At 50.3% G+C, this 59,040-nt stretch overlaps 1 protein-coding gene across 2 annotated transcripts; it reads left to right on the top strand.

The window, feature by feature from the left end:
• The first annotated feature begins 469 nt into the window (after positions 1-469).
• On the top strand, positions 470-36,749 carry TRIM62 (tripartite motif containing 62). 2 transcript variants are annotated; one of them, XM_033227213.1, is made up of 6 exons: positions 483-551; positions 1,051-1,520; positions 17,171-17,266; positions 22,823-23,079; positions 24,397-24,512; positions 34,020-36,749. In XM_033227213.1, the coding sequence occupies exons 2-6, from the start codon at positions 1,113-1,115 to the stop codon at positions 34,568-34,570; spliced, it is 1,428 nt and encodes a 475-aa protein (XP_033083104.1). In that variant the 5' UTR covers positions 483-551; positions 1,051-1,112; the 3' UTR covers positions 34,571-36,749. The 2 variants fall into 2 exon arrangements, with proteins under 2 accessions (XP_033083102.1, XP_033083104.1); XM_033227211.1 differs by having other exon boundaries at positions 470-1,520; positions 34,020-36,371.
• Positions 36,750-59,040: the final 22,291 nt, after the last annotated feature.

Consider the following 59,040-nt stretch of genomic DNA (forward strand, 5'->3'; position numbering starts at 1 on the left):
TTAGCCAGGGCTTTCCAAACTTCTCCCCAAGCACTCCTTAAGAAAGTGAAGAGGAAATGGGACCCCAGGACTTAGGAGTGTGAGGGCCTTGAACTTGCTCTAAGCAAGCAGGGCATTTCAAGAGTTTTAGCTTTATATTTTATGCAGAAGTTGTATTCCAAACATATTCTTGTTCATTTTAATACAAAATATGATTTTTTCTACATCTTCAATCAATGATCCAGAAAGATGCTCCTTGTTTATTTGTCGTGCTCTCAAATTAGCTGCTGTCCCTGCTCCGCCTCGCCGCGGGGACCCTAAGCGAGACCTGGATGCAGTTCCAAGTACACACCCCAAGGAACAGCTGGGGAGCTGGAGGATGGTGGGGGCGGGGCGGGGGGGGTCAACCGGCTGGCGGCCCCGCCCCTCCCCCGCCCGCTGCGGGGGCGGAGTTGCTTGGGTCCCGCCTACGGGGGCGGGGAGGTAGCCGCGGCCACCGGCAGCTCGGATTCGGCTGGTTCCGGGTTGAGAGGCTGCGCTGGACCGAAGCGGTGGCTGCTAAGCCCGTGGGGGTAAGGGGCCGCGCTGGGCCAGGGTTTGGGGCCGGGATCCGGCAGCTGAGCGGGCCGGCACCCCTCCTCTTCTCTGCCGGTCACAGCCAATGTACGGCTTGGCCTGGCTGCCCCCTCCCCCAGGATTCCCCATCCCCAGCTTCTCGCCCTCCCCCCAAAGCCCTCACCCCGGGATTTCGACCCCTTCAAGGGCTCCACCCCCCTCCGGGATCCCCTTCTCCCAGCTCCTATCCCTTAGGACTGCCCCGCCCCCTAGAACATCCCCGCCAGGATCTCCGTCCCTCAGCCGCTCACGGCCTCCTCCCAGCGCCCATCGCCTTGAGCTGCCCACTACCTCTAGACCGCCCTCCCGGGCTGGCGTCCCAGGGAGTCTCAGCCGCGCACCCCTTCCTCGCGTTACCCTCCTTCCGGACAGCACCCCCTCCCTTCTCCGGTAGCTCCTACCCCTGCCTGTGCGGGCCTCGTCCCCGCGCCCAGCCCTCGGTGCTGCCTCCAACAGCGCAGCGCTCTCTCAGCCGCCCCCCTGCCCCTCGGGCCCCCCTCTCTGCCGCCCCCGGCGCCATGGCGTGCAGCCTCAAGGACGAGCTGCTGTGCTCCATCTGCCTGAGCATCTACCAGGACCCTGTGAGCCTGGGCTGCGAGCACTACTTCTGCCGCCGCTGCATCACCGAGCACTGGGTGCGGCAGGAGGCGCAGGGCGCCCGCGACTGCCCCGAGTGCCGGCGCACGTTCGCCGAGCCCGCGCTGGCGCCCAGCCTCAAGCTGGCCAACATCGTGGAGCGCTACAGCGCCTTCCCGCTGGACGCCATCCTCAACGCGCGGCGCGCGGCGCGACCCTGCCAGGCGCACGACAAGGTCAAGCTCTTCTGCCTCACGGACCGCGCGCTGCTCTGCTTCTTCTGCGACGAGCCCGCGCTGCACGAGCAGCACCAGGTCACCGGCATCGACGACGCCTTCGAGGAGCTGCAGGTGCGCTGCTCGGGCCGCCTGGGGCAGGGGCGGGGCCGGGCTGGAGGTGGGGTCGGGCCGGGGGTGGGGTCAGGGCTGGATTGCGGGCCAGACCCAGTCAGAATGGTCCCGGGGCGGGGCCGCCGGCAGGGTCAGGGCCCTATCAGGAGTAACATGGGACAGGGAGGGGCGGGGCCGCCGCGGGGCGGGGCCGTAGGGGCGGGGCCTTGGGCAGTCCGTACCCGGCGGAATCTGAGACAGACCTGGAGTAGGGGCTGGTCCGTGGTTAGGAAGTCGAGGACGCGGATGGGACGGCGGAAACGAGTGAGATCAGAACTGGACCAGATACTGGGCTGTGGCAGGGTTGTGAACGAAGTGGAATCAGAGTTGGGGAAAGGCAGGGCCGCTGTCAGACTGAGGGCGAGGCCGCGAGGATGGGTCTGTACTAAACCGGGTAGCTGAGCTCTGACAGGCTGGGGGTTCTGTGGGGCCGGAGACTGGATCAGATGTGCATCAGGACTAAGGGGAGTACGGGGGCTAGAATGTGCTGGACAGGTGAGGGTGAAACCTAATAGAGGGGTATAAGATAGGGTGCCAAACTGCTTGAGAGGGCAGGTTTGAGTGCCGAGGGTTAGACCAAGATGTATGAGGGGTTAAAACTGAGATCAGGTCCAGATACTCTACAAGTTTAGATTTAAGCCAGAGTAGAGGCCAGATTGAGTGGGGCCAGGACTTGAAGAGTAAAGACTTGGAGAATAAGGCCCAGATGTACGGTGATTCAAGAAGGGAGGGTCTAGACCCTAGACTCTAGGAGTCTCTAAGGGTTTTTGATTACTTCTTTGGCTCTGTCCCCCACATCAGGACCTTTGAAGACTAAGCGAAACGGTATATGCAGAGGGACCTGAGCATAGTTGGCAAAGAACTCTAATCGGTCCCCCTTAAGACTTCCTGTCTTCACTGACAAACTCCTACTCAACTTTTAAGGCCTTGCCCAAATGTCCTCTCTGTGAAGCCTTCTCCAAGCTCCACTGGTTAAAAAAAAAAAAAAAAAGCATTAGAACTGCATTTCCCCAAATGCTCTCTATTAGTAAGTATGGGAAATGTAGTATATTTTTTATACCCACCCCCTTGGAGAATTTTCGGTATGCATTTGCATATTAAAAGCTTAGAGAAGTCTTGTTGCAAATAAATCTATTTTACTGTGTTTAATAAAATGGTTCCCAAGCTTATTTGGGCCTGGAATCCTTTTTTCAAGCTAAATCACTGAAATCCAGCAGTCCCATGTTCCTGGCTTTGGGATACTAGTGGAGCACATAGTTCTCCAAGGCCAGAGACAGTATCTTGTTTCTCCTATCCATGGCCACAAAGCCTGGTGCAAGGCCTGGTCCACAGCACACACCAAGAAAGACCAAATGAATGAATGAAAGAATGACCAACCCTGGCCTAAGCTGGACGAGACTGTGGAGCATTTGGAAGCAGAAGGTTTTGGGCTCAAACATTTTATGAAAATGGAGTGGGCTAACTTGGGAGGTAATGAGCTCTCTGGCCTTGAGATAGTCAAACAGAAACTAAATAACTACTTTCCCCTGTATTTTAGGGGCTCCCAATCCCTCCACACACCAGTCTTTGAGTAGGCCTGCACCCAGCAGATGCCCATGGGCCTCAGGAGAAGTGGCCCATGTTCACCATCGTCCCCTCCCTGTCCCTTTTATCTCAAAACTACAACTGACTCCCTTCCAGTCTAGCTGTCTGGATGAGGATGAAGACCCCATCAGAGGGTGAGCAAGAGCCTGGGCCTCTGGGAGCCTGCACAAGGCTTGGCCCTCCACCCTCAGAGCCATCATGCTAGGCGCTGCTGCTGTCCATCTCCCCGTCTGTGGAGTCACATAAACAGGAAGAGTTTGAAGGGACTCTGTCTGAAACCATCTGTCCAACCTCTTCATCATGTAGGAGTGGAAAGTGAGGCCTGGAAAAGTGATGTGACTTGCCCAAGGCTACACTTCCAGACAGTGAGACAGCCAGGGCTAGAGGGCACAGCCTGACCCAGATCCCTCTTCTCTGATCTCTCCCCTCCCTGTCTGACTTTCTAGCCTTTGCTTCAGAGGCTTGGTTCTCCTGTCTGCAAACCAGGGAATCCAGATTACTGTATGTTGGGCTTCTGTACTCTATCCCATGACCTGGGGGACACAGGATAAATTGAACATGTATTACCTACAAATACTATTGAAATGCTTCATTATTGGATGAAAAGTAAAACAGGACTGCCACTTGCTTACTCTCTAGCACACTGTCCTGGGGTTGGATACACTTGGGTTCCAAACCTGCTGTGGGCACTGTGTGCCCCTTGGTGAGTCACTCCATGTAAACGTTGATGCTCTGTCTGTACAATGGGGTCCGGATGCCTCCTTCCTACCAGGACTTTTGTGAGGCTGACCTGGGATTACCCTGCTATTTGAGGTTCAAAGGCACACAGTACGGGCTGGAATAACATACAGCCCACCTTTTCTCTTTCTACCTGTGAGAGCTCATGTGCCCAGCTGAGTGAATGCCCAGACTCTCCTCTCTGGCCCGAGAAGGAGGCCTTGCTTTGGTGTGTCCTTGGGGCTTGGCAATTGGGTGGCAGAGAAATCTGCCTCCCCTCTGGAGAGGATGTGCTGCTGGGTGAGATTCAGGGCACCCTCCACCCCCACCTGCCTCTCCCTCCATATGGGGAAGGCAAGGCTTATTAGCTATTTATGCAGCAGAAATAAGGCTGAACCCACCCTCACATCCCCTTCTCTCCCAGCAGCTGATGGAGCTGAGGCCCTTCTCCTGCAGAATTACGGACTCAGAGCTGGCAGGGTCATGCAGATCATCTGGTGCCACGCCCACTTGACAGATGGGGAAACGAGAGGGAGAGGGAGGAAGGGGACTTGCCCAAGGCCTCAAAGCCAGAGGAGGCTGGGCCTATACTCAGCCAGAGTCTCCCAACACCCTACCTAGCAGTTGGCCTGGAGCTTTTACATTTATTGTAAATCCTTGAGGCATCAGAGCAGAGAAATTAAAAGCCCTGCTTTGTACTCAGGTAATCTCAGTCCTGGCTCTACCATTTACTGTGTGACTTTGGGAAGATTATTTACCATCTCTGAGCCTTGGGTCCTTCATGGACAGCATGGAAGTAATTATATTAGGATTAAACAAGATGATGTTTATAAAAGCTTAGTACCTAACAGCACTCAATAAATGACACCTATAGTAGGTTACATCGTACTCGGCACTGTTGACATTTGGGGCTAGATGACTGTTGTGCAGGGCCATCTTGTGTGTTATGGGAAGTCTGGCAGCATCCGTGGTCTCTACCCACTAGATGCCAGTAGCAAATTCCACCCACCTCCCAAGTTGTGACAATCAAAACCATCTCCAAGCATTGACAAATGTCTCCTAGAGTCAAAATCACCTCTAGTTGAGAAACCTGACCTAGAGAAGTCCTACTCAACTTTAAAACTTCAGGTCAAATATCACCTCCTCTGTGAAGCCTTCCCTGACCTACTAAGCACAATTGCTTTGTACTCCAGATTCCATCACAGGAATGAGACCTGACATGCTGTGTGTCCTTGGTCACATTACTTTGCTTCTCTAAGGCTCCTTCTCTAAGGCTCATCTGTAACATGAGGATATGACATTCCTGGGAAGGATGTTGTAAGGGTTAGGGATCCTTTATCAGAAGTGCCTAGTACCGTGCCTGGCACAGTAGGTACCCCAAAACTATTTTTAAATATCTTTGTTCATTATAAAATTAACATAAGCAGCAGAGCTATATAATGTAAAAGTCCCCCCATAATCATACCCCATGAAACATGGCAGGAATTACTATATAGTTCTAAGGATTTTTGTGTAACCTGTGTGTGTGTATGTGTGCGTGCATGTGTATACGCATGTGTGTACATGTGTGCATGCATGTGTGTGTACATGTGTGCATGCATGTGTATGTGCATGTGCATGTGTGTGCATGCGTGCATGTGTGTGCGTGTGTGGGTGTGTTGGTGTCTTCCTCCCCACCTCCACTGCTGAGTACCTGGACCACTGAGCAAAGTGGAGGGAGGGAGCCCATTTCCAAAGAGTTCAGGGCTTCTCAGCCAATATTCATTGAGCCCAGTCTGAATGCCTGGGACTGCACTAAGAGCTTTTCTTGCATTACCTCGTTTAATCTTCATAGCACCCTGTGGGATGGGTACTGTTATCTATTTCTTTTACTGATGAAGTAACAAACTCAGAGGAATTAAGTGACTCATTTGGTTACCCAGCTGGTAAATGGCAGGGCCAGGATTTGAAGCCAGTCTGACTAGGCCACATATCGCCCCTGAGCTGCCTCTGAGGGTTGGGTAATTGTCTCCCAGCCACCCTGCCTGTCCTGTATTGACAGGGCTAGGCCATCTGTCCCAGCTGACGCCCCGAGGGCAGGTGGTTGGGACGTCATCTTGGTCAGACCAGGCGTGGCATCCGGCTCTCTGGCCATCTCAGGTTCCTAACCCCCAGAGAGGGGATCCGATTCAGTCTCAGCCGCCCCCTCCAAGCCTCATGTGACCGTTGGAGCGCTTCCCAAGGCTTCCTTCATGCCAGAGAAGATAGCAGTGGGTCAGCCTTGGACACAAGCCCTGGCAGGCAGGGTATGGTGATCCAGTGACAGCAAGGCAGCCACCCAAGGAGGGAGCGGGACTGGGGGCTAGGTTCAAATCCTGGCTCTGGTTTCTTCCAGGAGAGGGGGTGACACTCTTTTGCCCAGTCTGAGAAATGAAAGTAAGAACAAGCCCTCCTGCTTTACGTGTAAAGAGAGAGAAAGAGTTGCTAAATATCCAAAGAAATGATAGATTCAGAGGTACTTTATTTTGTAGCACAGAAAGGAAGGCAGCTGGGTTGTCTGTGTTCTGGGGAAGTGGCTCTGCTGTTACTTTTCCAAGGAGAGGGCAGGATTTCTCTGCCAACAGCAGCCTCTGTGAGGGCAAAGCTGGCTGGGCATGGTGGCATATGCCTGTATTCCCAGCTACTCAGCACAAAGTAAGTTATGGGGCACTTACTGTGTGCCAGGTGCTTTGTTATGGGCATTTGATCCTCACAAGGACTTTTTCTTTCCCTCCTCCCTGAGTGGGACTGGGATCAGTACATCTCACAGATGAAGAAACTGAGGCTGAGAGATTCAGTAACTTTCCCAAGATCACACTGCAAGTAGGAGGAAGAGCTGAGATTCAAACTGGTCTTTCTGACTCAGAATTCACCCTCCTTCCCAGCATGCCAACTGTCCCAGGGAGCACCCAAATGGGGAGGAACCTGAGAAACCATCAAAGAGTTGACACTCTCCCCATTTTGCAGATGGGGAAACTGGCTTGCCCAGGGTTAGACCAGAGCTCAGCTCTCCTGACTCTCAGTCCAGTGTTGTTTTCTCAGTACCATTTACCTTCCTGACCTCCATCTTTGCTTGAACACTCAGAGTGGATGAGGAAGATTTGGAGGTGAGTTCTGTCTTGGATTCAGGGATTCACTTAATAATTTCTGGGCTGTGCGCAGTGGCCCACGCCTGTAATCCCAGCACTTTGGGAGGCCAAGGCAGGTGGATCACCTGAGTTTAAGATCAGCCTGGCCAACATGATGAAACCCCCATCTCTACTAAAAATACAAAAAAAAAAAAAAATTAGCTGAGCATGGTGGCACATGCCTGTATTCCCAGCTACTCAGGAGGCTGAGGCACGAGAATCGCTTGAACCCGGGAGGCAGAGGTTGCCGTGAGCCGAGATCGTGCCACTGCACTCCAGCCTGGGTGACACAGCAAGACTCCATCTCAAAAAAAATTACATATACATATACATATGTGTGTGTGCATAAATGTATATACACGTGTATATATGCATCTATACATAGTCTATATATAGACATATATTTATACATATATATACATGTATGTATATATACACACATATATACGTATATATACACATATATACACACATATATACGTGTGTGTGTGTGTATATATATACACACATACACATAATTTCTTTAGCCAGTATATGTGCCGTGGCTACAGAGGGCCAGCCCTGTGTTGGGCCCAGAAGAGAGCTACACAAGAACTGGCCCTGTGTGGTCCCAAGAGATAGGCCCATGAACTGGTAGGTTGCTGTAACTGAGGCTTGCTCTGTTGAGCTGAATCCTAAAAGATGTGCTGAGTGCTTCAGGCCAAGGAGCAGAATGAAAGATGTTATGGACAGAGGGAATAAAAACATGCACAGCCTGGTGCAGAGCATTCCAGGGACCGGATTCAAGGCTTTGACAAGCAGGCACACTCTCCTTTCTCTCTCCCCCAGCCTACCTCTCATTTAATTTTAACAGTAACCCTATGAGATGGATCTCATTGCCCCATTTTACAAATGGAGAAACTGAGGCTCAGAAATGGTGCCTGGCTAAGCACAGTAGCTCACACCTGTAATTCCAGTACTTTGAGAGGTCAAGGCAGGAGGATTGCTTGAGTCCAGAAGTTCGAGACCAGCCTGGGCAACAAGGCAAAACCCTATCTCTACAAAAAATGCAAAAAAAATTAGCCGGGCATGGTTTCATGCACCTGTAGTCCCAGCTGTTTGGGAGGCTGAGGTGGGAGGATCGCCTGAGCCCAGGAGGTTGAAGCTGCAGTGAGCTGCGATCATGCCACTGCACTCCAGCCAGCCTGGGTGACAGAGTGAGACCCTGTCTCAAAAAAAAAAAAAAGGAAAAACAGAAACTATGCCTAAGGGACTGGAAAGAGAGAAAGGAGAAGAAGTGGAAGAAAGAAAGGGGGGTAAAGAATATAAATGTATTTACTGCCTCTGAATTGTATACCTAAAAATGGTTAAATGATAAGTTATATACGTATATTTTACCTCAATAAATTTTTTTTTAAAAAAGAGGCTAAGCACAGTGGCTTATGCTTCTTTTTTTTTTTTTTTTTTTTTTTTTTTTGAGACGGAGTCTCACTGTGTCGCCCAGGCTGGAGTGCAGTGGCGCGATCTCGGCTCACTGCAAGCTCCGCCTCCCGGGTTCCCGCCATTCTCCCGCCTCAGCCTCCGAGTAGCTGGGACTACAGGCGCCCGCCACTGCGCCCGGCTAGTTTTTTGTATTTTTTAGTAGAGACGGGGTTTCACCGTGTTAGCCAGGAGGGTCTCGATCTCCTGACCTCGTGATCCGCCCGCCTCGGCCTCCCAAAGTGCTGGGATTACAGGCTTGAGCCACCGCGCCCGGCCGGCTTATGCTTCTAATCCCAGCTTTTGGGAGGCCAAGGTGCGAGGATCATTTGAGGCCAGGAGCTGGGAGTTCAAGATCCTCCTGGGCAACACAGAGAGACCCCATCTCTACAATAAATTTTTAAACATTATCCAGGCATGGTGCATGCCTGTAGTGCTAGGTACTTGGGGGGCTGAGGCAGGGGGATTACTTGAGCCCCAGGAGTTTGAGGCTATAGTGAGCTATGATTGCACCACTGCACTTCAGCCTAGGTGACAGAGTGAGCCCTTATCTCTAAAAAAAAAAAAATTTTTTTAATTAGGGAAAAAAAAAAAAGAAAGAAACTGTGCCTAAGGTCAGAAAACCACTAAGTGTCCCTGAAGCTGGAACTTGAACTCAGGTTATCTGAGTGTGACCAGGGACAGGATGGAGGTGAGCACACATTCAGGTGGTTCGTTGTGGCTGGAGGGGAGGGTGTGGCAGGAGGAGGTAAGAATGGAAAAGTGAGGCTTGACCAGCACAGGAGGGGCTTTGAATGCTTGAATGTACACACACATGCACACACACAAGTATACATATACATATGCATGCACACACAAGCTCACACACGCATATGCATGCACCCACTAAGCTTGATGCTTAACATGCTAGGAAGCCAGAAACAGATGTGAGCAGGCAAGTGCAGCCCAGCCAGGTCTATATTATGGAGCAAGCACTCTGGGGCAGTGTGCCAGGGGAGCGGGTGGGAGACCCTAGAAGCAGGGAGTGGCCAGATGTTGCCAGAGATTGTATGGCTCGGAATTGCACAGGGAGGGTCGGGGCTTGAAGATATAGAAGAATTCCAGTCTGTTGGGAGGACCAGGAGCATCCAGTTCTAGGTATAGATGAAAGACTGGGGGAGGAAAGAGAGAGGCAAGTTCAAGTTTGTCACGGTCAGGTTTCTGGCATCCTTGGGTCAGAGAGGGAAAGAGAGAGCAGTACCCAGGCAGGGAGAAGAGGAGAGGCTTGAGCACCTACTGTGTGCAGCACCATGCTGGACCATGTCATAGGAGCCATCTCACTTAGCCTTCATCACAACACTGTGAAAGCTTGTGGAGGTGAGCCCTGAGCAAAAGTCATGCAGTCAGGATTTGAACACAGGCTTTTCTGATGAAGAGTCCCTGAAGCCAGAGCCGAGATGGCTTTCCACAGCTGCTTTGTGCCCCGGGCCAGAGGGAGGGATGGCCTCACAGCAGGAGAGATCTGGCCTTGGGAACATTTGAGCCCTGCCTCTCTGTGCCCCCCAACTCCTCTGTTGCCCCAGTCCTGGCTTCTTCATACCAATTAAGAGCCCCAGAGCCTCAAACTGGCATATTTGCATAACTGTGTGCTCAGGGCTGCGCAGACTCCACAGCCCCACCCTCTGAAGCGTGTCCTCCACAGTCACCTCATCCTGCCCTGCCTGCCCCTGCTCTGATGGGGCCCTGTGGAATCCAACTCTCCCAGGCTGACATTCAAGGCCTCCTCCAGTATCCACCCCTACCCTAGCCAGCCCCAACTGGCCTTTCCAGCTTGTGACTCCACCTACCTGTCACATGCCTGGCTGCAGCCATCCCCAACCACCCCCACTTTCTACACATGTGAGGGTGGGCCCCTACCCAACCTGTTCTCCCCACCTGCAATGCCCTGGCCCATCCTGGAGACTTGAAGGAACCCTGGCCATCTATCTTCCTTTTTCCTTCCATCAGAAGTAAAATCCTTCCTTGAAGCTCCCCCAGTTCTGAGTCTCAACTTTACATATAGTTACTATGATGATAATGACAACTAATATTGATTGAGCTCACCCTGTACATCATGTCAGGCCATGAATTAAGTCATTTCATTCACAGAGTAAGTCTATGGAACAGGTACTGTTAGGCCTTACTTAGAGGCCCGGCGCCATGGCTGATGCCTGTAATCCCAGCACTTTGGGAGGCCAAGGTAGGTGGATCACTTGAGGTCAGGAGTTCAAGACCAGCCTGGCCAACATGGTGAAACCCTATCTCTACTAGAAATACAAAACTACAAAAATTAGCCAGGCATTGTGGCGGGCGCCTATAATCCCAGCTACTCAGGAGGCTGAGGCAAGAGAATCACTTGAACCTGGGAGGCAGAGGTTGCAGTGAGCCAAGATCACACCACTACACTCCTGCCTGGGTGACAGAGCAAGATTCTGTCTCAAAAAAAAAAAAAAAAAAAAAACCTTTACAGATTTGGAAACCAATGTGGAGGAAGGGTGCTGTGAGCACAGCCAGGTGTTGTCAGCTGTACTGGATCCTAGCAGGCCCTCCATGTTTATCCTGTTCTTCTTTGTATTTTACCTATTCAAGTTTCTTCCTCCTTCCTCCTCAACTAACTGCAAATTCTTCAAGGACCATGTATAGACCCACCCCTGGAGTGGCCAGCACAAAGCCTGACACTCACTGGGTACTTAGAAATTTTTGCTGCATTGATTGGCATGGGAGGTAGGGAGGCCAAGAGATTTTGAACATGGATTTTTGGAGCCACTGAGAGCCTCCCCTCTGCCCTTACTAGCTGTGTGAACTTAGGCAACCGCCGAACCTCACTGACCCTCAATTTCCCCCTCTGTGAGATGGGCGCAATAAAGACATTACTAACCTTGTGAATTGTTGTGAGAATTAGGTGACAAGATGCCTGTGAAATTCAAACCCAAACCACACCCGCCTCCAGCCCCTCTGGTCCTGTGTCTTTGCTGTTGCCGGGTGTCCTTCCTCAGGGTTAAGCTCTATCACTTGGGAGTTTATCAGGCTCCAGTTTCCTGTGTGACCTCTCTGCTGGAGTAAAATTTCCAGTTTGTTCTCCTCTGTCAAGCTGTGTGTGGCCGTGGGCCAGTCAGTCCCTTCCCTTGGGCCTGTGTTTCCTGTCCTGGCAATCCAAGGGGTTGGACCAGATGGTCCCTGCAGCCTCTTCCTGCTCTGGCCATCTGAGAAGGGAAGGAGGGGCCACCTGGACACAGTGAGGGATGAAGACACAAAGAAGCGACTAGGAAGCCGCATACGGGACACAGTGACCGCTCTGTCTCCTGAGCACCCAGGGTGTGCCAGGCTCTGTGCCCTGTGAGGCTGAACACTTCTTACCATTGTCTCATTTTACCCTCCCAACCCTAGGAGATATGATTATCCCCATTTTTCAGACAAGGCACTGGGGCACAGAGAGGTTAGGTGACATCCTAGGTTCACACAGCCTAGTGGGTGGTAGAGCCATTTTTCTAACCGAGGAAGGAGACATGTTGGAGGGGGAGGGGTGACACAGCTCAGGCAGCCTTTTAAGTCCTGCCTTCAGGACTCTAGGGTTTGGTTTTCCTAAGTTAGCTGTTCCCTCGGGCTCTGCACCTAGCCCACCCAGGGAACTCTGCCTGCTGGGGGCCTTCTCTCCCTGCCGCACCCTTTCAGTGGTGAGCTCTGACCCAGCCTAGCCCTATCCCTGGGCAGGAACATCCTGAAGACTCAGCGAGGCCAGCGGTGTGTGGCCCTGTCCTAGGTACTGAGATTGTGAAAATCTCCCCTTTCTACAGTCCCTGCCCTCAAGAGCCCACAATCTAGTAGGGGAGATTTTTTTGTTTCTTTTTTTAAAAGACGGAGTCTCGCTCTGTCACCCAGGCTGGAGTGTACAATCTAGTAGGAGTTTTTTTTTTTTTTTTTTTTTTTAGAGACTGGGTTCTGTCGCCCAGGCTGGAGTGCAGTGGCATGATCTTGGCTCACTGCAACCTCCACCTCAGTTAAAGCGATTTTCTCACCTCAGCCTCCCAAGTAGCCAGGCTTACAGGCAGCCGCCACCACGCCCGGCTAATTTTTGCATTTTTAGTAGAGACGGGGTTTTGCCATGTTGGTCAGGCTGGTTTTGAACTTCTGACCTCAGGTGATCCACCTGCCTCAGCCTCCCAAAGTGTTGGGATTACAGGTGTGAGCCACTGTGCCCAGCCTAGTAGGGGAGATTGACAGGTAACCTTGCAATTAAAATGCAGTGTGTGCCATCAGGGTACAAGTGTGGGACACTGTGCACACAGAGTTTGAGATATGGACTCCCAGGGGAGGTGACATTTGCTCTGGGTCTTGAGAGATGTGTAAAGGCCTGGAGAGCCGTGTGAGCTGCTTAGTGTGTCTAGAGCAGTACCATCCGCTAGAACTCTCTGGGAGAATGGGCAGTTCTGTGTCTGCACTGTCTGATACAGCAGCCCATGTGGCTGGCAAGCACTTGAAATGCAACCAGTGCAACCAAGGAACTGAATTTTCCATTTTATTTCATTTTAATTAATTGCAATTTAAATAGCCACGAGTGTCGTATTGGACAGCACACATCTGGACCAAGAGCTAGGACTGGAGAAGAAAAGGTTGGGGCCAGCAGTGAAGAGCCTTGAATGTCACCCTAAGGCTTTGTGCCTTTCGTCCCAGACAATGTGGAAATCTGTGGACTGGCACAATGGGGAGAGTGAGAGGGGAAAGCATTTATAGATCTGCCCTTTAGAACAATCACTGCAGCTGCTATGCAGGGCACTTGGAGCAGCAGGAGAGCTAGAGGCAGGGAGGAGCCTGGGGCCACAGCCCAGAAAAAAAGTGGTGAAAACTGAACCAGAGACAGCACACATAGAGAGGAGAGAACAAATTCCAGAGCAAACCTGGTCACTGGATTGATTGGCTTGGAGGCGGTAGGACTCAAGGATGACTCTCACTCCAAGGTTTCTGGCTGGGATGGAGTTGGGGGAGGGGTGCCCTTCACTGAGATGGGGAATATAGGGAGAGGAGCAAGTTTGGGATCTCCTAACACGATCGCAGCATTCCCCGTGATGTAAGTGTCTGTGTCCCCGACTGTCACCCCAACATATGCACACCTCGTGGCATCAGGTTTGGGACTCGTCCCTCATCCCTGTCCCCATCCCTGACACAGCACCATGCGGGGCCCAAGGTCTCGCCACATGTTTGTGGAATGGGCAAATGAGTGTTCCGATTCCCCCAGGATCCAGAAGGAAGGAGCAAGCCCGCTGTCCTTATTCCCTGACTCCAAAATCTGGGAGGAATTCGTCCAGGTTTCTCGAGTGCCCTGAGCAATGTGAGGAACTCAGACTCCAAGGCAGTTTCTTAGAAATCCTGAAGAGCTGCCTGGGTGGCTGGGTCTTCTGTGGACCCACAGGGACCTCCAGAGGGAGAACTGTAGCACTTGGCCCATCTCCTCAACATCTGCCTCTCAGCCACACTGTGTCCCAGGCTGGACAGTCCAAGGCTGTCAGGGGCACCTGAGGAGCAGTCTTTCTACTCTCTTAGGCAAGCAAGATTCCTCTGCTCCAAGGACTGCACCTGCTCAAGCTGCATATGAATGTTAGGAATGACTTTCAGCTGTTAGTAACAGAGCCCTGGCTGAAGTAGCTGCAGTCAGATGGGGTGCATTTCTCTCTCATGTAAGACAAGTCTCTATGAAAGGACTCCAGGTAGGGGGTGCTGCAGCGGGTTGCACTGGCTCCTGAGAGCTGATTGTGTGCATCTCATCCTAATGTGGAGTCCAACTACTACTTCACACGATAACTTGAAATCCACTTGAGTGGGAGCATTCACACCATGGAAATTGGCACTGTTGGGGCTTAAAAAAAAAGTTTTTCCCAGACAGCCAGCTTCCTAGCATGTCACTGAGTAAACCAATGGTGTGGCAGCCCCACAGTCATCAGGGACTCAGGCTCCTTCTTCCTTCTACTCCTCTGGTTTCAGCTTGTGACTTCAGTCTTTACAGTTGCCTCATGGCCTGAGATGGCTGCCAGAGTTCCAACCATTGCATCTGCATGGGCTCTCAAAACGAGCAGCTTATTTTTTTCTATCTTACCTCCATTTTCATGGCTGGCTCCTCCTCATCCTTCTGCTGTCACCTCCTCAGAGAAGCCTTCCCTGGCTACCCTACCTAAAGTCTCCTTCATCTCACACTGCTTTATTTTCTCTGGAGGACACACCATATTGGTAACCTCGCTCCTTTATTATTTTCCTTGTTTGTTGTCTGTCTTCCCCTACTAGACTAGTCTCTATGGTCAAGGACTGTGTCTGTCTTGTCCTTTGCCATATCCCAGTGCCTCAACAGTGCCTGGTACATAATAGTTGCCCAAGAAATATTTGTTAAGTGAGTAATTGATAGCATTCAAAGATAATTTTGTTTTCTGCATTCTTCCATCAGCATGTCATCATGAACATTTTCCCACGTTGCTGCCTAGTCTGTAAAATTAATTGAACTAGACATTTACCGAGGCCCTCCCTGGTCTGACAAGCTGAATGAGTGGGAGGGAGGTGGATGTGAACAGGTAAGTCAGCCTTCCTGGCACTGCTCACAGCCCAGGCTGTCTGGGGAACTCAGAGGCCATTTCCAGGAATTCTGTTCATGCAGCAAGCATCCTTGAGTCCCATCTCAGTGCCAGGCTGCTGCTGGGTGCGAGATATATGGAGAGGGAGCAATAGGAGCCGACCTGGAGGACTCATGGGCCAATACGGGGACAGAGGAGAGACAGACAGGAAAACAACTGGTGATAATACAATGGGCTAGATTCCCAATGCCTGCAGACAGCTGGACCCTGTGCTGGGGAGCACTCACCTCCACACCCCTTTTATCACTTGACGAATAATCACTGAGTCCCTGGGCATAAGGCAGGGAACAAGCCAGACAAGATTCCTACTACTCTCATGAAACTCACATTCTAGTGAGGAGACAGGCAGTAAAGATACAGTCAAATACATTCAGACAGCAGAAGGTATAAGGAAGACCATGAATCCAGATGCGTGACAGGGTATGAGGAGGTGCCAGTGTGCGTGGGGTCGTCAGGCAAGACTCTTCAAGGAGGTGGCAGCTGAGTTAAGTTAATGGTACAAAGGAGTCACCATGAGAAACTCTTGAGAGCGGAGGCCACCAGCCAGAGGGAATAGTCCTAGGGCATAGGTTGAAGGTTGGAATGAGCTCAAGATGGTGGAGGCACAGGAAGAAGGCCACTGGCTGGATGGGAGTAACGGGGGAGGGTTTTGGAGACAGAGGTGGGATCAGAAGGTGCCCCAAACTCAGCAATCGAGATGAATAGTATTTAATGCAATGTTTCTTAAATCAAAATAAATGCAAAAAACCCATGATGAACAAAATTCAACATTTCAAACAAGGCCAAGATCACTAACGGTGCTCTGCTGAGCCACACTGCAACCTGAGACAAAGGAAAAATCAGTGCTGCTGATCATGCTTTTATTTAAAATTCTGATATCTTGTGTGTCGTGGATTTGTTGTTATTCATCGCAGGAGTCATCATGGTAGAAAACGTGTCACCAGGCATCAAGATCATGGTCTCCACAACCAGGCTGCCCAGGTTCCCATTCCTTCTTTACCGTTATATGCTTATCTGTATGCTGTGGGGCCAGTTTCTTGACCTCTCTGTATCTTTTTCTCCATCAGAAGATGGAGATAATAATCGTGCCTCCCTTAGGGTTACTAAAAGGCCCAAGTGAATTAATACAAGCAAAGAGCTAAGAACAGTGCCCAGCCCACTGTAGCCCTCAGAGAACGTTGGCAGCTAGTCTGTAGCATTGGACTGGTGCAGCTTTTGTTCCTTAGAGCAGCGGTCCTCAACCTTTTTAGCACCAGGGACCAGCTTCATGGAAGACAATTTTCCCACAAACCGTGGGTGGTGGGGGTGGGGTGATGGTTTCAGGATGATTCAAGCACATTACATTTATTGTGCACTTTATTTCTACTATTATTTCATTGTAATATATAAGGAAATAATTACACAACTCACCATGATGTAGAATCAGTGGGAGCCCTGAGCTTGTTTTTCCACAGCTAGACAGTCCCATCCGGGAGTGACAGGAGACAGTGAGTGATCATTAGGCATTAGATTCTCATAAGGAGCAGGCAACCTAGATCCCTCCCATGTGCAGTTCACGCTCCTATGAGAATCTAATGCTACCACTGATCTGACAGCAGGTGGAGTCAGGTGGTAATGCCAGCGATGGGGAGCGGCTGTAAATACAGAAGAAGGTTTGCCCCTCCCCGCCACTGCCCAGCTCCTGCTGTGCGGCCAGGTTCCTAACAAGCTGCGGACCGATACCCATCTGTGGTCTGGGGGTTGGAGACCCCTGCCTTAATTCTAAGTGGGGATCCAAGGCCAAGTGTGGGGAGCCAGAGAGTGTGTATGTGGAAGTTGATTGTCACAGAAGCCTCTAGGTTAGCCAAAGAGGAGGAGGCTGTTGCAAAGATGCGGGTGAAAGATAGGGACGGATTCTGGAGATATTTAGGAGACAGACTCTACAGGACTTGCTGGTGATTGAACTGTGACGGGAGGCAAGTGTTGGAGGTGGGGACAGAGGCCAGGCTAACCCTCAGCGCCTGGCAGTGGTCAGGGATGAATGCCTGGGCCAGGCGCGGCCCCCGCCCCCATCCCGGCCGTGTGTGTGTTTCAGAGGGAGCTGAAGGAACAACTTCAGGCCCTTCAAGACAGCGAGCGGGAGCACACTGAGGCACTACAGCTGCTCAAGCGACAACTGGCGGAGACCAAGGTGAGCCTGGCCCGGGCGCGCAGGGGCGGGACCAACAGAGATGAGGGCAGGTCTTTGAGGGGCGGGGCTAGCTGGGGAAGAGGGGCGGGGCCTCGGGTGTGCCCGGAAACCGGGCTTCAAGGGGCCAAACCTGGAGTGAGACGGGGCAGGGTGGGGAAGATGGTGGGGAAGATGGTGGGGCGTCCGTTAAGTTAAATGGGGCGGGACCCACCCCATCGTGACTGGCGGTAAGGATTTGGGCTGGTCTCTGGGTTAAGGATGGGGCCATTTCTCCCTTGCCACTTTGGGTGGAAGTTGAGGCGGGTTCAGGGATCCTCCGGAAACCGCCGCCCCCGCCCACCCCGGCGTCCTGAAGGGCTGAGGAATGTGCTCAGTCTCTTTTTCCTCTCCCCTTTTTAAAAACGCCCAACACTGGTGTGGTGACACACACTTGTAGTCCTAGTCTCTTCTGAGGCCGAGACGAGATGATGGCTTGAGCCCAGGAGTTTGAGACCAGCCTGGCCAATATAGAGAGATGTCTTCTCTACAAAAAAAAAAAAATAATAATAATAATTGAATATAGCTAGGTGTGGTGGCACATGCCTGTAGTCCCAGCTGCTCTGGAGACTGAGACAGATGGGAGGATCGCCTGAGTCCAGGAGTTTGAGGTTGCAGTAAGCCATGATCATGCCACTGCACTCCAGCCTGGATGACAGAGTGATACCCTGTCTCTAAAATGAATGAATGAATGAATGAATGAATGAATAAGCCTATTGCCTAGGAGTCAATCCTGAGCATGTCCCCTCAAAGCCCTCCAGAGGTGGCCCAGCCCTGGTATCATCTCCCCTTAAGCTCAGGCCATGGGATACGGACTCTGAAAGGTAGGGCCAAACTCTGCAGTCTCTGGCTACCGTGGTTTGGGAAATAAACAAACAAACAAACCTTTCCACTGACCTGAGAAGGACATGGGTTCTGATCCCACCACTAACTCACTGTGTGACTTTGGGTAAATTGCATGCTTTTCTGGACCCCCAGCCTTCCCATCTGTCCAGTGGGGACTGCCAGGCTCAGTCCAGCACTCTGGGACTGGAAGGGCCGGGTGGAGTCCCCACTGTACAGTGACTGTGTCGTGAGGCCTGGGGTGATTTCAGGCTGACCCTGCTCTGTCAGCAGAAGCTGCAGCAGAGCCTTAGGAATGCGCTGGGCCTCTGGAGGTCATCCTGGGGCCTGGAGACACCATTGGAAACCCAGATCTGTGCCCCAGCTTGGCCACCAACCCACTGTGGGGTCTCAGGAAGGTCATGACAAACAATTCTTCACAGAACATTCCAGAGTGCCTCTGGGCAGGACCTTCAGTGGGCAACAGGCGATAAACAGTCACAGGATGCTGGCCTCATTGCTTCTCACAGCCTCAGTTTCCCCATCTGTCTGGTGATTCTGTACCTCTCGGATAATGAGAAGCAAATGGAAGCCTCTCTCTGGACGAGAGGGGAGTATTATGGTCTGTTCCTTCTCCCCAGGAGCACTCTCTTCTCTTCTCTCCATGCCCCATCCCGTCTTTGTTTTTCTCCACTGACCTCTTCCTCCCCCGCTTTCCTGTCCATCTGTCTGCCTCTGGGGGGTCCTGTGGGGCCACGTCCCCCTCCAGTTCCCCCAGCCCCACTTCCTGTCTGGACTGGGGTGTTTATACAAGAAATGCCTATGGATGCTTTGGAGGTCGTATTTCACCTGGTGCCTGACTCAGCTTTCCTGCTGTGCCTGCCCCTCCAATGGCCCGGCCTGAGGGCCTGTCTGATCTCCCTCCTCAGACCCTGTGTTTTCCTTGATCGGCGCCCTGGCAGGGTGATGCATTCTTGGCAGGGTGTTTTTCTGAAAGGGCCCCAGCGCCTCCAGGCCCCAGGGTGCTCCAAGGGATGTGGTGGGTTGGGGTGGGGGCTGTTTCTCCAGCCACGGAGCTGACAGGAGGGGGTTGGGGAAAGGGTGACTCTGCCCTAGAAAGAACTAGAATAAATGGGGTACACCAGTTGAGCAGAACTTTTCTCTTTGCTGAGAATCATGTTCCCCTTCATTATCCTGCCAACCCACAGAATGTCACCTCCATGAGAGCAGGATTCCCTAAAACCTAGCACAGTGTCTGGCACACAATAAGTAGTTATAAAAAAACGTGAGTGAAAAGAAAAAAAAAAATTGGCTGGGTGTGGTGGCTCATGCCTGTAATCCCAGCACTTTGGGAGGCCGAGGCGGGCAGGTCACCTGAGGTCAGAAGTTCAAGACCAGCCTGACCAACACAGTGAAACCCCGTCTCTACTAAAAATACAAAAATTAGCTGAGCGTGGTGGTGGGTGCCTGTAATCCCAGCTACTCTAGAGGCTGAGGCAGGAGAATCGCTTGAATCCAGGAGGTGGAGGTTGCAGTGAGCCAGTGTTGAGCCACTGCACTCCAGCCTGGGCGACAAGGGTGAGACTCCATCTCAAAACAAACAAACAAACAGGAAAGAAAAAAAACTGTCCCAGGTAGGAACTGTTGTTATCTCAATTTTATCAGTGAGGAAACTGAGGCACAGAGAGGTTGAGTGACCAACCTGAAGTCCCACAGCCAGTAAATGGCAACTTGGGAGTTTACCATCCAGTCCTGTCAGAGTCCACTGCATATTCCAGCTGGGATGTCTCCTGGAGTATCCTGGAAGAGCTATGGCTTTGTGGTCAGCAAGCTGGGTAGGTCAGTAGGACTCATCGGGAATGTACTTGGGGCTCCAGGGGTGGCTGTCACTCTGATGTTCCACTGCTGGCTGCCCTGTCCCTGCCTTCCTCCCTTTCCCTCCCATCCTCCGTCCTTGAGACATTGAAACCCCAGCCTGGAAAAAAGATGGAGCCTGCACCTAACTCTGCAGAGCAGTCTTGGACAAGACTCTGCCCTCCTTCCCTCCTTCACCCCTCAAGGAGCTCCTGATTGCCAGCCTTGTACCAGGCCCTGGGATGGGCACAGGGGTGCAGAGCTGAAGTAGATGTCAGTCCTACCCAGCAGGAGCTTACTCACTAGCCAGGGAGACAGAAAATGTGGGACAATGTATTAAGACTATTGACAAAAGGCTCTGGGAACATCCAACTGCCTGTAAGACAGGAAAGTTATCTCTGAGGAGGTCACTTTCAAGCTAGGTCTTGCAGGATGAGTAGGAGTTTGCCAGTTGAATACAGGGTTTGGGTAGGGTCATTCTAGGCAGGTGGAGTTGCAATGCAGTGGCACCAGGGAGGTAAGCTGGGGTTAAATTGAGAAGGTCCTTGAATGCCAGACTGAAGAGTTTGGTATTTTACTGCACGTCAAGGAGCTAAGGAAGGTTCCTAAACTCAGGATCATCTGTGATCCAGTTGGCACTTGAGAAGGATTACTCTGACAGCGAGATTGCTGGCAAAGACAAGAGTTGACTTGTAGATCAAGTGAGTTGGAAAGACCTGTAGGACCCCAGGGGGATGTGTTGGGGAGACCATTGGAAAGATGGGTGTGGCACTCAGGAGACAGGCAAGGCCATCCATATGGACTTGGAAACCATCCTTAAAGCAGTTCGAGCTGAAAATGAGGGCGGGTGTAGAGGGTGAGGATGGAAGGCGCTGACCTGGATGAGCCCCAAGGAACATGGGAGGCAGAGAGGCAGCAGTCACAGAGATGGGAGGCAAAGCAGAACTTTCAACTAGGAGAGGGTGGCCAGTGGGCTAAGTGCTGCTGCAGAGTGGTCTAGGAGGAGCCAGAGGAGCAGCTGTGGAGTCTGGGCACCTGTGGAGGGCAGCTCCAGGTGGTGCAGGGATGCCGGACCCCATCTTCCCCATCAGCAACATGCCACTGCAGAAGCCTCCACCCTTCCCGGGTGAGGGGGCTCAGGAAGGCCACGGCAGCCTGGCTGTGCATCCCCAGCCTCTCCTCCGCGCCCCTTTGTCTGCCTGACATTCTGGGTGGGCATGCGCAGCAAGGCTGGCCCGCCGCCAGCAGTTCTTCCTGCAGGCCAGCAGCCGCGCATCAGGGAGGGAACAGGCCCTAATTGAGCCTTTGTGGAGCCTCCCACAGAGCCCTGGGCACTGAACACAGTGGGGTTTCTGACTCCATGAACTCACAGCCAGAATCCCACAAAGTAAAATTGCAGAGGCAGGCCCCACATGCTGCTGCAGCCTGGCCGCGCTTCTGTAGCCCTGTGTTGTCCTGACGCTAAGCCCTTCCTCATGCGGCTCCCTCTGCCTGTTCCCCCCACCCACAACTGACATCCTGCCCATCCCTCAGGGCCCAGCTCAGAAGCTGGCTCTCAATGAAGACTTCCAGGAAACGCTTATTAGAATTGCACTCTTCAATAACCAGGCTCTTTCTGTGCGCCATGGGGTGTGTCACATAACACCTCCTCATTTCATCTTCACCACAATCCTCCAGTGCAGGTTTTGTTACCCCTTTCACAGATAAGAAAACTAAGGTTCATAGCTCTTAGGCAACTGACATTGCCATAGCTAGAGACCCAGAGTTAGAATCCTTACGCGGGCTCTCGGGCACCAAACCTGTGCCCTTCACTTCTTCACCCTTCCTGAGCCTCACAGTGCCCGTGGGGGCAGAGAAAACCATGAAAGTTCATGCTTACCTCCCTGATCCTGTCCATAAACACCAGTTCTTGTTCCTTAGCCAGAGAGTCTTAGAGGTAATGGGATACAGCGAGTAACCACCAAGGTTTTCTCAGCACGTTGCAATTTACAAAGCTCTTTGATGTATGTGATCTCCTTGTCATCTTTCCTTGAGCCTCCTGAATGAGCCCCATGAATGATTTTTTTTTTAAATAAAGACTTCAGCTGGGCGCAATGGCTCACGCCCATAATCCCAACACTTTGGGAGGCCAAGATGGGCACATCACCTAGGTCAGGCGTTTGAGACCAGCCTGGCCAACATGGTGAAACCCTATCTCTACTAAAAATACAAAAATTATCCAGGCATAGTGGCGGGCTCCTGTAATCCCAGCTACTAGGGAGGCTGAGGCTGGAGAATCGCCTGAACCCAGGAGGCAGAGGTTGCAGTGAGCCGAGATCGCGCCATTGCACTCCAGCCTGAGTGACGAGCAAAACTCCATCTCAAAAAAATAATAATAATAAAAGTAAAAAAACAATAATAAAGACTTCACTATGTCCCTGAGAGAATATCTTCACCCTGTCCCCTAGCCCTCACTCCAGCTCCCTCATCCCTCCTACCCCCAAGCCAGAAACCTGGGCGTTATCCCCAGCTCCTTTCTCTTCTGTACCCCTCTAGCCAACACAGCAGAGTCAAAGAGGCTGCCCTCTGGATGTTTCTCAAACCGTGTTCCTCACCATTGCTGCGGCTCCTCTAGTTCAAGCCTCATTTTCTCACCTGGGCCATTTCATTAGCTATTTAATGGACCACATGGAACATGCCCATCCTTTCCTACCACCATGCCTTTGCACGTGACATTCCCCACACCACGCGTGCCCTTTCCCACCCTTTCCTCTCTGCGTGTCAAGGCTCTCGATTTCCTCCTCTCACCCAGAGATCACTCCATCTGCTCCCCCAACCATAACCCCTGACGACTGTCCCCCACAGTCTTCCACCAAGAGCCTGCGGACCACTATCGGCGAGGCCTTCGAGCGGCTGCACCGGCTGCTGCGTGAGCGCCAGAAGGCCATGCTGGAGGAGCTGGAGGCGGACACGGCCCGCACGCTGACTGACATCGAGCAGAAAGTCCAGCGCTACAGCCAGCAGCTGCGCAAGGTGCAGGAGGGAGCCCAGATCCTGCAGGAGCGGCTAGCCGAAACCGACCGGCACACCTTCCTGGCCGGGGTGGCCTCACTGTCCGAGCGGTAAGTGCCACCTGCCAGGGGCCCTCCCCGGCTGACCATCCCCTCCTCAACCCATGCTGGGCAATGGGAGTGGAGGCAGGTGGGATCCTTAGCAGAGAATTCTTTCATTCAACTCTTCATCAAACATTTATAGGACGTCTGCTATGGGTAGGAGCATGAAGCCTTGAGTATGAAGCCAATGAGGCTTGAACTAGAGGAGCAGCAGCAATGGTGAGGGACACAGTTTGAAAACCATCTAGAGGGCAGCCGCTTTGACCCTGCTGTGTTGGCTCTAGGGGTGCAGGAGAGAAAGGATCTGGGAATAAAGACTTCATGTGTTTACATTATTATATATGTAATATATTCTGTATACCTTATAGATAGTAGATAACATTTAAGTGTTTACAATCATATAATATAAATAGATATTATTTGATTTATGATAATGTTGGCATTACATGACATTATATAAAGGCTTTATATACTGTAACCCTCTCAGTCCCTTTGAAAGTAGTTACCACTGTCATCATCATTTCATGCATGTAGAAACTGAGGCTCCTGCTAGGCGCAGTGGCTCATGCCTGTAATCCCAGCACTTTGGGAGGCCGAGGTGGGTGGATCAGGAGTTCAAGACCAGCCTGACCAACATGGTGAAACCCCGTCTCTACTAAAAAAAAAATACAAAAATTAGCCAGGCGTGGTGGCGGGCGCCTGTAGTCCCAGCTACTCAGGAGACTGAGGCAGGAGAATTTCTTGAACCCAGGAGGCAGAGGTTGCAGTGAGCCAAGATCACGCCATTGCACTTCAGCCTGGGCAACAGGTGAAATCCGTCGCAACAAGTGAATCCGTCGCAAAAAAAAAAAAAAGAAAAAAACTGAGGCTCCAAAAAGCTACATCAGTTGGCCAAGGCCCCCCATCTGGTAACTGGTAAGCCAGGATTCAAGCCTAGGTCTCTGTGACCCCAAAGCTTCCCGTAGTAGTAATAACACTTAGTCATTGGTTTGTCGGTGATCAACGCTGATTGCTAAGATCATGAATTTGGCGTTGATCATGAGCCAAGCACTGTGCTGAGCATCTGTATATGTTATGCCATGTAATTCTCACAAAAAGCCTAGACGGCTGATGCTAGCATAGCACCCATTTTAAAGATGAGAAGACTGAGGGAATGGTTAGAGAGGCCAGAAGCAGCACAAGCAGGCACTTGAATCTGAGTCCCACAGACTTATGGGACTCATGATCACATCCTATGCCAGCTGCCCTGAAGGCAGCTGTGGGGCCCCTGGCATTGGGGCAGGAATCCAGCCCCTGGTGCAGCCCCCTTTCCTGCTCTCCTTCCAGGCTCAAGGGAAAAATCCATGAGACCAACCTCACATATGAAGACTTCCCGACTTCCAAGTACACAGGCCCCCTGCAGTACACCATCTGGAAGTCCCTGTTCCAGGACATCCACCCAGGTAAGGCGTGGGTCATCATGGTCCCAGCCCAGCCCAGCCCTCTGTCCTAAACACAGCATGGGGCAGCTGGGGTGAGTGAGCAGAGTGCCTTGCGGAGCACCTAGTGTGTTCTGGGACCTGTCCTGGGCACCTGCACAATCACTCAGCTCAGTGAACCTTTGTAAAACCTCATGAGATGGCCGGGCGTGGTGGCTCACGCCTGTAATCCCAGCACTTTGGGAGGCTGAGGTGGGTGGATCATGAGGTCAGGAGTTTGAGACCAGCCTGGTCAACATGGTGAAACCCTGTCTCTACTAAAAATACAAAAATTAGCTGGGTGTGGTGGTGCACACCTGTAATCCCAGATACTCGAGAGGCTGAGGCAGGAGAATTGCTTGAATCCAGGAGGCAGAGGTTGCAGTGAGCTGAGATTGAGCCACTGCACTCCAGCCTGGGCAACAGAGCAAGACTCCATCTCGGAAAGAAAAGGAAAAAAAAAAAAAAAAAGCCATGAGGTAGGGGCCGGGCGCGGTGGCTCAAGCCTGTAATCCCAGCACTTTGGGAGGTCGAGATGGGCGGATCACGAGGTCAGGAGATCGAGACCATCCTGGCTAACACGGTGAAACTCCGTCTCTACTAAAAAAAATACAAAAAGCTAGCCGGGCGAGGTGGCGGGCGTCTGTAGTCCCAGCTACTCGGGAGGCTGAGGCAGGAGAATGGCGTAAACCCGGGAGGCGGAGCGTGCAGTGAGCTGAGATCCGGCCACTGTACTCCAGCCCGGGCGACAGAGCGAGACTCCGTCTCAAAAAAAAAAAAAAAAAAAAAACCATGAGGTAGGTTCCATTAGCAAACCCATTCTCCAGATGAAATGACTGAGGCCTGGACACTTCATAGGCTCCTTCTATACAGCGGGGTATATAACAGTTCACACCAGGAACTGTTCTAGGTGCTGGAGATACCACAGTGAGCAAAACAGGTAAAACCCTGCCCTCACACATCTTACATCCTAGGGTGTGAGAGAGACAGTAGACAAAAGTAAATCAGAAAAATATAGAGCATATTAGATACTGACAAAGAATAAGGAAGGGGGCTGGGAAAGGTGAGACAGGATGGAGATTTTAGACAGGTGGTCCAGGAACCAGCCTGCACTGAGAAGGAGGCATTAGAGTCAAGGGCTGAAGGAGAGTGAGCCACATAGGTATCTGGAGGAAGAGTGTTCCTGGCATGGGAACAGCAAGTGCAAAGGCCCTGAGGCAGGAGCACATCTCACTCTCACCAGTCTCACTCTGTTTCCAAGGCAGGAAGAGCAAGGAGGCTAACGTGGCTGGAGGGAGAAGAGTGAGAAGGAGGGTGGAGGTGAAGAGATTGAGAAGGTAGCAGTGGCCAGACCACGAGGGTCTGTAGGCCATTGTGAGAACTTTGGATTTTATGCTGAGTGAGATGAGAGCCAGTGGAGGGCTTGGAACAGTGAAGTGACGTGAGATGGTTTAAGTTTTTTAAGGAACCCTCTGGCTAGTGGGTTGAGAATAGACTGAAGTGGGTGAAGGATGGTGGCTGGGAAATGGGTTAGGAGACCACTGGGTAATCCAGGCAAGAGGTGATGTGGGTGTGAAGCAGGGTGATTGTAGTGGAGGGGGTGTGAAGGGGTAGGATTTAGGACATATTTTGTAGGGACAACCAACAAGATTTGCTAGTGGATTAGCAAATCCAGGCGTGAAAGAAAGAAGACAAGGGAGATAGCAATTATTTCAGCCAAAGTGACTAAAAGGATGAAGTTGTAAGCCTGTAAGGTTGGTGATGCCAATTAGATATCTCAGTGCTGATGTTGAAAATGCAGTAGGGATGACAAGCCAGCAATACAAGAGGAAGGTCAGCACCGGCATCATTAGCATATGGACAGCATTTAATGAGCCTGGACAAGATCACCTAGGAAGTGGGGGTAGATAGAAAAGACAGAGTGCTGCCCTAACATCAGGAGCCCCGGGACACTCCTAGAAGTCAGGGACAGGAGGGGGACCCAGACAAGGAGACCTAGAAGGAGTAGTCGGAGGGATAGGAGGGCAACCCAGGTATATCCTTGAAGCCTGGAGGAAGCGTTTCCAGGAGAGAGTGGCTAATGGTGACAAAGGCTGCTGAGCCAAGCGTGGGAGAACTCAGAACAGACTATTCTCCAGGTTTAGTAACAAGGAAGTCATTGGTGGCCTTGATGAGAGCTGGTTGGGTGGAGCAATAGGGGCCAAAGCCTGGTTGGAGCTGGTCCAAGAGAGGTGGAGGCAATGCTTTAAAGGAGTTTTACTCAAGCGAAGGAGAGAGAATGCGGTAGTGCTGTTTTTTATGATAGAAGAAATACAGCATATCGGTGAGATTATTGGAAAGATCCAGTAGAGGGGACAGAATTAAGGATGTAGGAGAGGGAGTTGCAGGAGTAACAGCCTTGACTGCGATCTGCTGCGTGGCTGAGAGCCAGCTTCTGCTGGGAGTCCAGACAGTTCATCGCCAAGAGCCCAGAGAAAGTAGAATAAGTGGGCACCAAAGCCCCACTGTAGCTGGGACTACAGGCACCCACCACCACGCCCAGCTAATTTTTGTATTTTTTGTAGAGACGGGGTTTCACCATGTTGACCAGGGTGGTCTTGAACTCCTGACCTCGTGATCCACCCACCTTGGCCTCCCAAAGTGTTGGGATTACAGGCATGAGCCACCGCGCCTGGCCTCAAAAAAAAAATTTTTTTTTAAATTTAATTTAAAAAAAAAAGATCTAAAGATGGTTCCTATAGCTGAGCAAGATAATGGAAGAGAGAATGAGAAGCTGGCAGGCCCCAGATCCTATACAGCCTTGACTGCCAGGCTGAGGTACCTGGACTGCCTCTCTGAGCTGTGACAGACGTGGAGCAGGTGGCAGCTGAGGCTAGAAGGCTCCCCAGGCTCCCCGCTCCAGGGCTCTCCTGGGTCAGTGACTGGGGAGGGAATCGGAGCCTTGGATGTGCTTTTGCCTCCTAGAACTTAGTCTCAGCCTCCCAAAGTGCTGGTATTACAGGCGTGAGCCACCACACCCTGTCCATCTTCAGATCTTAAATGAGCCATATTCTTCCTCATCTACACGTTTGCACATGCCGTTCCCTTTGGCTGGAGCCCTCTACACAATCCTTAGTCTTTGATGGCCAACTCTTACTCTCCTTGGCATCTTAGTTTATAAACACTTCCTCTGAGAAGCCTTCCCAGATTTCTCAAGGCAACCTGGGCTTACCTAGTCTCACTGTCTTGTCATTGTCTGTGTAGCTGTCTCACTCTCTAGACTGTAAACTCTGAGGGTCAGGGGCCAGGTCTGATTCACTCCCAGCAGCCAGCAGAGCAAATGTTTGTCGCTGAATGCCTAAAGAATGAATGGGTCCTACTCCCAGTTCTGTTTCTAGAATAGTGCCTCGTATAAAGTAGGTGCTTAGTAAATATTTGTTGACTGAAGAAACTTGCTGCACAGCCTGGGACAAATCACTGCCTCCTCTGAGCTTTAGCTTCTTCCTCTGTGAAACAGGGATACTAGTGTTCCCTTCTCAACTCCCTCACAAGTGAGCAAAGGGATGTGGAACTTGCCGTCACCCCAGTGCAGGGTTTCTCAGCCTCAGCCCCATTGATACCGGAGGCTGGACCATTCCTTGTTGCAGGGCCCCGCCTTGTGCACTGCAGGATGTTTAGTGGCATCCCTGGCCTCTATCCACTAGATGCCAGTAGCCACCCCACTCAGCTGTAACAACCAAAAATGTCTCCGGACTTTGCCAAATGTCCCTGGGAAGCAAAATTGGCCCAGCTGAGAACCACTGCCCCAGAGAAAGCTGCCTGCCAGAGAGGGGCTGAGGGAGGAACAGCCTGTGCTCCAACATCCTGCCCAGAGCAGAGGCCCCTGGGGAGTTCAGAGAGCAGCAGCCTGGTTGGCTGGGCCCCTTCCTTTGTCTGTGGGGCCGGTGAAGTCACTCTGGCTCCTCTGCCAGCACCAAAGCCCTTTATGTCCAGATGGGAGGGGTGCCCCCAGGGACCTAGCCCATGCATTCTAGCAGCTTCCTGCCTGCCCCTCCCCTCTGGCTCAGGCTTCCTATTGGGTCACCTGAGAACCCCATCCAGCACCTGTCACTCCCCTGCTCTGGCAGTTCCACTTTCCCCCACCTCCCACCCCTCTGTCCCACCCCCAGCCTAACATTAGGAAGCGCTCCTCCAACTGTGACCTTCCTACCTACCTGGTCTAAATCTCCCAACTCCCAGGCACACACTGCCTCCCCAGCCAGGCCAGGCAGCCCATTGTCCCAAGGACATCAGGAACAGCCTGCCTTGCTCCTGCCTCCTCCCCTTCCTGGGCTGCTTGCTCCCCTTCCCTTGCTAATCTGAATCCAGTCATTTTGAGTCGCAGCGCATATTCTGCCTAGCTGTGTGACCCAGGGCGATTCTCTCCCCTCTCTGAGCCCCAGTTTCCTCATCTGTAAAACAAGGATAGTTGCATTTCTCTCCCAGGGTAGCTGTGCAGATTCAAGTATTTGTTTGTAATAATGATCCTGTAACACTTAGTAAGTACTTGATTCCTGTCTGTTTATTGTTATTATTATCATGAATCGACAGATGATTCCCCAGTCTTTTTTTTCTCTCTCTTTTTTTTTTTCCTTTTTGAGACGGAGTTTTGCTCTTGTGGCCCAGGCTGGAATGCAGTGGCGCGATCTCGGCTCACCACAACCTCTGCCTCCCGGGTTCAAGCAATTCTCCTGCCTCAGCCTCCCAAGTAGCTGGGATTACAGGCATGTTCCACCACGCCCGACTAATTTTTTGTATTTTTAGTAGAGACAGGGTTTCTACATGTTGGTCAGCCTGATCTCGAACTCCCGACCTCAGGTGATCCACCTGCCTCGGCCTCCCAAAGTGCTAGGATTACAGGCATGAGCCACCGCACCCAGCTTCCCATCTTGCTGAACAGGCTTTCTGGGGCCACATGCTGGGAAAAGCATGATGTGAAAAGACCTCAGCTCAAGTTCCAACTCTGCTTCCTCCCCAAGTGGCAGCTTGAGCAAGCCACTTACCTCAGTCGTCTCCTTGGAGCCTCAGTCTCCTCTTCTGAAAAATGAGGGCCCCTGGGACTGTGCCCCTGGGACTGTCGTGGTGCTCCAATGAGCTAGTGAGTGTGAGAATGTTTTTGCACATGCCTTCCCTGTACATCTGAGGGACTAAGGAACCAGGTTTTTTAAAGGCCTGGCCAGAGGAAAACGCTGACAGCCAGCCTTTCATGTTCTGTCAGGCCTCTGCATGCTCGGAGCCTCTGTTCTTGAGAACAAAGAAACACAATCCACTCACTGCCAAGCAGCTGTGCTGGGCTGTGCCCCGGGAGGGCTTTCTCCGCTGCTTGGGCAGAATGTGATTGCTCAGTGGTGGCCGGGAAACATCTCCTGGGATCTCCACAGTTCATGATCCTTCCTGAATGCCTTTGACCTCAAGGTCTCAGAGAGGCTTAAATAAATGGAGAACACACCTGGAGACCAGATGGGCTGCCTCAGTGTCTGGCTTTTTGTTTTTATAAATCTTGGTGTCCGGGACTTAGAAATGAGCTCTGACCTGTAGAATAGTGAGCCCCCGGGGACTACACTTGTTTCGCTGGGCCTGTCACCTCCTGGGGATGAGGGACAGATGGAGGGACTGACTTCTCAGAGGAGGAAGAGGTGTTGCCATGCCCCTTCCAGGTCCCTCTCTGGTCTGAAGGTTATTATTCCTGTTAGCCCTTAGCCTCAGGGAGGGAGCCCCAGGAGCCAAGACCCTGTGTTACTGATGCATGCAAGGCCTTGGAGGTGGCTCCGGCCAGGGTGCCAGGCCCTGCCCAGCCTCACCCCTTGGGGTATAGAAGCCTCCTAAGAGTTAGGCCACACCCCCTGCCTAAGAGAGTGGTAGGCCCTGCCCCTAGGCCAGCCCAGTGAGTGGCAGGCCCTGTACCCATCCTGTCCCCTGGGCTTCAAGCAGCGCAGGTCCACTCGCCAGGGCTGGCATTTGGTGGGTCAGGATTTCCTCCAATCTGCAGGCTCATCTTTGTCTGCTGGTCTCAGACCCACTGAGAGCCCCCTTGTCTCCCTCCTAGGATACCCTCCCACTCATCAGTGGCACCACAAGTGGCCTACCTTGCCCTACATAAGCTACAAGTCTGAGGCTGAGCCCTCATGCCTGCTCAAGAGTACGCCCACCCCTCACCAGTCCTTCTGCCCTGAGCCTTGGTTGCTGCCTGTAGCTGGTCTCAAATCATCCAGGCGCCTTAGATATTATGCCTAGATTCCCCCAGCACTCTGAACTGCTGCTGTTCATGCCTGGGCACGGTGCATCGCTCTTCTGCCCCTCCGCTGCCACACCTGAGTGGAATCCATATCCCACTGTCATAGGGATGGCCCACCTACGTCTGATTCCATTCCTCTTCTCGCCCTAGCTCTTCCCCCTACCACACACTCCTCCTACAGCTCCCTCCCACGCCCACCCCCACTGTGGGAATTCCCCACATTCCACCGGGCAGGGGCCCCCTGGTTTTGACAAGCTGCCTGTGGCCAGTCAGACCCCAGGATGAAACATCAGTGTCCGTCTCCTCTTGGCTCCCCGTCTTCTATGTCCCTGGACAGAGGATTGTGTTTCCATTGACCCCTCTATTCACAGGGCTAATTACTTCCATGCAGCCCTCTAAGTCCAAACGACAGAAACAGAGGGTAAAATGCAAAACTAAACTTACTCCTGGCAAAGATCATGGAAGGAACTTGATACAGGTCAGCGGTCCAGTGGGTATATGAACAGAGGCACAGTTCAGGGACTGGATGTGGCTCCCTGTTGGAGACAGTCCCCATCATTGAGGCATCTTATTTCTGTGCGTGAATGCAGCCAACAGAGGCAACTGAAGTAGGAGGAATGCTCCTGCCAAGCATAACCACATCCCCACTTTGCCAGATAAGGAAAGAGCCAGAGAGCTGGATGTCCAAGACCCCCAAGGAACGGAGGCAACATTCCTTCTTCCCACTTTTCCTCACCTCTGTCTTGCTCTTGCCTGGAAACGGTCACTCAGGCTAAGGAAAGCCAATCCCAGGTTCCTCATTCTCCTCTGGCTAGTTATCAGTTCCCTCAGGGAGCAGAGAGTAAACAGAGGTCTTAACAAGAGTTCATGAAATTTTTAGAGTCAGACCTGCTAAGCCTGTGTGGCCAGCCCAGAACCAGGTGATGCAGCCCATGCCACCTGCCCAACACAAACACGGCCAGTTTAATTTGGTGAGTCTTTCCGGAAACCTGCCACATGCCAGGCTCTGGGCTGGGCTCTGGACACACAAGGGACGGCCCAGTTAGATAGTACACAGTCCTTGCCCTCTTGGTGCAAATGGGGAAATAGGGCAAAATGTGATCACAGAAGATAATACCGCATGCCAGTAGCAGGGCACAAATAAAGCTAAAGAATTTCAGGCCAGGTACGGTGGCTCAGACCTATAATCCCAGCACTGTGAGAGGCTGAGGCAGCAGGATCACTTGAGGCCAGGAGTTCGAGACCAGCCTGGCCAATGTAGCGAAACCTCATCTCTATGAAAAGTTTAAAAATTAGCTCCGCATAGTGATGCATGCCTATAGTCTCAGCTACTCAAGAGGCTGAGGCAGGAGGAACACTTAAGCCTAGGAGTTGGAGGCTCCAATGAGCTATGATGACACTACTGCACTCCAGCATGGGTGACAGAGTGAGACCCTGTCTCTATTTTTTTAAAAAAGAAGAAGCCAGCATGGTGGCTCATGCCTGTAATCCCAGCACTTTGGGAGGCCGAAGTGGGCAGATCACCTGAGGTCAGGAGTTCAAGTCCAGTCTGGCCAACGTGGCGAAACCCTATCTCTGCTAAAAATACAAAAAATTAGCCGGGCGTGGTGGCGGGTGCCTATAATCCCAGCTACTCAGGAGACTGAGGCAGGAGAATCACTTGAACCTGGGAGGTGGAGGTTGCAGTGAGCCAAGATCACGCCACTTCATTCCAGCCTGGGGGATAGAGCAAGGCTCTGTCTCCAAAATAAATAAATAAATAAATAAATAAATAAATAAGAAAAGGAAGAAGAAAAAGGAATTTCAGAGGACAGAATGAGCACATCTGCTGGGCGACCAGGAAGGCTTCCCACAGGGTGGGCCTTTTGAATTGAGCCTCTAAGGATGGTTACAATAAGCAGAGAGGAGGAGGTGGAGGGAGCCTCTAGGGATGGTTACAACAAGCAGAGAGGAGGAGGTGGAGGGAACCATGTGAGCAGAGGCTTTGGACCTGAGTCAGGTAGGGGGCAGAAGTGAGAGGTTGGCTGGGAGAAAGGACTGGAGCTAGATTGCAGACGGCCTTGGTTAGTCCTGGCTCTGCCAATATTTGCAGGATGATCTAAGTTTGTCATGTCTCCCCTCTGGGTCTCAGTTTCCTCATCTGTCAAATGGAAGAGGTGGCCTAGAATTCATGGTTTTCAATCTTTTCAGACCCATTGTCTACTTTTCCTAACAAATCATTTGTAGTATCTCAAAGATAATATAACCTTTTTACAATTTCAAGTGTAACCTTTTCACAGTTTCAAGTGTTGTGTGTGTATATGTACATACATACATACTGTGACTATTAATATAAAGGAAAATAGAAGGAAATTATTAATAATAACATATTTTGTATGTCAACATGTAGATGCTCACCCACAATCACACTAGAAAACATAGCAAAGTAGCCAGGTCCTCTCGTCATAGGTAAAACACCATCCTGCCTCAAATGCCTATACAGGTAGGTTGTCTCGGTCAGTGGTGTTGTCCTTAGGGATGTATTTTCCAAGAAAACAAACATTTCTTAGGGAAGTTCCAAACAAAACAGATGCAGCCTTCCCTTCATTTACACGGTGGTTGCATTCTGAAATATTCGGTGTCTATTAAAACTGCAAAAAATTATTTCATGTTTATACATGAAATGGAATTAGATTATAGTTTCTGATCCTTATAAAAAAGATTTTTCATCCACATGAATGTCTGCTGGGACATGTGGAAATCACTGGGAGTCAGGGAAGGTGTGGGACAGAACTTCCCTTTGCAGAACTGTCCTGTCCGTTTCGTGGTCTTTAGCATCCCTAACGACAACCTGAACACACTCACACATGTCCCCATTCCCCCTAGGGGGCAGCAGCAACCGGATCATCTGGAAGCTCCCTCTCAGCTCTAAAATTCCCCAATTCTAGGCCTCATTCTGGTTAATTCAACAAACATTTGCCAGTGCCCACTATGTGCTTCGCCCTGGGCATCCGGCAGTGAACAAGCAGCTGTAGCCCCTGCTCCCCTGCAGATAATATCTGGAAGGACCTTAACCACCACCCTTCCATTTTACAGAGGAGGAGGATGAGGCCCAGAGAGGGCAGACTTGTATTTGAGGTCACACAGCAGGTCAGAGGCCTCCTGCGTACCAACCAGAACTCTGCCCTCAGGAAGGCACTGCATGGTGGGTCCACAGCCTTCTCCCCACTCATCTCCTCTCCCTCCTCCACCCCCCACAGTGCCAGCCGCCCTAACCCTGGACCCAGGCACAGCCCACCAGCGCCTGATCCTGTCGGACGACTGCACCATTGTGGCTTACGGCAACCTGCACCCACAGCCGCTGCAGGACTCACCAAAGCGCTTCGATGTGGAGGTGTCGGTGCTGGGTTCTGAAGCCTTCAGTAGTGGAGTCCACTACTGGGAGGTGGTGGTGGCAGAGAAGACCCAGTGGGTGATCGGGCTGGCGCACGAAGCTGCAAGCCGCAAGGGCAGCATCCAGATCCAGCCCAGCCGTGGCTTCTACTGCATCGTGATGCACGATGGCAACCAGTACAGCGCCTGCACGGAGCCCTGGACACGGCTCAACGTCCGGGACAAGCTTGACAAGGTGGGCGTCTTCCTGGACTATGATCAAGGCTTGCTCATCTTCTACAATGCTGATGACATGTCCTGGCTCTACACCTTCCGCGAGAAGTTCCCTGGCAAGCTCTGCTCTTACTTCAGCCCTGGCCAGAGCCACGCCAATGGCAAGAACGTTCAGCCGCTGCGGATCAACACCGTCCGCATCTAGTCCAGGCCGAAGGAGACCACAGCCTCCTAGCGCCACTGCCACCTGCAAGAGCCCTGCCCAGGAGATAGAAGACCTGGACTACGGCCCACTGTGGCCACTGGAGACCTCAGGCCAGTTGTTTACCCTCCAGTTGTATGTCCCTGTCTGTAAAATGGAGGTTGCATTCCCTACTTCCTAAACTCTCTTCCAGCATCCATGTTCTGTAGCTCTGACCTTGATGAGGATACATCTTTGATCCAAGGATGTGACATGGCTTCTCCTCAGGGCAACCCCTGCCCAACCCTCAGCCCCATCCTCTCAGGGGCAGGGGACTACCTTCCAGTGTCTCCCTCCTGCCCAGCCCTGGCCTCAGGAAGTGTCAGAGCATGGCCAGTAGTTGGCAGCCCGAAAGACACACAGCACCCTCTTATGTCCCATGGCCTAAGACTTGCCCCGACCAAGCTAGTGACGGGCCATTTACCCTTGACCCCAGTCCACAGTGGACACAGGTAGTGTCCGAGGGTTGCCTGAGAACCAACCTCTTCTGCCACCCCCACACCAAGAACTATATGGTTCCTACCTTTCCCACCAATCTGCTGGTCAGTGATGATGCTGTGGCCTGTGGAAGGCACCTGGTAGTTGAGTCCACACATTACAGTCATGTACCACCACCTTCCTGCACACAGGCCCAAGGTCAGGATGAGAGTATACCCAAAGCTGATGCAGAGCCCATTAGCCTAAAAGCAACTGCAGGACTTCCCTGGATGATCGAGGTCCCCAGCAGCTCTGAACAAGAGTCCAGCCAACCCTCTTCAGCCAAGCCTCAGTGACTTGCTAGGGTGCAGGAGGCTTCCAGAAGCAGTTGTTGTAATTAGGACCCAAGCACTGGGAGGGGCTGTTGGCTGGTACCCCTCGTCAGACTTGGCATCTATCTCAGTTAGGATCCTGCTGCAGAAAACAAGAGCCACTTGTAGCTGGTTTAATTAGACAAGGATTTATTACCTGGCCCCTGGTGGCTTGCAACATTGTTGGAAGAGCTGGAGAAGCAGACTCTGCTGAATTTCCAGGAATGACTCCCAGCGCCAGATTTATCATGTCTGCTGTGACCAGGAAAGCTGCCCCCATCCGCAGGAAGCCACTGCGCCAGAAAGCTGCTGACGGCAGAACTAGGCTCCCTCTGCCACGGTCCGTGCCAGCCAATGGATGTCCTGAGGCCTGCCCCTCTCCCACTTCACTCAGTTCCCAAATCTAAATTTTACAAGAGATTCTGTTTGGGGGAACTTAAGTCACATCCAGAACCTTGGCTGCAAGGGAGTCTGGGAAATGTCGTTTTCCTCTTTCCAACTTCAGTCACACAAAAAGGCTCACTAGAAGGAAGTTCGGGTGGGTTGAGCAAGCCCCGCCTGTGTTTTTTTGCCACAGCATCCAGTCGTGAAGAACTCAGGAGAGGGTGGAGTCCACATCCAGGGTTGTCCTGTCCCTTGGTTCTATCCCTGCCCAGAGGTGGGAACTGGAGCAGTGGGCTGCAAGACTCAGCCTAAATGTCTCCCCGGCCTTGACTTTTCTTTCTAGTTCTGGGGCCTAGATTCTGCACTTGGAGTCTCTGAACACACCATCCCAAGGTAGCCAGAAGAGCTAAACATAGGGGGTTCTTAGTGGCGGCCCCCCACCTGCCGGGGCCTCCCTTGGGCAAGAGGAATTGTCAGCCCTACCCCACCCCCTCAACTACCAGAATCTGGGCCACCCCAGAAGTATTTTTGTTTAAAATGTTGCCCGTTTTATGAGTTACGATCAATTTGTATTAAAGTTACAGATGTCAGTAGCCAGTACCACTCATTCTGACAAACACACAGGCCCACCCAGCTCTGTCCCAGGCAGTGCACACACATGAGCAGAGCTAATCCACAAAGCAGCCCGGCTAGGTAAATGGTGGTATGCTCATTTTACAGAGGAGGAAAAGTGGGGTTCAGAGAGAAGCCATGACTTACCTGGAGTCCCATATCCCATGCTGGCAAGTGCCACACCACAAACCCGTCCAAAAACTTACCAGCCAGGAAAGGCTGTCAGTCCTTACCTGGAGGAGAGGTGGTGGTAGTCTTGGGAGCAGGCAGTGGGCAGCTCATGGGGCAGTGGCAAGAGCCTGGTCTCGGGAACCACACAGACCTCAGCTCAAGTCCAGGCTCCATCACTGTGTGACTTTTTTAGAAAAAGGACCACCCTCTCTGGGACTGTTTTCCCACATGGACGATGAGGATAACACCGATTTCACATGATTTATTGGTAAGCTATAAAGTGCAGTGCACTGAAGGAGGCCCTACCCTATCCCCCCAGCTGCCTCCCAGAGTCAGTGCCTGGAGCTGTGTGGGTTTCCTGAAACTCTGGACTGGCTCTGACCTAAGAAGTCTTTCTCCTTATGGTCTATGACGGGTAAGGGACCGCCTAGGCCAGGACAGTCCTGAGGTCTATCCCACCTCTGACTGATGGGGAAGCATCCTGGCTGGGAGTCAGGACAGGCTCTGCATGTGGACACATGGGCTGTGCACACTTAAGTGGAAAAGACTGTCGACTAAAGAAGAAATATCAAGCTTTTAAAGAATTAAGGTTCACTTTACTTAGAAGTCTTACTGAGTACTATAGATAGGCCTAGAGCCCAGCAGCGGCCCTTTAGAGAGGTTCTATCAGTCAGCCTCAGGACAGTATTTTAGCCCACTGCTTATATACAGGTGGTGGAGGTTTAGTACATGCAAAATCACATCTCATTTGCTCAGAAGTAACATTAAAGCAGAGTCACATCAACGTTTGCATGTAAGAGTGTGTCTGGGCTATAGATTACAGAGGCATAATCATGAAAACCATCAGACGCTATCTTCTGTACAGGAAAAGGCAAGGACTAGGTTCAATTATCTTTTAAGGAATATAGTGACTCAGGCAAGAGACATGGGGGGCCATGCCCACTACTCTATCTTGTCTCCAAAGCATCCCTCCAGGGAGCTGCACATGGTCACAGAGTCAGAGGCTTGTGAAATTATGCTGGCAAGCAGAAATGAGGGAAGCAGCTTCTTCCATTTGCTACTGTGTCTCCCAGGCCACTGGGTGCTCTCTGCAGTGTGCAGGGAGCACAGCACCCCTGGGAGCCCTGGACTGGTGTTGGCTTTCTGTTATTTACACCCTAAGACATCCTCGGCCTCCTCACCTGCAGAATGAGGGAAGTTAGATTGCAGACCACAGGTGGATCTTCATCTACAGCATGGAGCTGGGGCGAGGGGAGAGGGAACCACCCCAGTCATTGACTTGCCTGGGTTTCTAGGAAGAGGGATGAGAACAAGGATGGGGGAGGGGCTGTTGGCACGGGTGGGTGGAGAGGTCTCTGATTGGCTGATGGAGAGCAGCCCAGTTGACAGGGAAGTGACTGGGGTGATTCTGAGACTAGAGTATCCCAAGCCCTCCCCGATCCTCTCAGATCCCTGTGACTACCCTCAAACCATGCCCTCTCATTTTGGCTCAGTGGATCTGTCTTTGCTCAGCCTTCTCCCTCTGGGGTCGGAGCACCCCCTCCATGGTGCATTCCACCTTCCCCCGACTCAGCCTCAGCAGCAGCTCCAAGAAATACGGGCCACTTCCCAGGCTTTACTCACAGTTTCCAAGTGTCTGGAAGTAACTATAGAGGCCTAATTTACATCAACTGGGGACTCTTGGAAATGGGGGTGTCTCCAAGAGATATATTTGATACACATCCAGAGAATTCCTGAATGAAAGAATCTGGGGTTGTCAGGCTGATATCATGAACCCCACATTTAACACATTAAGAGAGGGGACAAAGGCCAGGCTTGAGAAGGAAGGAGGGATCAACAAAGGCCTTACCCAGGACAGATAAAAACGGTAGAATGGCAGTAACCCCATTCAGAGCCCCCATTTGTAGTCAGCAAGCAAAGTACTGGTACTTTTTACACCTTATCTAACCATTGAGACATGCCCCTGAGGCTCGTATCATTATCTCAGTGTTTGAGCAGGGAAACATCACTTCCCAGAGGACCCACAGCCAGTACTCAGTAGAGCTGGAAATCAGACCAGGTCCATCCAAAGCTAAAGCCAGAAGTCCCTTTCCTGGACCTCTCTGGAAATGTTTCTCAACTCTGACGATGGCTTCAGTGACGGGCAGCAGCCACCAGGACTGTGATCCCCCTGGGATTTAAACTGGGAGGTTAAACCAGGCTCCACGCCACCGTGGAATTGTGCAATTGTAAGTCAAGTCTCAAAATTGTGAGCCAAGCTTCATGTGTCTCCCAGGGTCAGGAGTGGAGTTAGAAAGGCCCCATGTGACCCTGAGCAAGTCTCTCTCCTTCCCTGGACCTCAGTTTCCCCACCTCTGTTGGGGAAGGGTTAGGTATCTATTCTAGCTGATTAACTGCCAGGGCCTGAGCTCTGATGGTCCAGGATTCTGTAAGTCTAATGTGAGGTCTCACAGCTTGCACTGCTCAGCATCTAACAAGGCCATTAGCTCTGGCTCCTTCTCTCTGGGGTGGCAGCAGGAACAAAAAACAACAGAGATAAGTTCTCTTGGCAGCACAGAACTCGGCTCAGGGGCTCTGGGGATGGGGCTTCCCTCCTGCCAGGGAGGCCATCTCGAGAGGCTGACTGCTCACACCTGGGCAGCACTGTCTGTCTCCTCCCCTCCTGCCTGGGTCCCAGCTCTGTTCACCACCCCCAAGCACACACCACAAGGTCAACTGCAAAGGTCCCATATCACAGGCTTAAATACAGAGGGCTAGGAGGAAGGTGGGAGGTGGGAGAGGAAGGTAGAGTACTAACCAAGGTGCTGAATTATCACTGCCCATCAGGACACGGTTATTTCCCCTTACTTTGGGACACCGAAGATTCTACACAATCTTCCTGTAATCCTGAACCACAAAAGGGAGGCACAGCCTTCAAAAAAAAAAAGTAGGAGAGGGGAGGAGTGGAAAGTACTTTTATTTTGAAATGTGTTCATTTTCCTTTGTTTTTATTTTATATCTTGATGAAAAGAATCTATTTTTAACACTAAATTCAAAATAGCACAGTTTTCTCTTTTTTTAAGTTCCAGGATACATGTGCAGGACGTGCAGGTTTGTTACATAGGTAAATGTGTGCTATAGTAGTTTGCTGCACCTATCAACCTAACAGAACAAACAGTTTTCTATCTGCTTCCAAAATTTCGACAGTTCTATCATATTTCTATTACAAAATGCTCCTCGCTCCTTGAAATTAGATGAAGTGGGGGAAGGGCTGACACTGTGGACCAGAGACCCAGGGACTTCCTACCCTGATGTCATGACAAGGACTAGGGAAGGGCTTTCAGGAAGCTGGCATCAGAGGCACAAAACCTCAGGTCCTGGTGAGCTTCCCAAAACTGTGGGATTAGATGTGATCAAATCTGAATGCTGGAAGGGTCTGAGTGATCCTCCAGTCCAACCTGAAGCCCAGAGAAGGTTAGTTTCTAGCTCCACATCACACAGCCTACGGCAGAGCTGAGATCAAAACTCAGGTGTCCTGGTTCCCAGTCAGCACACGGGAGGGAGATTAACCAGCTGAGAGGGCCCAAGCCCAGGCAAAGAAAAGGAACATAGGCCAGGCTGGAAGGGGCAGGGCCAGGGCTTAGGAGGGAGGTGCTCAGAGATGAAGGGTCCCACATCTAAGAAGGTCTGTGGGGGTACAAGAGTGCCTATCAGAATTGGGGACTGCAGCTCCTCCAAGAGGAGAAGGAGGGAGCAAAAGGGTGATCAAATCAGGAAGTCCTCCCTGGGGTGAGCATGCCAGTCAGTATCACAGGCCCCAGCATGGCTGAGGAGAGACCCCTTATCTCAACCCTGCCATGTACAGAGAAGAAAACTGGGACATAGATGCAAAGCCTGCAGGGCACAGTCAGGGCCAGATCCAGGTCTCCTGACTCCCAGCCATCAGCTCTTTTCATGCAAACTTCAGTCTCCCTCTTGTGGATTCTGGTGCCTCCTCCTACCCCCTGGGAACCTGGAGCCTGAGCAGAAGGAGAAGGAGAGAGGATGGTTCCAACAACCCCAGGCACCAGGAGTTGGGTGCCTTCCTCTGTCATCCTCTCCAAGGAGAAGAAACAGCTGGCCTGGACCTCCAGGGCAGAGCCACTTCATACCTGCCCACACCTGGTCCTCCCTTGCTGACAACACAGTTCAGAGCTAGCACCAGCCACAGCAAGGACAAAGCCCAGCCCAGGAAGCTGCTGGAACTGCAGGGAGTCCCAGGTAAGTGAGAGCATTGGGACTGATGGTCCAAGGGGGTTCCCTGATTTCATGGCACTAGAGAAAGCCCTGGGATATATCAAGTAGTATGAATGTTCTTACGTCTTTTTCCCCAGAAAAGGGGCTTTTGTCCCCTCACTCCCTGCAGGCTGAGCCCCTGTGCCTGCTTCCTCTGCTCACCGCATACCCCAGGCCAAAGGCCCTCCCTGACCAAGCTGCCAGATCTGCCAACCAGAAGCGAGGTCCTGGGGCCCAGCAGCTCTGTTCTTGCCATTGGGAGAAGGGAGAAGCAGATATGGGACCCAAGAAGTCACCAATAAAAGCAGACAGGCTGGAGGTGTATGCCTCTCACCAGGGTGGGGCTGTGGGTTGAGACCTGGGTAAACCCCAGCTCCGTCTCTGACTCACTGATGACCCTGGACAGCTCCTTCATCGCCACCTTAAGCATCCCTGTTCCTCATCGGCTCAACAAGAGGGACAAGACAAAGGTTCTAGCCTGAGGCAGCTTCCTGGAGTTTGTCCAGTGGTACCCCTCTCACCCCCCTTTCCTCTTAGGGACCCCCCTCTGCCACACTCTGGAAAGTCCTTCCCCACTTCTTTCATTCCTCCACCAAAATTTACCCTCCTGTGTTCCTCAGGGTAACTGGTTTACTGTTTAAGATGTCTCCCTGTCTACGACCTATGCACATTTATAATAGGAACCCTCCCAGCAGAAAAGTAGCTGATGGTGGGACTCAGACACCCTGACAAGCAGCAGGGGAAAGATTATGGGGAGGACAGAAAGAGATAGGGGACTTCCTATGACACCATATGGCAGCACTACGGCAGCTGCTGGTGGCTCCTGGTCTTTCCAGCTGATCTGTCCCACTCCTGCCCCAGTCCTCAGCACTCAGCCGTCCCCACCAGCAGCCCAATACAGGCTAATGGCCATGCACCACAGCCCTTCTGTTTGCAGGGGCTTCCTCTGTAGGAGGAAAACAACCTATGCATACAATGTTAGATAAGCATATGTTTGGCTTTAATGAATCTGCTTTTGGAATCCTCTTCCCCCTACCTAATGCCCTCCTTTTCCTTACTGTTGAAATCTTACTCATCCTTCATGTCCCACTCAAGGCGGGCTGTGTCAGTCCTCCAGGTCCAGGAGATTCACTGATCCTGGGCTTTCCAAGAAGGACTCTGGGTCTCCCACCGCCACCAGGCATGAGCATCTCGCAGTGGGGATCCTGTCCTATGGTTCTGCATGCTGGGTGCAGAGAGAATGCCAGAAAATGTTTTCTGGCTGAAACTGGCTAATGTCAAGCTGTAATTGTGAAACGACCCCATCTCCAAGATGGGAGGGAACTTACAGACCAGAGATAACCCCTCCCTGATGATGCTGAGCCCCCAGAGCGACCCTCACTGACCACCCCCCACACCTAGATTTTGTGCAGGGAGAGCCAGGGAAAAGAGGCAGAGACTAGGAAAGTTATATGTTTGCTTTTTAAACAAATTATAATATAACTTGTGCTCATTTTAAAAATTTAAAATAAACAGAGTAGAAAGTAGAAATTCTCCTCATTCTCCTTCCCCAGTCCCAGAAGTCAGCAGTTATTAACAGTCAGTGAGAGTCCTGCAGGCATTTTTGCTTACATATAAACAAATGTCATTTTCTTTTACAAAAAATATCATCATCCTTCACATACTGTTCATCTTTCTATGTGTTCTGTGGTGTAAGTAGAAACCCACCCCTTTCTCCTGCCACCTCCCTGGACCCCAGGCTCCTCAGGCTCCTACAAATGAAATTGTTGGTCAAAAGATTTTCTCATTTAAAATGTGTTGCTTTCCTGGGTCGCTTTATTTTCTTGTAACATGCTCATTATAGAAAATTTGGAAAATACAGTCAAGACACAAAGTAAAAAAATCATCCATCAGCCACTGTCCAGACATAACTGCTGCTAGCATTTTGATGATAAGGTTTACTTTTTTTTATATTGAGACAGGATCTCACACTGTCACCCAGACTGGAGTGCAGTGGCACAACCACAGTGCCTCAGCCTCCCAAGTAGCTAGGACTATTATTGGGCATGCTAATTTTAAAATAAATTTTGCATAGACAGGGTCTCGCTATGTTGCCTGGGCTCATCTTGAGCTCCTGGTCTCAAGCGACCTCCCCACTTGGCTTCTCAAAGTGTTGGGATTAGAGGCATGAACCACTGCACTTAGCCCAGCCTTTTTTCTATGTGAGCATATTCTACATATATCAAAACACTTTACCTATTGTTCCATAACCTGTCTTTTTCCACTTAATAAAAGATTGTTATTCCATGTTAGTCTACAGCATCAGTTTAGTATGCTGTGTGAACTCAGGGCCCCTTAGAAGCCCACTTTTCCTGACCCCCATTCTGAGTAGGGAATCTGCCGTAGCAGATGACCAGAACGCTCTTGCTCCACGGTGTAACCTCTGCCTGCTGGCTCCCTTTCAGGAATAAAATGCCCTGAGAAGTCCTTGAGCACCTGCCTCCTCCACCTCCCCTGAGCTGAAATCCCAGCAACCCACTGATGGTTATGCAGTCCCCCTGCAACTTCTCCAGCACCGCCCATCGGTGCAGTAAGTAGAAGCCCGCCCCTTTCCCCCGCCACCTCCCTGGACCCTGGGCTCCTCAGCTCTGCGGCCAACCCAAGACCCCGAGTGGGGAGGATGGAGGTGGGGGCCTGGGTGATCCTGACTGTGAGGCAAGGGAAGGCCTGGACTCAAGCTGGGCAAGGGACAGTACCACTTGCCCTTGTTCCGTGGCCAGCTTTCCCTCAGAACGATGGGACTGAGGAAGGGACAGGGGCAGGTAGATACCAGAGGTGGGCCAAGGAGGGTGCTGAGCCACTTGAAAGTTTTCTGGTTCCCAAAGCAAATACCCAGCTTCCCAGCCCAAGCCCATACTCTGCCCAAGGAATTTACTAGCCAAATAGTGTGGTTAAGTGTGGTGTTGGGCAAGATCCCCACTCTGGGGAGCTCAGTCTTCTTACCAATTATAAAAGGGGAAATATAGCCAGGTGGTTTTTAAGGCACCTTCCCAGCTCTGAAACTCTAAAACCCAATTGGAATCCATGTTTTCAAATGCTCTGTTTTCTCTCAAAGTCCCTGTACACCTTATGATTAGATGAATCCAATTATAGACCAGGTCTGGTTTGAAATATCATTAACATAATAATTATTATGGGCTGTCGTCTCATTTAATCCTCACAACAAGCCTAAGGGGAGATACCATTTTTATCCCCTTTTTACTGATGAGAACACAAGGTCCAGAGAGTTAAGATGACTTTCCGCTTATGTGGCAGAGCTCACATTTGAACCCAGGGCTGTGTGACTCCCAAACCCGTGCTCCTAGTTCCCATACTACCCTGTGATGGGTATAGGGATCATTCTTCCCTTGCTACAGTTGAGGAAACTGAGGCCAGAGAGAGGAGATGTTTTTCTCAGGGTCACCCAGCAAGTTCATGGCACAGCTGTGTGAAGCCTGGCTCTGTGCCTCCCGGCCAACCATCACTCCCCCACTCCCACCAAACCAAGCACTGGCTGATTTCTTTCTTTCTTTTTTTTTTTTGAGACTGAGTCTTGCTCTGTCGCCCAGGCTGGAGTGCAGTGACACGATCTCAGCTCACTGCAACCTCTGCCTCCTGGGTTCAAGCAATTATCCTGCCTCAGCCTCCTAAGCAGCTGGGACTACAAGCGTGTACCACCATGCCCAGCTAATTTTTGTATTTGTAGTAAAGACAGGGTTTCACCATATTGGCCAGGCTGGTCTTGAACTCCAGACCTTGTGATCCACCTGCCTCGGCCTCCCAAAGTGCTGGGATTACAGGTGTGAGCCACTGTGCCCGGCCTGGCTGATTTTCATAGACAGATGTTGGGGAACCAGAAACAGCCCCTGGGACCAGGCACAGTGGCTCCGGCCCGTAATCCCAGCACTTTGGGAGGCCGAAGCAGGCGGATCACTTGAGGCCAGGAGTTCAAGACCAGCCTGCCCAACATAGTGAAACCCTGTCTCTACTAAAAATACAAAAAATTAGCTGGGTGTGGTGGCATGCACCTGTAGTCCCAGCTACTCAGTAGGCTGAGGCATGAGAATTGCTTGAGCCTGGGAGGCAGAGATTGCAGTGAGCCAAGATTGTGCCACTGCACTCCAGCCTGGGTGACAGAGCGAGGCACTATCTCAAAAAAGAAAGGAAGGAAGGAAGGGAGGAAGGGAGGGAGGGAGGGAGGGAGGGAGGGAGGGAAGGACTGGCCCCTGGGCTGGAGTCAAATGCCCAGAACTGAACAGGGATGGGGGCAGCCAGGAAGAGAAGGCCGTGTTTGTTCAGCCTAGCTCAGGTCCACCTTCCCCAGCTCAGTCCAGACAAGTATTGGTTTTGGGCAAGTCCCAAAGAAAGAAACACATTACCTGCAGGGTGGGGAGGAAGGGCTGGGCCTGGGGAGCCTCACTGTGCTCTTCACTCCCTCTTTCAGTCGCTTACCCAACAATTCCTACAGCTTGCCAGGCACTAAGATAGGCAACAACAGCCGCATCCCAGGTCTATCTCAAAGAACTGATGGTGACCAGGCAAACATAGCACATAGGCTGAGGACTCAGGAGAATAAGAGGGGCTCTCAGGAACTCAGAGGTTCCACCTGGAGGAGGTTCTGCTGAAGCTGAGACGTGCACACTGAGTAAGCGCTGGGTAAAGTGGTCCAGGAAGGAGGAACAGCATGGCTCGTGGTAAGTGTTCACAGCATGCTAGTGGGGAAGCACATGGATAGCATGAAGGCCTGGCAACATGCAGACCTGGGTTCAAATCCTGCCTCTGCCCCTTATAAACATTTTAGCCTCAGATAAGCCAGCCTCTGCATCACAGTTTCACCAGCTGGTAAGCGGTAGCAGTAGAGGTAGCTTGCCAGGTTGAGTAAGATAAGGCATGTAAAGCATCTGGTGGTATTAGGATCACATCTCTCCCTTTGGGTCCACAAGCAGGTCCCCAGCACTTTCTAAGTGCCAAACACTAGGGGAAGAACAATTGGCCACTTGCTCAAGGTCACTCAATCTTTGCCTCCCAGCCTGCGTTTGCTCTGCACCATGCCTCCTCCATGTCATGGAGCCCAATGTTGTGTGGGCCAAGGCTGCTGAGGGCTAGGAGCACAGCCTGCCCTGGGGGAGAAGTCTACTGCCCCTGGCCTGACACCCCATCTCTTTGTCCAGTTGTGAGTGGCTTACAAGCTGCGGTGCCCCGATGCCCCATCCCTTTGGCCAGGTATGGGTGGCTTGCAAGCTGCGGTGATCACTTCCCGGCCCTGCTCTCCTCATCCACTCTGCTGGTCATCAGCTCTATCATATGGAAAACATGCCGCCAGTGGTCCCAGGTCACCTGCCCCAGCCCACCATCCCCATGAGGGGCCCAGGTAAGCCATTCAAGGTCCACAATGACATGGAAGATCCATTGCTCTTTTACTCGTGGTTTTCTTTTGCAAAACACCCAGGAAAGGCCCTATCAGGTCTGTATTGCCCAAAGGTGTCTCATTTAAGTGTGACATTAAAAGGAGAAACTCTCCTTCCTCTCTTGAGGCAACAGGGACAATATGCTTAGCTGGATAAAGCCTTGCAGAGGCCACGAGCACTGTCTTTGGCCTCACAGCCTCTCTTGCCCTTGTCCAGGATCTGTTGGATGTTACTCAGCAAGCCCTTGGGTCAAGGAAGGTCCATTCTGCTGCCCTGTAACTGTGACTGTAGGTGACTGTGGGCCAAGGCTGCCCTCGACCCAACACTGTCTCTCTAATGACCCACTGGGCCTGATGGGGCCTCCACAGGGAACCTTACCAAGGAGCACAAAGCCTCCTCCAAGGAGTGCACTCCTGGTTTCACCCCAGCTGAGGTGTGGCTTATCACATTATCCAGGGCTTGCAGCCCTTAGAATTTTCCACTTCTCCTGTCATAAAACATTCACCCATGCTTTTCTAAAGTACTGGAGTTACAGGAGGTGCCTCTCATGCCGCTAATTTTAAAAGCCCAGAATTCTCACCACTACCCAAGATCTCAGGACATCTAGTCTGACTATGTGTCAACCACAAGGTCCGTGGTTTCTTCCACTCATCCAATGACACTCAAGTATGTGCCATGTGCCAGGATGCCAGGTGGTACATTTACAACAAATGAGACCCAGAACTAGTAAGCTAGTGGTTAGAAAAGAACAATGACAACAGAATATGAGAAGTGCATGCATAGGATACAGGGGTCTGTGGGAGCATAGAAAAGGAGCAACTAACCAGTCAGGAGAGGAAGCTTAGCAGAAACCTCCAAGAAGTGGCATCTGAACTGAGACCAGAAGGATGACTAGGCACTTTCTGGAAGGAAGCAGTGAAAGGATAGTCCAGGCAGAGGGAACAGGAAGTACAGTTTAGGGGTTGAAAAACTATGGCCCACCTCTTGGTTTTGGGAATGAAGTTTCATTGAAACACAGCCATGTCCAATCACTTATGTATTGTCTCTGGCAGCTTTTGCTCTGCAAGGCAAAATGAAGTGGTTGCAAAAGAAACCCTATGAATTACAAAACAAAAGACATATTGACTATCTGGCCCTTGAAAGAAAAGGTTTGCTGACCCCTAGAGATTTGAGAGCTCATGCTGCCTTTTAGGGAACATAGTGGCTGGAGGGTAAGGGTGAGAAAAAAGCAGTAGGCAGCTCACAGTGCATTCTTCCCGTAGCCATAGCAGCTGGATCTGGAGTAGATACACCTGATTTAAACTGAGCTGGTCAGAGTCTGTCTTCTCAGAAATTAGAATGTGGGATGTCAAATTCAAAAATGGAGTCCGGTCACATTAACGCCTGTGAAGCTCTGCTGCGGAGGCCCCTCAAGCCCGCTCCTTGCCCAGACTGCTCAATCAACCATGCCTTTGATTCAGAAGACCCTTGCAATCAATTCCCCTAACTTTTAATTTTCATTTCCCCACAAAGTTTCTGTTACTTTCAACGAAAAAAAATGAAAACCAACAAAAAACCTTTCATTAACTAAAATTAAAGTCACTGAGAGATAAAGCTGGTAGAGAACACAGGTTTAGTCAGTGAGGTCCAACATAAAGATAATGTGAGATATATTTAATATATAATTTTAATTTTGAATTTTCTAATAGCCATATTTTAGCTATTAAATTTTCTAATAGCTAAAATAAGTAAAATATATTATTTAAATTAATTTCACTAACTTAAAAAGAAACATGAAATTAATTTAAATATATTTTAATTATTTTATTTATTTTAAACATACAAAATGTTATCCAGTGATAATACTAAAATCAATATTCAGTATTTAAAAATTATTGAAATCATTTACAATCTTTCTTTTGAACTACATATTTGAAAGCTAGGGTGTATTTTACACTTACAGCACATTCAATTTGGACCAGCCACATTTCAAGTGTCTCATAGCCACAGGAGGCCGGTGCCTAACATAAGACAGCACAGATTTAGACCCTCAGAGCCCTGCAGCAGTGGCTAAAAAGTCCTAGCCTCAATCTTACTGTTTCTCTGCAACCAAGTTAGGAACACTATGAAGGCAGGGACTTGTGTGTTTACTTGTGTGTCCCCAGTGCCTAGCACAGAGAAAGCACTTAGTAAACATTTGTGGAGAGAATGGCTAGATGAAGAGGAGAATGGCATACCATACACTTTGACAAGTAAATCAAACTAAGGAAAGAGCATTCCCTCCAGCTCTTCCTTGATTCCATTTTTCTGCATTATTTCTTCCCCAGACTGCAGTGGCTGTTTTCTTTGACCAACCTTGAGTCTGCTTTGTTGATCTATCTTGTTGTTGCCAGAAATCTCAAGGAGCCACTTTTAAAACTCATCCCCAGTGACCTGCATGCTGGCAACTCTAGCGAATACCATCCCTCACATTACCAAATACTGGCATTGCTCTCTCCTCTGCCTTCTTCCTCCTTCCCACATCCAACTCCCTTGCCAAATGTCTTCTATTCTTTTTCCAGACATATCTCAAATTCATCTTCTGCTCTTCACCTGCACAGCCACTGCACAATTCAGGTTCTCATTATTAGAGAGATGGGCTACAACCACTATCCCCTCCTAATTTCCCTACTTCTCTGTTTGCTTCTAATCCCTCTGTATTAGTTATCTATTGCTACATAACAAATTACCTTAAAATTAGGTAAAACTTAAAACCACAAATATTAGTTATCTCCCTTTCTGTGGGTCAGGAATCTGGGTATGGCTTAACTGGGTCCTCTGGCTAAGAGCCTCTCACATGGCTGCAATCAGGTGTTGGCTTGGGCTGCAGTTGCTCTAAGGCTTGCTTGGGGGAGGATCTACTTTCAAGCTCACTCGCAGCTGTTAGAAGGCCTCAAGTCCTTGCTGGCCATTGATTAGTCATCCGTTCTTTGACACATAGACGTATTCACAGGGAAGTTCACAGGATAGCTGCTGTCTTCCCTAAGAGCAAGTGAGCAAGAGAACAAGAGAAGGTGCCCAAAACAGAAGCCACAGGGAGTTTTTTGTAATCAAATCTCAGAAATGATAACCCATCACTTCTAACATATTCTATTCATTAGAATGGAATTAATAAATTCTATCCATACTCAAGCGGAGGAAATTACACCAGGGTGTGAATACTGGGATGTGAAATTATTAAGGACAATTCAGAGACTGCCTATCACATCCTCTTCCTTGCCTCCTAGTATTCCATCTAAAGTGAAAAGCTGCAGCCCGGTACAGCAGTTCATACCTGTAATCTCAGCACTTTGGAAGGCCAAGGTGGGCAGATCACCTGAGGTCAGGAGTTTGAGACCAGCCTGACCAACATGGTGAAACCCCGTCTCTACTAAAAATACAAAATTAGCTGGGTGTGGTGGCTCACACCTATAATCCCAAGTACTCAAGAGGCTGAGGCAGGAGAATCGCTTGAACCCGGGAGGCAGAGGCTGCAGTGAGCCGAGATTGCCCCACTGCACTCCAGCCTGAGCAACGAGAGCATAACTCCACCTCAAAATAAATAAATAAATAATGTGCAAAGCTGACTTCCTCTCTTCCCTGCTCAGAAATTCTGATGCCTCGCTGATACTTCCAGAACATTAATTACCCTTTATTGTGCAAAAGATCGCCAGAATGGGTAAACAGTAGAAAGGAGAGCTTTATGGGTGTATTCGTTTGCAAACCAGGAGGTGTGGACCAAATGGAGGGAAGGAGCAGGTTGGGTTTTATGCTTCACAGGGTCCATATTACACAACAGAGTCATACATATTCAGCAGATTTTGGGGGAGAGCTATACATATTTATGAGGGGGGCTGAGTGCATGCACAATGGGTAAACATATATGGAACAATCATCCCATGCTCACTTTGGGGCAGAATTTTAGCATTAAAATGAGGTAGAATTTGGCTTTTTATATCAAAAGATGAACCAAGGGCAGAGTTTGTGTACAACCTCTATCAGCTGGTGAAACTGGCTTAAGGTCTGCAGTTCCTTATCAGAAAAGAATGCTTGTGGCTGGGTGCGGTGGCTCACGCCTGTAATCCCAGCACTTTGGGAGGCCGAGGCGGGTGGATCACGAGGTCAGGAGATCGACACCATCCTGGCTAACACAGTGAAACCCCATCTCTACTAAAAATACAAAAAAAAAAAAACTAGCCAGGCGTGGTGGCGGGCACCTGTAGTCCCAGCTACTTGGGAGGCTGAAGCAGGGAGAATGGCGTGAACCCAGGAGACGGAGCTTACAGTGAGCTGAGATTGCACCACTGCACTCCAGCCTGGGTGACAGAGTGAGACTCCGTCTCAAAAAAAAATGTTTGTAAGGCCGGTCCTCTGTCCAATCAGAGTTGCAGCGGTCTTGGGTTGTAAATCAGAGTTAGGAGGGATATGATGAACCCCCAACCCATAGGTAACTTTAACTTTTGTTTCCTTAATGTTAGAGTCTGTCTTAGTTGATAAGGGGGCTTCTCAGATCACTTCTTCATAATATGCCCCCAATCTCCATTCCATTCTTACCTTCCATCCTATACTCCAGTTCCCAGAAAGGGCTCTGAATCATCAAACTGCTGTTTGCTTGTACATGCCAGTCCCCTCGTCTGGAATGCTCCCCTCAACTTCCCCAGACTTTTCTACCTGGCCAACTCCTACTCATTCACCAAGACCTGCTGCTTCCGCCATGCCTGTCCTAATCCTGGCCAGCAGTTTTATCTGTCCTTAATCAGACCTCCCTTGGTGCCCTGTGCTTTCCACTAACACAGCACTTACCACATCAAATCACAATTATCTCCACTTGGATATCTGATAAGATCTCAAATTTAACATGTTCAGAAGTTCATTTCTACTGGGTTTTCTATAAGTAGGATTTAGCAGGAGGTAGATCTTGAAGCCATTCATTCTGACTTCTCCCAGAAGCCTTGCCCCTGGTCTGAGAGACAAGTTATAGAACCTCACCAACTTCATTAAAATTACAAAAGTTTGCGTCCTTTGTAGGGACATGGATGCAGCTGGAAACCATCATTCTTAGTAAACTATCACAAGAAGAGAAAACCAAACACCGCATGTTCTCACTCATAGGTGGGAACTGAACAATGATGAAACTTGGACTCGGGAAGGGGAACATCACACACTGGGGCCTATCATGGGGAGGGGGGAGGGGGGAGGGATTGCATTGGGGAGTTATACATGATATAAATGATGACTTGATGGGTGCTGACGAGTTGATGGGTGCAGCACACCAACATGGCACAAGTATACATATGTAACAAACCTGCACGTTATGTACATGTACCCTAGAACTTAAAGTATAATAAAAATAAATAAATAAATAAAATTACAAAAATGCCCAGAGAGCAGCCACTTGGCAATAGGGTGCTACCAAATAAATATATGTGATGCTTTAAAGGCAATTAGGATCATCACAGGCTTCCTGTAGACACAGGAAGAGGCTTGGGCAGGTATAGTGATTAAGAAGTCCCCTCAGATTAGGCAGAGACTTTTCCCAACCTGCCTCCACCAGTTGCTATCTGTTCTAGACAAGTTACTTCATATGTAAGCCTCAATTTCCTAATTTGTAAATGAAAATAACTTACCTGGTTACTGTGGTTACCATGTGTCAGGTGCTGTTCCGAGTGCTTTAAATATGTTAATTTTTTTGTTCTTTTGGAGATGGGGTCTCTGCTGCCCAAACTGGAGTGCAGTGCCCCAGTCACGGCTCACTGAAGCCTCGACCTCCCAGACTCAAGCAATGCTTCTCCCGCCTCAGCCTCCAGAGTAGCTGGGACCGCAGCTTGCCACCACGCCTGGCTAACTTCACTCTTTTTTGGAGAGGCAGGGAATCTCACTATTTTACCCAGGCTGGTCTGGAACTCCTGGGCTCAAATAATCCTTCTACCCTCGGCCTCCCAAAGTGCTGGGATTACAGGTGTGAGCTACCATGCCCAGCCTAAATATGTTATTTATCTTTAGAACAATGGTATAAGGTAGGTACTATTATCCCATTTTACAGAGTCAGAAACTGCAGCAGAGAGTAACTTGGGCCAGGATACACAGCTAATAACTGGCAGAACCAGGATTCCAACACACGCAGTGGAGGGTCAGGGTCATTGTCATAAGACACACTGCACAGGCCTGTGTCCATTAATTGAATAATGCGAGTGGAGGCGGGGGCAGGCCCTGGCAAGCAGTAGGCACGCTTGATTATTTTAAAATGTAAAACTCCTTGACATAGTGATCAAGAATTATTTCAAAGTCCCTTATATTCTGTGTGAACCCAGCAGGTGTTTTCCCTCACATATGAAATGGATGGTTGAGAAGGACATCAGAGACAAGTCTTAAGTTTCTACAGCCTTTCGGTTCTTTTACCCAGATCCTCCTTTTCAAGTAGAAGAGGAAGTAGCTGATGCGCAAAGCAGTCCACTTCCGGTGTTACGCCGGGCCTTTTTCTTTTTTTTTTAGTAGAGACGGGGTTTCACCGTGTTAGCCAGGATGGTCTCGATCTCCTGACCTCGTGATCCGCCCGTCTCGGCCTCCCAAAGTGCTGGGATTACACGCTTGAGCCACCGCGCCCGGCCTCGCCGGGCCTTTTCCTAGCTGAGCAGAGACAAGGTCGCCTTCTTCCCACGCCGCCTCCGTCCCGGGTTGACCCCTTTCCCGTGAGAGCCCCGCCCTCGGCGAAGGTTCGGTTTAACATTGGTGGAAGTTGGAAGACGGAGCTGCGCCTCTCCGTTTTTCAACCAATGGACTTCCCTGTTCCTTCTCCCTGTTTAGTAAAGTCGTTCCCTCCTCCCAGCCGCCAGAGGGCGAGACATCGCATGGCTCGAAGCCTGGGAGGCTCTTGAATAGGGAAGTGACTTTTTGCTACCGGAAGTTCGTGGCCTCAAGGGATGGGGGTGGTGAGGTGGGGTTCCGGTGGCTGGAAGCTGAGCAGTAATGGTTCCGCTAGGCAATCGTTTCCACCTCTGAGGGTTTGATATGCTTAGATGAGAAAACGGAGGCTTTTGGAGGAAGGAGCTTCTCGTATTTACACAGCGAGAAACCCCTCAGACATGCGCGCTTCCCATACGATTCACCAGGACAAAGGGACGATCCTTGAGGGTATTTGCTCGGCCTGAGGAATCCCTGAGGCAAGTCTCACAGAACTGCGCCCATTCCACAGATGGAGAAAGCGAAACCCAGAGAAGGACATGCAGCATCCAGGGACTTGCCACAGTAGGGTTACCAGATTTAGCAAATAAAATGCAAGATGCCCAGTTGAAGTTGAATTTCAGGTAAACAATGAGTAATGCTTTAGTGTAGGACTATCCCAAATATTGCAATGAGACACGTATGCTAAAAAATTACTCATTGTTTTTCTGAATTCAGATTTATCTGGATGTCCTGTATTTTGTGTGACGATCCTACCCCAAGGTCAGCTAACTGAGTGGAAAAGCAGAAAGCGCTACTGGGGGGTCCTACATGCCTCCCTGCCTGGGGCTCACTAGTGTGTGGAGCTGGGTTGTTCCCAAGTGTAATCCTGAGGTTATTTTAAAGGCCCACAGCTCGTTCCAGTCAATAGTCCTCCCACTGCAGGGTCTAGACCTATTCAGGAACTGACAAGGAGCCACATCCTCCACTCTCATTCAGGGATACCACACCACCACCACCCAAACTGGTTTAGTCAAAAGACACTAAGTGTCTACTCTGTGCTAAGCAGTCTTAGGTTCCAGATCACACTAGAAAATAGGAGAAACACTCCCTGTCTTTGTGGAATTAACAGGATTAGATATGCAGGAGGGCAAGTATGTAGAGAGGAAAACTACAGTACGTTGTGATCAGTAGTTCTTTAATAGGGATAAATACAGGATGCATGAAAGCCTAGAGATGGAACCCCTAATCAAGGCACAGAAAGTAAGAGAAAGGAGAGAGACACCCAAGCTGAGGCCTGAAAGATTCATTCCTTCATTCAGTAATTATTGAACATCTATGTGAACAGCAGTATTCTAGGCACTGTGGACCCAGCAGTGAACAAAATAAACAAACCTTTGCCCTCAGAACTTAATTCTAAGTAAAATGTATAATATGTTAGAAGGTGATCTATGGAGGAAAAAGTAAGGCTGTGAAGGGGATTATAGAATGCTGGGGCGGGAATGGAAATGTTACAGTTTTTTTGTTTGTTTGATTTAAGATGGGGTATCACTATGTTGCCCAGGCTGACCTCAAACTCCTGGGCTCAAGTGATCCTCCTGCCTCAGCCTCCCAAGTGCTGGGATTACAGGCATGCGCCATCACTCCCAGCCTGAAGTGGGTAGTCAGGAAGGCCTCAATGAGAACATTACATTTGAGCAAAGACCTGAAGGGATGAGGAAGAGAGATCTATGCAGAGATTTGGGGTTATAAGTGTGTCTGGCATGTTACAAAAAGGAAAGAGGGTGTGATGAACAAGACTCCAATATGATAGTTTTCTAAGGGATTTTTCAATGATAAGTTTGACCATATGCTTCTTGCCTTAAATATTGTCTTTAGAACCTAATTCCTGTAAAATATGACTACATAAGTTGGTGGGGGCTACTTTGAACAGGATGTTTAGAAAAGGCCCTCTTGAGATGGCCTTTCATTCAAGCTGAGGCCTTTAAGATGAGAATGAGCCAACGCTGGAGTAGCTAAGGGAACAGCGAAGGCAGAGAGTTGGAGGCGGGAAAGAAGTCAGTAAATGTGAGAAACTGAAATGTGAGAAAAGAGTGGCATGAGATGAAGTGGGAGAGATGGCAGCAGTCTCAGGCAAATTAGCTTTTATTGGCATTGCAGTAGGAATCAACTGAAGGGCTTTCAGCAGAGGACTGACAATCAGATCATTTTACTGATTGAATTTACCCAGGCTTATCTGTTTATCCAAAGGGTGCCAGGAAGAGGGTTGAAAATGGAGCAAAGGGATGAGTGGAACCCCCGTCCTCCTGCCTCCCCTTTGTTCCCCTTACAGCTTGAATGAGCTGGCTTGGGCAGGTGAGGGATGACTCCCACCCAGAGAGCCACTATCTCCCTCGGAGCCAGTGTGAATAGAGTTGACAACTTGTGTCTCTGACCTCCTCAAAGTTTCCTGGCTGGATCCCATTACTGGGTATATACCCAAAGGATTATAAATCATGCTGCTATAAAGACACATGCACACGTATGTTTATTGCGGCACTATTCACAATAGCAAAGACTTGGAACCAACCCAAATGTCCATCAGTGACAGACTGGATTAAGAAAATGTGGCACATATACACCATGGAATACTATGCAGCCATAAAAAAGGATGAGTTCATGTCCTTTGTAGGGACATGGATGAAGCTGGAAACCATCATTCTCAGCAAAATATCACAAGGACAGAAAACCAAACACCGCATGTTCTCACTCATAGGTGGGAATTGAACAATGAGAACACTTGGACACAGGGTGGGGAACACCACACACTGGGGCCTGTCGTGGGGTGGGGAGAGAGGGAAGGGATAGCATTAGGAGATATACCTAATGTAAATGACGAGTTAATGGGTGCAGCACACCAACATGGCACATGTATACATAGGTAACAAACCTGCATGTTGTGCACATGTACCCTAGACCTTAAAGTATAATAAATATAAATAAATAAAAAAGTTTCCTGGCTGTGTCTGCCTTTCAGACTGTGGGCAGAGGTGAAGGAAGCACATGCCACTACCAGCCCTGAAGGTCTCCTTCCTCCACCCCTTTTGAATATACTTTTTTTTCCTTTTGTTTTTTATTTTGAATACACTTTCAATTAATCTTCCCGAAGATCCTGACATGCTTCTTCTGCTCCAGAAGCATAGAGGGCTCCCTCCTGCCTACAGAATTAAGTTCGGACTTCTGGCTCTGTAATTCAGGGTCCTCTGTGAGCACACTGCACTGTGAGCTCCCTGAGAACTCAGAAGGACTCACCTCTGCATCACCAACATCTACCATGGGCTATAGCCACAGTAAGTGCTCACTAAATGCTCAGGAATTACCTTTCGACCTCACTTACTGAGCACCTCATGACGTGCAAAGTTCTGGACTAAGTACTTTATACCCACTTTTTTTCTTGTTTTTTTTTTGTTTGTTTGTTTGTTTGTTTGTTTTTCTTAGATGGAGTCTTGCCCTGTCACCTAGGCCAGAGTGCAGTGGCATGATCTTGGCTCACTGCAACCTCCATCTCCCAGGTTCAAGCAATTCTCCTGTCTCGGCCTCCCAAGTAGCTGGGATTACAGGTGCATGCCACCATGCCCAGCTAATTTTTTGTATTTTTTTTTTTTTTTTTTTTGAGATGGAGTCTCGCACTGTCGTCCAGACTGGAGTGCGGTAGTGTGATCTCAGCTTACTGCAACCTCTGCCTCCCAGTTCAAGTGATCCTCCTGCCTCAGCCTCCCAAGTAGCTGGGATTACAGGCACCCACCACCACACCCAGCTAATTTTTTGTATTTTTAGTAGAGACAGGGTTTCGCTATTTTGGCCAGGCTGGTCTCAAACTCCTGACCTCGTGATCCGCCCACATTGGCCTCCCAAAGTTCTAGGATTACAGGCGTAAGCCACCACACCCGGCCTTTTACCCATTTTCTTATTTAATCTTCACAATAACCCTCAGAGAAATATAGTTATCAGCCACATTGTACAAATGAGTAAACAGATTCAGACAGTTTAAGAGCATGTTTATTCAGACAGATTCAGACATGTTTATTCATTGCCCATCTGGCATATGCTTTTTGAACACCTACTCCGTTCTAGGTGATAAGGACACAGCAGTGAAAAAATAAGTCAGGTTTATTCCAAGAGCCTAGAGCTCACATTCTAGAAGGGCTGACAGTTGCTCTTGTGTTATGGAACACATTATGGAGTTGTAGAGTGTGTTGAGTGGTGGTAGGTGCTATGAAGAAAAAGAAAACCAGTTAAGAGAAAAGAGAGAGACTGGGACATGCTGTTTTCTAAAGGGTGATCCAGAAGTCTTCGCCTAAAGAAAACATTGGCGCAGAACCTGAATGAAGTGAGTGAGGCCCACAGATAACCCAGGAAGATCATTCTAGAGAGGGGACAGTAAATGCATGCCTAGCAGTGGAGTGTTTGAGGAACAGGGAGGAAGCCAGTGTGGCCAGGACTCAGTGTGTGAGAGGGAAGTGTGGGAGTTGGAGAGCCAGTTGGCCAAGGACTTTAAATTTCATTCTTGGTGACATGGAATCCCAGGAGGTACGGCATCTGGCTGCTAAGTGGAGGATGGACTGTGGAGGGGCGAGGGGAAGAAGGGGCCAGGCTTGAGTATGAGAAGGTGGAAGCTCAGGTCTGTTAACTCCTTGAGGGAGAGAATGAGAGAGTGAGCATGAGCACAGGAGGGGCTTCAGGGAGGCACAGGTGGGTTGTAGGGAGGCATTGGGAAGAGGATGTTCTTCAGGTGAGGCCCTGGGGAAGGATGGATCTGTGAGAGGCCAACAGGAACATCTGGCTTCCAAGGCAGCCAGGAGGCATGAGGAGCCACTGCCAGTGGGTTGCTTAGCAGGGAGCTTAGAGGAGGCAGTGCCCATGCAGCCAGGGTGCCGGGAGACCCCTGCTTAGATTCACCTGCACAAGCCTGAAGCCCCTTACCATTCTCCACGTTTCAGGCTTTTTTTCTTCTCTTTAGAAAAAGATTGAAATAAGAAATAAAAACAAATAACTGGGGAAAAAATGACTATTAACTATTATCCTCAAGCCACATCAAATTCTGTGCATATCTTTCTTGGAAAAGTAAATTTCACACCCTCGCTGCAAATGGAACATGAAACACTAGAAAGGTTCCAGTGAGAAATCTGTTCAAACTCCACGATGGCCACTGTGATTTCAAAAGCCACAGAACGCCCCCTCAGTGGACCTGCCCAGAAGAGGGAATCAGCTACACCTGGGTCTCACTGCAGCCAGCCATGAGATCTCGCCAGGATTCCTGTGCTTTTCACAGCAGATACCTGGTTCCAGCAGAGAAACCTATGTCCCTCCCCTGAAAAGAAGTGTGAGTGCTTGGAATCTGGGATGGAGGAAGTCTCAGAAAGAGTCTGATAGACGATTACAGGTATGGTAACACCTGTAAATCATGGCTTTGGTGGATCACGGGGTAGTAGAGTAACCCTTTCTGATTGCCCGGAGTCTCTTGATATCCCAAGCTTTCAGCCTATTTATTGTCAAGATACCAAAAACTAGATCCCTGGAAAGGGAGACACCCCTGCTTTGAGAAAGCACCTTGTTTACTCCAAACCATGCCACATTGCCTCATGAGATGACCTCAAAGCCACGTGCAGTTCCCAGGACTGGCTGAGATACTGAAGCAGGATGGCCAGGCTTACCCAGAGAGAAGATCAAGTGAAGATAGAAAATCCATCACAATACAATGTCCAGAATAAGCAAATCCATAGAGATGGAAGGTAGATTTGTGTCATCAGGGACTTGGGAATGGGGAAAATGGAGAGTGACTGCTAATGGGTATGGGATTTCTTTCTAGGGTGATAAATACGTTCTAGAATTAATAGTGGTGATGGTTACACAACTCTGAATATACTAAAAACCACTGACTTCTCCACTTTATTTATTTCTTTATTTGAGATGGAGTCTTGCTCAGTCGCCCAGGCTAGAGTGCAGTGGTGTGATCTCGGCTCACTGCAACCTCAGCTCACTGCAACCTTCCCCTCCCTGTTCAAGCGATTCTCTTGCCACAGCCTCCTGAGTAGCTGGGATTACAGGCACATACCACCACAGCCGGCTAGTTTTTGTATTTTTAGTAGAGATGGGGTTTTGC

Source organism: Trachypithecus francoisi, unplaced genomic scaffold (genome assembly GCF_009764315.1).
Source record: "Trachypithecus francoisi isolate TF-2019V2 unplaced genomic scaffold, Tfra_2.0 Lachesis_group12, whole genome shotgun sequence".
Lineage (NCBI taxonomy): Eukaryota > Metazoa > Chordata > Mammalia > Primates > Cercopithecidae > Trachypithecus > Trachypithecus francoisi.

What these genes read in the sequence shown, in the direction of transcription:
- TRIM62 (XM_033227211.1), top strand. Translation starts at nt 1,113, where the DNA reads ATGGCGTGCAGCCTCAAGGACGAGCTGCTGTGCTCCATCTGCCTGAGC. An exon ending in ACGCCTTCGAGGAGCTGCAG is followed by an intron (nt 1,521 to 17,170) that starts GTGCGCTGCTCG and finishes TGTGTGTTTCAG; the next exon opens with AGGGAGCTGAAGGAACAACT. An exon ending in GTTCCAGGACATCCACCCAG is followed by an intron (nt 24,513 to 34,019) that starts GTAAGGCGTGGG and finishes CACCCCCCACAG; the next exon opens with TGCCAGCCGCCCTAACCCTG.